Source organism: Amphiura filiformis, chromosome 16 (assembly GCF_039555335.1).
Source record: "Amphiura filiformis chromosome 16, Afil_fr2py, whole genome shotgun sequence".
In the NCBI taxonomy this organism is placed as follows: domain Eukaryota; kingdom Metazoa; phylum Echinodermata; class Ophiuroidea; order Amphilepidida; family Amphiuridae; genus Amphiura; species Amphiura filiformis.
Genome location: NC_092643.1, coordinates 29,360,275 through 29,432,363, shown reverse-complemented (window position 1 = coordinate 29,432,363; position 72,089 = coordinate 29,360,275). Strand labels below are relative to the sequence as shown.

Here is a 72,089-nt window from a genome sequence, read left to right as displayed (position 1 = left end):
TCATTTGACTGTCACGCCGAATGCGTGTAATCATGGTAATAGTTGTATAATAGGTTGTATAATAAGATATTTTTATTATTGCCTCCATCCTCTTGTATTTTCCTCGCAGATTGTTTTGGCTTTTGATCGTCATATGTGCACTAGTTGGTCTATTTTATCAAATCGGATGCTCATCGCAAAAATTCATTGCAAAAGACACCAATACGAACTTGAAGTATGTTTCAAAAGATGAACTGGACTTCCCGTCTGTTACTTTCTGCAACACGAATATGTTCAGGTACTGGGGCTCTCTGTGACCCCTGCTTTTAAAATATCGCCAAAAATATAGCATAACAAGGTATTGAACATGGGGTGGTCATTATGCTCTACCCTCAAGCATAACGATAGACCAGTTCTTTTCCTGTCCTTAAAAATACTCTTAGCCCCTCATCTAAATTCATTTTGTTATCGATGCATTATTATGTGATATCGTCACAGGATACTCAGTAGTTTTTTTACTTTTTGTTTGTTTGTCTATCTGCTTTATGTTACCGTAATTCATATAATTGTTGATAAATGGATCTATAATGAAAGACAGAGATAAAAAGACTAAATCGCGTCTGACGTCATCTGTCAATCAAACTCATGCACGGTTTGTTTACGAGTGCCATGATGACATGAGTTGCTGAACGCGGCGGTAAAACCGGGCGCCTTATTGTTAATTTTGCACCTTCAAACATACAAACCATCTCAAAAGTTAGGTCTTAATGGTAGGAAACCTTTTTTGGTGAACGCACCATGTCCACAATGCCTAGAAAAGTTGCCTTTTGCCTTGTAAGAGTACGTATTTTTCGCCATTCACTGCCATTCCTTTTCTCCGATCGGCACCAGCCAGATGAATCGCCCTTCCTTATACGCGCTATTAGCCAATCAAGGATCGTAGAGAATTTGATTGGCAAAAAAGACTTTTAATCTCTGTCTTCAATTATATTTGTATTCAAATACATAGTCTTATTTATTGTGCATGTAGATTTGATCGACTCGTAACCTTGTACGGAAGTATATCAAATGTGTATGACTATGGGCTCCACCAAATACGTCAGTTGTTTCCTGTACATGGTGTTACGTATGACGAACTTGTCGAAGAATATGACGATCAATATGAAGATGAATATTATCCAAGTAACCTAACTTTGTACGAATTTGTTACGACTAGCGCTCATTCCGTAGACAGTATGATGATATTGTAAGTCATGGTAGTTATCCTTTTAACATTGTGATGTAAATTGATAAGTATTTTTTTAAACTGATTCCTGTAAAATAGGAATAAGACAACAAAGCAACAAAAAAGAAGAAGAAGAAGAAGAAAAGTAGAGGAGGTCTAGAGACACTTCTCTTGGGTATTAGATACTTTTCTCAGTTTGAAATACTATATTAAGACTGCTGGCCTTCAACTTTACGAGGTTTACGGTCAGAAAACGAATTGAGTATGCAGCTGAGTAAAGAACTGAGAGGATGGAGAGGAAAATGCAGCCTGTTAATGTCTACACATGCCCCCACATGCCTGCCTTTACATGACAAGAAAACTAAAATCGAAAGAAAATTGAAAACGTGAAACAATGTTTTGCAACTAGTGGAAAGGAAGTGACAGATACAGTAAGAGTGAATGAGTGGGATATGGAAGGAGAGCGAGAGGTAGAGATACAAAATGACATGTGAGATGTGAGTCATCAAGGAACATTAAAATTATTAAATGTTAACGTTTGTCACATGTAGGTGCAAATTTAATGGACAGTGGTGTGGGCCAGAGAATTTTACGACGACAGTCACCAACTATGGAGTGTGCTATACCTTCAACTCAGACAGGAACGAAGAAACACTGTCTGTCAATACACCAGGTTTGACACGAATAGACCATTTGGGAAAATCCCGAAAACGATTTAACCCTACATACGTCACTCTGATACCACTATGAACCACAATGGCGTCATCCCAATGGCATAGTGCAATAACCTCAATCAAACAATCATAGTGCAAAATTCAAGTCGCAGAGTATGAGTTTTTGTACCCAAATTTTATAAGGTCATTAAATGAACATACAAATGTATTGGGGTTGAAGAACTGTGCCCTGATGAGCATGTTGTTGAATCTAGTGTACTCTCCGCAGTTCATCGTGCGCAGCTGCGTGACGAATAGTATGCAGGTTTACAAAGGGTTCGTGATATTTCGAAATGATGTATTGTTACGTAGAATCTTGACCATATTAATATCCCAGCAAACACAAAACGTTTTCGACTTCATTCGCAAAAGGTTAAAAAAGGTTGTCAGAATGTCGGGTTATATAAAGGGTATATTAAGAGTATAAAACGGTTTCACAACCTTAAAAAACATTTTTTGATAATATACTGCTCAGCAAACAAGAATGTTTTATAGAAAACGTTTAAATGTCGGGTTATATAAAGGGTATAAAAACGTTTTGATAACATTCCAAAAACATTCTTGAAAACTTGATACAAAGCATTCTAAACAGAATGTTATTTTGGGGTTGATAAAATATTTTGCGAAAAATGTTTGCCCAAAATATTTGCAATAACGTTTTAAAAACGTGTTCATGACCTTTATATAACCCGACATTTAAATGTTATTAAAAGGTTTTGAAAAAACCATTTTAAGAACATTTCTGTGTTTGCTGGGTTCAAATATTTTAACATAATGTTATTTCAGTATTGACAAAATATTTGGCATAAATGTGTGCAAGAATAGTTTACAATAACATTTTTTGAAAACATTTAAAAATATTGTTGTAGTGTGTTTTCATACAAAACGTTTCAAAACGTTATCATGACCTTTATATAACCCGACATTTTAATGTTATTAAAACGTTTTTACCTAAATCAAAAGCCAAAATATAACTTATTTAAAACGTTTTTAAAACGTTTTTGTGTTTGCTGGGATGTCTGATAGTTAAGTTTACAATGAGTTAACATGACTTAGTAGACATTACCTTATAACATTTATACCAAATATTACACCACATTACATAACAAAAACGGATACGTTCGCTCCCTTAAAACAAGTAATGTTATATTTACATAAACACACACCTGTGGTGATTCAAGAGTGCACCAAAATCACTTGATTGATTTAGAATGGTCAATGTCTACTTATGTTGTTGAAAAGGTTGGTGCAACATTTTGAGGGTAGACACCCCCCCCATCTGTATTTGTTTGCTGTATCATGTGGTTGGGTATACTATATTCACTCTTCTGATGGGTATTTTCGTACCTAGCTACTACTTTTTTGGGATTAATCGTGATATGAGCTAGCGTGATCGTACCCACCTTAATATTAATTTTCCATGTGGCCTATCCTCGTTGCACGCGTTGTTGGTTTATATTTTGTGTATATATTATTCCATATAAAAACACATGTAAAAATACATCATTTCAAGCCAGAGTTCCTACAGGATAAACATACCGAATTCACCTACCCAGCATTACACAATACAATACAATACAATACAATACAATACAATACAATACAATACAATACAATACAATACAATACAATACAATACAATGCAATGCAATTCAATACAATGCAATGCAATACAATACAATACAGTGCAATACAATAGTACAATACAATACAATACAATACAATACAATGTCTTACGTATTTAAAAGCCAAACTAGTGTGAAATATTTACGAAATGTTTTATATTATATGATTCCACCCTCTTGTGCTAAAACATCCACAGTAGAAAGCATAATAGGGTGATGAATTTGGGATGCACCAAATGGCTCAGGGTAATCCATTGCCATCATTTTAGAGTAAAAACAATAACAACAAACTTTGACCTTCCGGGTACCACCACACACACAAAATCTAAAATGGTTAGCTTTGTTGTCCAGATGATGCCCATTTTGAATTAAGTGATGAGAGTAGACTAATCAGCTTGATGCTTGACCATATACCGATCTAGCATCTGCGAGACAATTGACTAGCTAAATAAAGCTAATGGCAACTAAAAGGTATTCCAGATGGTGCCCATATTTACTAACATGACGTTAGTCAAGCAATTCTAAGCTATTCCACTCGGCTTGCTGTAAACTAGTCAAGTACGAGCGTATGCTGGACTAATGTGCAGTAAACTGCGTTGCTTACCAACAAAAAATAGATACGAATGTGGAACTTTCACTTGCCTGGTGCAGTTTCGCGTGTTTCCACAGGCGCTCCGCTAAGTTACCGCTAAATGGATAACGTTTTCTTACCGTTATCTTACCGATTAACCTGCTGTTTCCACAGGCAGGTTTTTGCCGTTGACGTGTTCATACCGTTTAAGCTGAATGACGTCATGTGATGTCCCTCTACCCTAACATGCATAATATTGGTTTCAGTTATTTGCAAACATGTTTTAGAAGTGTATTTTGTCTACCATTTACTGTAGTATGGCCAGAATCTTGCATCGTAGGCCTAGAATTAATGCTAGAATGGATTGTTTAATGGTTGATTACTGCTAAATAATCACTTTTCTTTGTTATAATTTGCAAATCAACAGAAAAGTTTGACATTTTACACAGTTTTTCACTATTTTGTGGCATTTACAAATTTCCGTGAGCAAACCCTGAATTCTGTGAATTTTGCCGGTTTTAAACCAAAGAAGAAAAACCATTAGGTTGAACATGCATTATTTTAAATGATATCTGTTTCTTATCTTATCATTGAATTTGCAGGGGAGCGTCAAGGTTTAAGTCTGATTTTGAATGCAGAAGAAACGATGGTTGTTGCAGCTCCACGAGGAAATTTTGGATTCAAAGTCTTGATTCATCCGCGAGATGAGGTACCAAATTTACTGGACTACGGAATAGAACTGCACCCTGGTACCCATACCCCAATACGCCTGGATGTCACAGAAATGAAAACGCTAGGGTCACCGTTTGGTGATTGTGGAAGTCAACCTTTGAAATATTTGGCAGGTGCTTATACGGAGTCTAAGTGTTACCTGGAATGCGAAACAGACTACATCGTTTCTAAATGTGGATGTCGAAACTTTTATATGCCAGGTAAATCACATTATTACTTTCACAGAGATTTTGTGTCTATCGGTTTCTACTCCCAAATGAACCACGTAATTATAAAATTATAAATAATTAATAATAATTATGTACGTTCATTACTTGCAGGAAACGCAACATATTGTTCTCCTTTACAATTGACGCAATGCTTCTATGGTGCAAATAGTGAGTAGAGATTATTTGTTTCCATATTTCCCGAAATCCTATACTAAACCTAGGGCCTTTTAAGGATTTAAAAATCCTCACCTCAATGCTGAGATTCGTGGTCTTCCGAAATGGTAAATTGTAATACCAAAACGATAGGTGGTAATATGATCAGAAGTCCCGGGCTTTTTTTGCAGTTTTGGGTACTCCCGAGAGAGAAGTTACATATTCAGAGGCGAGAGACATGCGTTACAGAGGAGACGTAAGCAAGAAGAAAAAAGTAAAGCAAGGAGAGGCATGAAATACGTCTTAGTAAAAACAAAGGTAGAGGGGAAAGCATGAGGGAGAGAGGGTCAATGACCGTGAATTATTATTTACGTTCATATAGGGTCATAACGAGGTCAGTTCATTTGTTCTTCTTCAGTAATGTTTGCAGCAAACAAGAAAACTCTGTGCTCATGCCCTGAAGTCTGCTACGAGACGCTTTACAGGTCATCAGTTTCACAAACATCGTTCCCGTCGAAGGGCGTGGCGACATCGTTCTTTATCGAAGATAATTATTACTTTCCGGCCCAGGCATTTAATGAGGCTGTTATGTAAGTAACATTCACGTATGAAATGATGGGTTTCTGAAATATATCTGAAATTTGGTAGTAAGATAAAATCCTGTCAGTAAATTTGCTCATATCTAAGATTTAGTACATTATAATTATTTGTACCCCCGTGGTGAATTATAGGGGGCTAGGTTTTTTCGGCTTTCGGCAGGCCAAAAGGAAGAGCTAAACTAGTTTTGGATTACATGTTCAATATTACGACATAATAGGTACATTCAATTACGTTCAATTATGCAAAATGCCATGTTTGCTGCGCTAGTATAAGCTGACTAAATATAGGTTCCCCAAATTATGTAATGTGTAAAGGGGGAGTCAAAGATTTTTGGCACATTGAAAGGGGTGGGTAAAGATTTTTGGCACGTCAAAAGGAGCGCGAAAGATGTTTTTCACGTCGAATTTTGGCACATAATTATTCCACAACCCCTAATTGGTGACAGAACTAAAGGCACTAACCAATCTAAAGTGTTGAAATTAATCAAGACACCATATAAACGAAATCCCGGCCGACGCAATGCAAGGAAATATGCCGGTATGAGATTCGAATCCACGAACTTCTGGTTTCCAGCTTCCACTGATAAACGGTGGTTTACATAGTCCGACGAGTACGACATTTTTTCTTAGTTATCAGTCTATCATGGCTCAAACTATGATCACTATCTCACATGGCGCAAGAAAGGCGAATCGCTAAAGTCCAGTGACCGCGCCGCGCGGTTAGTGGACTTTCAATCTTTCTTGAGAAATGAGAGTGTGAGTATAGTTGGTAACTAAGAAAAATACAGTAAGCCAAAAAATTAAGGTACCAGTTGTGTTCACCCCTGTATATCCTCAATAAAGACAAATGTGTCAAAATTAAAAGAAGCAGCCGATGCCTGTAGGGCCTACTCTTTAGCTCTGATTCAAGACCTTATTTGTTGAAATTGGTTGAGAACTAAAGAAACGGTAGTCCAAAACCTGATGAAGATACGAAATAAAAAGTTGCACTTTTGTGTTCTAATCAATGAAAGAACGACGCTAGTTTTTCGTGCTAATCAATGAAAGCACAGCGCTAGTTATCTTGTTCGCAAACGCTTTGTGTACAAATCAATAGGGCATGCAATGTGGCAAACTGCAACTTTTAAATTAGCATCTTCCTTGGGTTTTTGGATCGTCGTGTCTTTATTTTTTAAACAATGTCAACGAATGAGGTCTTAAATTCGAGCTAAAAGATGTAGCTATTGGCTGTTGGTTCCAATTATTGCATATCTGCCTTTGTTTAGGATATACAGGGGGTGAACGTAACTGATACCTTAATTTTTTGGCTTACTCTAGGTCCTATTCGTCGAACTAGGTTTACACTGGGTACTAATGTAGGCATTCGGCCTTGGAGAATACAATACAAAAATACAGGAGATCAATACTTAATACTTAATCGTAACCCCAGCAGTACACAAATAAAGTAGGTTATGGGATTTACGATATATGAACAAATAAACACAATGGGAAACAGTCGCTCGCTACAGAGAGGTAACTGAATAATTATTATAAAGGAATATGGTCTGGGGCGGACATTTTATAAATGAATTTAGAAGAGCAGCAACGAAACCATTTGCATTACATTCCAGATGTTAAATCTACATCATATGCAAAATTTGAGGAAAAATGAACGAGTCCGTTTTATTTTAGGGCCATTTGTCTTTAACTGGTCTTTACATGTAGCCCTATGGAGAGAGTGCCTGTTGAGGGCGCTATAACCCCTATTTTAGGAACAAAAATGTGACCCCTCGGCACAACTGAGCCCTGAAGTCGCCAATCATCATTTTGAGATATTCAACCAAAATATTCTGCTTGAAATTAGCTTTAAAATGATGTATATCATGTCTATAGTACTTGACATTTAAGTAGTGACAAATCAATAAAACAGTCAATAAATCCTTTGTTTCCTATTGTTTATTGTTAAGTTCGATGGAGCATATCTCAATAGTGGCACTGGCGACATCCGGGCTCAGTTGTGCCGAGGGGTCACAAATGTGATTTTAAAAAAACTACCCTACCTGCTCTTCTCCGAAAAAAATAAAAAGTCCTATACCTCAATGATAATAAAACCTAGGTGAATGAGTAAACAGTTGACAAACTCAAAGTGTTATAATAAAAAAGACAACATATAAACAAAATCCCGGCCGGCACACAACTCAAAAGGAAAGGCAAGACAATATGCCGAGTTGGGATTCGAACCCACGTAATTAGGATGGGTTGTGCGCCGTCCGGGATTTCGTTTATATGTTGCCTTACTTCCTATTTTCCAGTGAAGCCGCTTCAGGTCATCTCACGTCACTGCATGACCAGATATTGCTGACTCTCTTCAGTGTGGAATATGGGTTGGCAGGAGCGTCGAACTCAAATGGTGATCTTATATCCGATCTCTACCCGAACACCGTTGACATTTTAAATCAAAATATGATATATAATATCTATAGAAACATGCAGTTAGAAATGTTTTTCAGGTTTGCGTCTGATTTGTTTTACGAAATCGTATTGGAGATTATCTCAAATGCGCCTTGGGAAGATCGTTATTGGCAAATGTTTGGGGAGTTCAATGAACTTTGGGTGACATCAGGCGTGATGAAAGAACAAATAATATTTGCGTTCACTGAAACTGGAGAGCATTTGCCACATTTAGGCAACCAAACTTTTGAGAAATTCATAGATGACCTGTATGAGGAGTTTGATTTTGAAGGCAGGTTTTATCTTGGCTTTACAGTCGTGTATACACCCACGTATGATTTGTTGATCAATGTCGGCAATGAAATAAATCAAGCCTTAGACAGGGTTCGAATGGTGACAGATTATATGAGGTACGTATATTGTTTTGTTTTTGCTGTTGTTGTAGTAGTGATAGAGGCTGTTGGTTGTAGTTGCTGGTGGGAAATATGATGGATATTATGGTGGTCATGGTGGTGGTGCCGGCGACAGGGCCGGATTTTACCACTGGGCGAGATGGCCCAGGCCCAGAACCCCTAAAATTTGGGGGCCCAATAATAAAATATGCCCTGTGCATATCCCATTTAAGCCCGAGAAACACCATGTTTTGGGCACAAATATGGTAACATTGAACAATTTTGTGCACCTCGGGCGCACTAGCTCTTTATGTAGCAAAATTCATCTTCATTTTGGGCTCAATTAGTCCAAAGTTTAAAAAATTTTCGCGCGCTTCTCGCGCAAAGGGCATTGTAAAATTAAAACTTAATATACTCGTCTCACTCGGATTTAAATCATCCGACGCAACTATCGATCTTATACGTAAACCAAATCTGGCCATTTGAGTGCACATGCCTTCCTTTTAGTGAATTTTGGCCCAAAAATGTAAATCCGGCCCTGTGGTGATAGTAGGCCTACATGTAGTAAACATGGTATCTAATAACGTGCTATGTAATTTACCGAACTCTCATTGTTCTCTGCATGCAGCAAAAACATTATACAGATGGAGGTATTCTTCGGAGACCTGAAAGTGGAACAGATAGTTGAGCAACCCTCTTATGAATTTTTCCAGTTTGTTTGTGAGTATTGAAAATATGCAGTCACAGTATGCTTGTAGATGCACTTATCAAACATAAACCATAATAATTTTCATACTTATGTGACTTCGTGTATTTGTTATAAATATGCAGTTCTGATGCCTTCCGCTAGGAATGTGACGAACACCATTTGAACCTAATACCTGAGCTCCGTTGGTTAGAGCGTCGTGCTAGTAATACGAAGGTCGCCATTTCGAATCCGGCCGAATGCACTGGGTTTTTTTTTTTTAACATTTATGTGCACTGGCCTACTCTGGGGAAAGATTAAAGATTAGTTCATAAACCATAGTAATTCATATATTTCGAAGATTTGGACGACAATTGGTGTGCAAGTGTTCACTCACAAAAAGCAGTAAATATTGAAAATAAGGCAGAGTGGTAGATTCAGCCGGGTATGAGCATTATTGCTAGAGTGTTAATTCTATTTGTAAGATGTATGTTTAAATGGTTTGGTTTTATTCAATTTGTTAGTTATTATCAACATTTTTTAGGTATAGTTTAGTTGTGAGTTATCTTAAGGTCATATAAAATGTCATAAATTAACATGTAAAGCAGCCTTTTTTCGTGCTTTAATTCCATAGGTGACTTAGGAGGCGCCTTGGGATTATTCTTCGGAGCAAGTCTTCTCTCCTTTATTGAGACGTTCGATTTCTGGTTTTCACGCAGATGGTTTGAATCCTCAAAAAAGTAAAGGCAAAGATCAAAGTCGCAAACAAATGGGAGCAGAAATTGATTGTATAGCATGATATATTTCTTTGTGTGTGGGGATGGGGGTGTGTGTTGGGTGAGGGCGGTGATATTGTTAATTATACTAGTCTCTAGTCAAAGCCCGTATCTACCATATAATATATAAAGGAGTGATTTGAAGTAAGTTATATTACTCAATGAGGTATGGGCAAGGGGGGTGACACTAAACTCACGGTTTTTCTATTAAACACGCTAAGCAATGACAGATCCCGCTGGTTTGCTTGGTAGAAAATGAGTCCAGTTATTGATCGGTTATGAATATTCATGTTCGACCCCTTGATCATGTTAATTACGGTTGACAAATAAAGCCGCCATTCAGTATGCGAACTTTTGTCTGTTCAATGCGAGTACCAAGCTTGAAAGTGCGCCCGCTATAAGAGCTGAGACCACTGACCTGCCGCACCCGCCCTATATTTGTCTCACTATTGACCTACTTTTTCACATGCCGCAGTGTTGAGAAAATATTCGTGCCGGTTATATACCCAAACACCCACAGAGGTGATAGTTTACGGCGAGTTTTGTAATTATTACTTGATTTTGATATGTAAGTAATACGATAAAGTCGTCATAGGCAGTAATGTGTTTGTATTAAAAGAAATAACAAAAATAATTATTTAAGTAATAGAAATACTATTTGGAAATTGCAGCAAGATTTGCAGATGTTTTTATTTGAACAGTACCAGTTCACCAGTTTTGCTAGTTTTCCTAATCTTTGGGCTAAATTAATAGCATCGTGAAGGTCATATATATCATTTTATACTGACAGCTTCGGTATGTACTTTACAGCTTGTATGTGCATTGTGTTCAGTGTGTACATAAGCTATTTACTTTTCAAATCTTGTGACAAATTGTGCTTGCTGATGCTTGCTGATGTATTATAGACAATTTATTAGAATGCATGTGCACCAGTAGAAATGGCCCAGGTTGAATAAAATAAATAAACATATGAATGAATATTTTATTCCCTGGATTATATTTGTTGGGACAAAATAATGATATAGTGTGACGCTTTGAAATACAGTTATGTTAATCATAATAAAGTTACAAGGTTAAAAAATAATATCGAAATATTGGAAAATCAAACTTTTCCCCTCATAAGTTGTATCAAAACAACATATTGAGGAAATTGATATGACAGATTTTTAAACTTTGATATGGCAAGATACCCCAGCCCTGTTGTCTCACCAGAGAAGATGAGCAGAAGTCTTTCTATCTGATGATAAAAAAAACTCTAGGTATGATTACGAAAATGTTTTAAATAACTATTATCTACAAAAGTTTTATAACAATGTTTTATATAAAATGTTAACATAAAACGTCATCTGTTATGATGTGAAGGGTTAATATAAAAACAGGGAAAATCTGTTCCAACTGACCAGCAGGGAACCAAAGGATAAGCAATAGATAAGATTAAAATCAGGGAAAATATGACACAACCTCATGGGGGAATAACAAACGAATAAACGTATAAAGTTAAAAACTCTTTTAACTTTGTTTATACGGTTTGTGTTATTCCCCCATTCCCCCCCCCCTGTTTTTAATTGTGAAGAGTTACTCATTCTTTCATTTCTCTTGACAATTTTTCATTTGCCCGCCCTATTCCTTTTAAAGGAATTTTTAATTATTGAAAGTCTGCTAATTTGAGAAGGGAATGACTTTTTACAATAGCAATGTCGAAATTAGGACTTGCTGTCAATAATGCGATGGAAATTCGAGAAGGTATGAAATACAAGTAGTATTTCAAGTCAAAATCTTTTACACCACATCTGACCGATCAGAAATAAAGACCACTTCATCCCGTATTCATAGGTCTATCACCAAACGCCGTTGTGGAAATTACGTAACCAATGTCCTTGAACATTTTAAGATCTACGGCTGTTTTGACATAATATAATGACATGATGATACTCGATTATATATCTTTTCAAAAGCAGATCAATGGTGTTTGCTTGAAATGAATCTGATATAATTCAATATTATTGGAATTGAATTCTACATGCAGCCAGGGACGGCCACGCTGGCACCATCTATAGCTTCAAGCTGCTTCAGTCGGCGGAGCTCTGCACTACAGACAATAAAAAGGCACGTAAATGTCACATTTTATAAACTTAATACATTTAATATCACCCCCATTGTTGTATAAAGAAATCGTGTACAAAATATACCAGCTTATACCTATATACAGAACGGTGATTTATGCATCAATTAAACATGCCTGTACACTTCCACTGGTTCGAACAGGCTCCGTCTGCATGCCATGACTAGCGCCATCTATACGAGCTGAGACCAAATTTAAATAACAATACGCTATTTAAATAACAGTGCAGCTCATGCTAATGAGATAGTGCCGTTTCCTACCAATTATTCCATGGTATGGGGTAATTATCGGCACAATAGTGCTCAAAACAATATTGGTAAGGTGAATTGGTTGCCCCGCGTGGCTACTAAGAAACAATAACACTCAAAATGTATTATGATCAAGCGTAAACTATAAATTAGTCACCGATAGAGGGCAGGGTCTAAAGAATGAGGGAAATTAATAGGTAAAAACAAAATGCATGGATGACGGGCTGTCTATAACGTTAAGGTATACGCATTCACCTTGATTTCTTGCCATGCGGGGCTATTATATATTGGAAATCCATGTTTAGTTGCAAGTCCTCATTATGTACGGGCTGGGGCACACCGACATCGCCTGGCTAATAATTATTTGGTGCAGCAGAGACATTAAAATTAATACACGGGATCCATACACGTGAATTGCTATGCACGATTTTGATATCAGACGAAAATCTTCGGATACTGGGTTACAAAATGATGAATATCTCCTGTAAATGAATTTTTTTTTTTTAACCAGATGTGGTCTCATACACTTGAAAGTCCGTGTTGAACAGATATTATAGTCGTTAGCGTGCGCTTTGAAAATTGGCCGTGCGCTTTGAAGTCAAAATTTGACCAAAACTCTCAATTTTATATTGCGTTGGTCCTATATGGACTACAGCGCGCAGTAGGCTATAACGGCACTCACTCAAGTGGAGAGAGTATAACCATTGACCGCAATGTCGTATACAAGCTTGCTCACAGAGCGAGAAATCAATTACCCCGTCTATACAGTAGCCTTAGTCAAGTCACTTCGCTAATAATATGCGTCTCATAAGGTCCGAATAAAATGGTCATAGGTGGCTGTGGATTCAACCTACCATGGCAATTTCTACTATGAAGATATCGGGGCGATGTCACTGTGTGGGGCCCAGTATCAAGAAAAACATCAAGGCCGCAAGTCCGGTAGGGCTGCGGCCGGAGACTTCCATAGTGAATACTTGCAAATAATGGCGTTCCAATAGGTAATAGCCCCACGGGGCAAGAAAGTAATATTAACCTTAATGTAACATTCACCAACAGAGGGCGTCAATATAGTCATCCTAAACTGCTCTACATATAGTCAGTTTTGAGCCAAAAGTAAATTTACTATATACGGCAATTTAGTTAGAAGACCAGGTTGGAACTACAACTTAAACAAGACTCTCGGTGGGGGCAGTTCGTCGTTTTCATGCCCAATTAGAGTAGATATTTGACTAAAAATAATATATACAGGTTGCCACCGCGGCTCATAAATTAACAGCGGTCCAGCTGGGACTAGCCCTAGAACTCTGGCCATAATATCCGTTTTAACTTCCACTAGGGCCAGAGGAACTTCCATTGAAAAAATTGTTGGAGATGGTTGAACGCAACAGAACAAATAAATGATGAAAATTGACCTTTTCATTGTGTTCCTGGGTCACTTGGCATGTGTCATACCATTACCGCAAGAGCTGTAAAATTCCATTTGAAAAAACATATTTTTTACATTTATGCACACTTTCCCTACCTATAGAAATGAACCTCTATATTGACCATCATATTGTACCAACTTGTGTTACCTTCAATTCGACGATCCCTGTTGATTTGCTGTGAAAACGCTTGCATTAACTTGGAGGGTATTGCTCGGTTCTACAGTATTTACATCATTGGCATCATTTGACCTCTTGACCTGATGCGGCGAGGGCGCTTTGAATTTTTCCATTTGCAACAATCTTCCCTACCAAGAATGCTTTGCAGTCTATTACCATGATTACATGAGATTTTATGTGGTAGCTTGTGGGATATGATACATAGCCCATCATACGCTTAGTATTATGGGTAGCCTGCAATCGCATCTGACATATATTTGACCTCGCGAGGTCCTCGCCTCATCCCGGGCTCGTCATGTCCATTTTACTTTAGGGTGAATAAATGACGGAGTAGTGGATTAGGAATAATAAATTAACATGAAACGTAAAACACATGTATAAAACGAGAATAATTCACGCATGACCGACCGGCCAGCCGCCCGTTGGAATAAAAAAATACACGCTGGATTGTCTTGGAACTCCAAATGCTTTAGTTACAAACAGAGATTGCGCTAGTAAAAAATGCATTCCAGCCCCTGCCAAAGTTCATTTTCGGATTCACCCGTAAAGAAGAATAGTCCAGATTATCGTAACCTTTAACATTGCCAATATCACAAAAATGTCGTCTATTTCATGCCGTAAAGATGTATGAGCAAGTTTCTGAAAAATATTGGTAAGTTTAAAGGCCAGATATCAGGCTAACGAATATGATCTGCATATATAGAAAGATCCGATCGTTGTCCGAACGTCAAAATTTGATAAATGTCAATGGTACAATTCTAAGCACGTGAAAGTCGTAGGGTCATTTCTCAACACAATACCTGTCAGAGGATAAATTACAAAGGCACAAAAGACCGTGTTCATGTACCGTTACTCAGCCAAACATGGCAGAGTAGGTCCCGGATGGTCGGTGCATGTTCCTATCTCCACAACGTTATACCTTTCCAACAAGGAAAGAGATACAAAGGACGAACGTCTAGCTGGGACAGTGGTTCGTATGCACATAGATCTTGGAACTGTGGTATGCAGTAGACATGAAATTATGCACTGCCGGCTGGGGTGATCGGCTGGTTGTGGTATAAAAGAGAAACTCTTGACAAGACTATATGTGACCCCGGGATGTGACCGTCCATCTCAAACCGCTCGTAAAGTCGGCAAATTGTATTTCGAGTTACAATGCAAAATGTGCATAGAGATTGTATTCATGTGTCCCTAATGTTTGTCCTACATGTTTCTCATTTTAGTCCAGTCAAACAGCAATCTTTAATCCTATTGTTGACGAGGATAATAAGCTTATACTTATGTATAGAATTAGTAAAAAGCTTATGTCTTTGTTTGCTTTGCTAAATCCTGTTCAAGTGGTGGGTTAACCAACAATTAACAATGAGAGGACATTCCTGAACCTCGTTGAGTTGGGGATGATTTGAAGTGACCGCCAATTATGACCAGCAATGTGGAAAAAGAGAAATAATGTAGTGCCAAAATAATGTACGCTTTTATTGAAGGAGCAAAGTTTAGCAAGTTATAACTCCGCTTCTGGATATCGTTTGAAGTCAAATGATATATCATTGTAAAGCTTGTGATATATATTTTCTAAACACGGAAGAAAACAAATTTGACCAGGGGCCGACTTTACGAGCGTTTCGACCTGGACGGTCACATATACTTGTAGGGTGTCTCAAATTCATGTAACATAAAACAACGGCTTTATACTAACATTTGAAAACTGATTTTAAGGTAGTACTACACCCCCTGATAAATTGTGTGACTAATTTTGCATTTTTCTCAAAGAAATAACTTAACACTGGTAACAAAAGTATATTATAGGGGCAAGGAATCGAATTACTTCACTGAAATTTCAGTGATTCAAGACAAGTGGTTCAATATATGTTAAGAAATGGGGTCCATTCTAGCGGTACCTCTTTTCTTATCATAAATAAATAATTAGCTAATTAGCATAATTAATTATTTTTCGTATATTTTCTGTTATCAAATGAAAGAACCGCACCTTCATATCATGTACGGTTTTCTATTGCCATCAGTTTTGCATATTAATTAGCTGGACTTTTTCAGCTTTTATGTGTCTGCCGATTGGCTTAAATTGCAAAAACAGTGTATTTATTTGTTTGATTTATTAGAATTATACAATGAGAGATTTTTTAATTTTGTTTTCTTTAATGAAATCAGGAAAGATATGCATTTAATCTGTGATACCTAATGCTGCTTTTCAAGTAAGTGTCTAAATAAGCTGTCAAAATCTCAAAATGTGCCAATTTTGTCATTATAGCCAGTTGTCGCAGGTTTTCATCCCATTTACAAGCATCGTAAAATTGACACTACATCACAATGCATAGTCCAATTTCAATTTTTATTTTTTAAGCTTTTATAAAGATCATTCATGTAGAAACGTTAAATAAAGTGTTTCTGCTGCACTTATTTTTGAGGTGATATGCCTAGTACAAAAGGCCTTTCTTTATCATTTTAAACAGAAAAATCCATTTGGTGCAGTTTCCATACGTAACATCACAAGACGAGTATGCCCCCTTTATTAAGACTTATTCCAAATGTAACATTCTTTTGGTAACTCCTGACAGTTGTCTGTCGGTTTGACCTTCAAGTAAGGAAACATCTCAATGTTTCTTGCTGATTCCATGTCTCAATATAAGTGACTACCAAACAGGTTCTTCAAGAGTCAACTTTTTAAACTCTCTCTGCGTGGGTGTCGACTGCAGACGACAAGTTTCTTTTTTTTAAGTCAAACATTTCAGAATTGTATCTTTTGATGATCATATTTGGAATCAGCATGAAAAATGCATTAAAATGAGTACAAACAAGCCTAGTTCAGTGGTTCTTGAGATAGCTCTTGATATTTTGAGAAAATATTTCAAAACTTGGGGATCTTTATGTTGAAGTCTATGACTAGCACATAAAGCATTAACCGGTCATCTTTAACACCCTAGCACCAAGGATACTTGATCCTGAACTTGGTAAAGGTTTGGTTAAAAATTGACCCATTTGTATATAGTCAAGCGAACAAAGACCAATCTGCATAATAACATCATAAAACATGATCCATTGTTATAGTAAGAGGTTAAAGTTCATATTATTTTTAAACTAGCTATATATGTGTTTGTAATAAATATTCTTATATTATTTAATAAAGCCTCAATTATTAAAGTTAATGTCAGCTATGTTATTTTCATATTTCCATTTTACAACACAATTGTAAAATAGCAATTATATCATTCTTTTTCCTCTTTCTCAATATCTCTCTCCACTTTCCCTCGTATTTCCTCTCCCCTTCCTTCTCCATATTTCCCCCTCTTACTTTCTTATAATACTCCCCCTTCACTCCAGGGCACTCAAACTTCCCCTTTCCCAGTGGCGTTGCCAGTGTTTTTGTTTTAGGAGGGCATGAGAGAGGTGACTCTTAAGGGGAAACATTGTTGACAAAAATGGGCAAGAAAGGCCGAAAACGTAACTTATCAACAGAGGGGAGAGTCAAACAGGAGCACAAGGTGTCCCATTAATGAGCTGTCCATCCCCTCTTAGCTACCACCACTGTGCCTCCCTGTTCACTTCCAATGTCCTCCCTCTACTCCTCCCTACCCCCTTTCTTACAAGACACAACCTGTGACATGTTCTATTTAAAATATATGCACTTGCAATCTGCCCAGAGGTATGCTACACCATGTACACTGCTATCTCCAGTCAAACAAATATAACATGAACATAACCCCCTTGCAGTTGAAGTCTTCCCAGACCACCATATCAAGATACTAAGCTTGACGTTTGGAAAAAATTAACCTAATTCAATCACTAATTTTCAACAATATTTGGCGTGATTTTTACGCAATTTTACGTGATTTTTACGCAAGCCAACAAATTTTAAGTTTGTACTGCATGAGGAAACAATTTTTCTTACATTGACGTGTTTTCGTTCGTAATCTAATTCTACTATCAATTGTTAGGCGTTCACTTCGACTTCTGGATGCTTTCATGGTAGAGTTGTTTTGAATAGATAATCCTCTGGGCACAGTGTCATCGCCCCGATATCTTCATGGCAGAAATCGCCATGGTATGTTGAATCCACAGCCACGCATGGCCATTTTGTTCCGACCTTTGAGACGCATAATGAGCCGAGGGACATCCCGACTAAGGCTACTGACAATAACTTGGTAATTGACTTCTCTGTGTGGGGGTGAGCTTGTATACGCCATGTGGGGTGTGTTCACACTAGGTTGTGTGTGACCTCTGTGTGTATACGCCATGCTCACATCAGAAAATCAGAATATTTCAAGACGCAATGGTTCTTTCTCAAGACGCTAGCTAACGACGATAATATCCGTTGAACATTCAAGTACAAGGAACCAAATTTGGTTTCTTTATACGAAATCATTTACGGGAGATATTCATCATTTTCTACCCCGGTATCCAAAGATTTATCGTCTAAATATCAATCCTGCATAGCACATTCACGTGTATCGATCCCGGGTATTCATTTCGGTGTCTCTGGCTGTATAATGTAATTATTAACCGGGCGATGTCGGTGTGCTGGGCGTTGAAGTTTGTGCTTTTGAACCGCATTTTGCTAACTGTATAATTATAGAGCCAAACTTTGATATTACTGGCCAAACTGCATTTAAAGTTATGCATGTTTATACCTCAGATGCGGTGACTAAACCGTGGTTTGATTACACATTATGAAAGGATTGAAAAACTTAGAGTTTTGCCGAGCTTGGTTCGGGCAGCAAAAGCCCGTAATCAGCTAGCAAATCTGGGATATAGCGGTTCTTGGCTTTTACTCAAAATTATATACTTTTGCTTCCATATGCGTGTGGGCAATGAGGGTTGAACTTCACTTTGCAATGCTCGAACTCCACGCGCCAATCGAGTATTTCCAAGTTCCAACTTTTGTACACCCCCATCACTTAAGTTAAAGATTCAAAGCAAAATGCTGTGCTTAAAATCAATATAGTACCAGTTCCTATACAACACCTTTTTGGTTAATTCCGACTTTGATATCAAAAATTGACAGTTATTCGCGCTACTCTCGTATTGTCAATTTAGGACATTACTGACTGATTAATTCCGAAACCCCGCTGAATGAATGGAAGAATTAAATTTGCGGCGTTTATGGGTCCCATATTTAGGGATCATGGTCCAGTTCATTATTTACTCCACTTTAGGTAACACTTCCAAAAATACAATTATTCATAACTAGACCCACAAACGTGTAGAAATGTTTGTTCAGAAGTCCCCTTCTTAGCGGGAAAAACAGTTCTTAGACCCACACTGCGGCCCTACGCGCCGCACACCCTATTAAAATGAAAATTGAGTGCCCGGCGCCCCTGGGTTAGTTCATTGAGGAGACTAAACAACATCTACTTGACTCGTTGTGAAAAGAAGGATATGCGGCACATACAAGTTCAATTCTATTGGGCAAAATCAAAGATCCTAAATACAAAATCTACCATTGTGTACTATTAATGATCGTTTGTACAGTGCACAATGGTAGACTGCGGAACTCAGTCCTCAATGATAGTCAGTCACTTATCTTTTGGTCTTTATATGACTATCATTTGAGGACTGAGTTCTTACCATACATCTTCCGAGGTGCAGTTTCAGACAATAGCTTGGGATTATTGGGGCAGAGGTTATCTTTTGAATTCTTTCATGACCACTGAAGCATCACACCACTCCACGCCATACATAAATTCTGCCAGTCACATTTCCCCAATATGACATTTTTTTAAAGTAAAATTTTAATTTTCATTTTACTTCATTAAAGTTTGGCGGAGGCGGGGTTCGAACTCACGGCGGCGGATTGCTTTGGACACACTACATGTATGAACCCAGCGCCTTAGACCACTCGTCTACTAGTCTTGTTGGAATTCATATGAAACTTATTTGAAGATATAATCGCAACTTCAACATAGGCCTACCACGTGACAAGCAAAGGCAGAAAACGTACCATATTTTGGAATTTTATTTGCCTAAAAACATTTATGCGTATTATTAGCGCTCAATTATTGTTAACTGCGTGTTTTATACAAAAAAATTCCAACGATAAACATGATAACTGGGCGTCTATATGGACAATACATTATATCGATTTTGACACGTGCTTGTGTCTCAGTACATTTCCATGGTCAGTAAAATACTATAGAGGAAAACCTATCATTTTCTTGTATACACGTTCGATGTTTTGATCAAGTATGTGAATATTCGACATTAGACCCAAAATGTTTTTTCAGGAAATAAAAGATTAGATTACCATAAAAACGAAACAGTGATCTTTGGTTGGGTCTAATGTAATATTCACATAGGATTTTCAACGTTTTTTCTATCCTTATTCTTGCTCAATTAAAAAAATATTTTGGCGTATATAAAATTGAAATAAAATTCTCTGCTTCTTAAACGACATCAAATGTGCCACAATTGGGTATCACGAATCGTTATATATGATGTGCAGTTAATATTCATATTTTCTTTTATACAGAGGATGCTTCAGTTTTGACAGGAAAAATATTTTCTTGAAAACCCTCTCACTCGGTTATTTTAAAGGTAACCACGCTTCCCTAGAATGTGCAATAAATTAGCATTAACATTTATCTTATTCTAACAGCAAGCGTTTCTAGAATGTATTATGGCGAAATGTGGTGTACTGAAGCATAGTCAAGCCTGAATTGAAAGACCATGTCACTCGCCACAAAAGAATGTCAAAGGTCATCCGACACCAATTTGGTGTACTTCCGCGCCTCGGAAAACGATGTTTAAGGTTTAGGACTAGCACAATGGTAGAATTTGAATCTAGGGTCTTTGATATTGCCTACTGCCTGTCCACCCAGTTTTTGTTACTTATTTGAAAAAATATCCACTTTCAAAGAAAGTCATGAAAGAAAAGTGTTAACATTTGCTGAGACCTAACAGGATTTTAGTGTTTCCAAAGCAATGAGTGAGAATTTACCTGAAATTCTATTGAAATTGGATGGTTTTTCTCAACACTTTAAAAATAATCCGGTAGAAGTTGGGTACCATTATTTTGGAAGGTCTGATACGGATTTAGAGGTATGGTGATTTTGGATAGTGAATGGATGAATAGTAAATTAATTATACTCCTCACCAAAAACTTGTGTTCAAAATTATTCAGTTCACAAAATGCAGACAGTGTTTCTTATTGGCATATTTATTCTTATTGTATTAACTCATTGATCCCAGCCACAGTGTCATCGCCCCGATATCTTCATGGCAGAAATCGCCATGGTAGGTTGAATCCACAGCCACGCATGGCCATTTTGTTCCGACCTTTGAGACGCATAATGAGCCGAGGGACCTGACTAAGGCTACTGACAATAGCCGGGTAATTGATTTCTCTGTGTGTGAGTAAGCTTGTATACGACATTGAGGTCAATGTCATCGACTTTTATACTGCCTCCACGAGAGTAGTGAGTGCAGCTATAGCCTGCGCGCTGTGGTCCATACAGGACCAACGCAATATAAAATCAGAATTTTGGTCAGATTTTGAGTTCAAGACGCACGCTTCTTTCTCAAGACGCTAGCTAACGACTATCATATCTGTTCAACACGTATATTCAAGTGCAAGGAACCACATCTGGTTTCTTTAGACGAAATCATTTTTCGGGAGATATTCATCATTTTCTACCCCGGTATCCAAAGATTTTCGTCTGATATCAAAATCGTGCATAGCACATCACGTGTATCGATCCCGGGTATTTATTTTAGTATCTCTGCTGTACCAAGTAATTATTAGCCAGGCGATGTCGGTGTGCCAGCTGTCCCTCAGCCAATTACAACAATTCGGCGCGGTATTTGAATCTTCTTCTGTGCATGCTTGTGGCTTGGCCAAATTCTATAATAAATACAAATTGTATGATGTTATTGGTGAGGAGTATAATCCAAAATACACCCCAGACGTATAGTAACTTGCCCTATCATTTGTTATAATGCATCAACTGTGACATCTTTTGAGTTATTGTGAATATGTAAATCTATTATTATATTGCATCGATGATAAGGAACAAAGAAAAAGGGTGGTATCACTGATCAATATGCATGATTACAATGTTTAAACACCCCTTACTGTGTATCTAAAGTTTCAAGTCATTAGGAATATTCGCCTGGACCCAGATATCTTGCTGTAAATCGGTCAAAATTGAATAAAAGTAGACATGGAAAAATATCTTTTTACTGCTTTACTAAAAATGTCTGTTAGGTCTGACAGTGTTTAGCAATTTTTCTTTCATGACTTTTTGCCAAAGTCAAAACTTTTCGAAATAAATCATAAAAACCGGGTGTCTAAGTTAATTGGACAGACAGTAATATAATTGAACATGTATGGGCGGCATTATATATACAAACATTAAGACAAACTGGACAAATGCTTTGCCATTATGACCATATTAATTTCAATTGATTTTTCGTTACTGTAGCGATGCAAAATCAACATGCAATTAATGAAAATTTGATCTTGTGATGCTCAAAACTACAAGCGCAAACCAGATTCATCACAACTCTGTTATAGACGTGTCCATGCCTATACGCAAGAGTTAAAGCCTCTATTGTTGCTCAAAAGGTGGTTGTCAAAATTCAACCAATTCAATATGCATGGTAGCAATATACCATCTGCCTGGGATGATGGATCAAGTAACATCCAAACACCTGTTACTTTTCAAGTTCATCCTTTGAAAACAGAGCCTAAGATACAACAGCCTGATGTTGACAAAGAAGGGCATAAATCGAGTGGATGTTGCTCCAGTGTGATACAATGTAGTCAAGAAACCAGTTTTTCTGGATTCAAATATATTTCTGAAAGCGGGAGTTCTGGAATAAGGAGGTAAGATCTTATGACGTTTTCAATGTTGTTGATAATCTGTCCATAGACTTCCTTGTTTTAAAATAAATAATTGTTCATTCAAAATATTTTACATTTTATATTTTTGACGAATACGAATCATATAGTTTTATTCAGGTGGTGGCCGCATTGCGTTCTCTAAATTCAGTAAATTTTCATCGTCAACCGTGTAATTGAATGGGATTATTTTGAAATTTTAAAACGCTTGAAATATCACAAACAAATAGGCCTATGTTGATAAATAATATAAATACAAGCTAAAACCGTTGGGGTTCGATAATGAACCCCACAAAACTAACCAACTATATTGGAAAATGCCATACGGCCGGGCGGTTTCACAAGTTGCCGGCTCGATCATGTCATCCGCCGCCTGGTTTTTTTTATCAAAAAATAATAATATATATTATGATGAAAGTAAGGTAGAGCAAAAGATATATGATGGGAGTCAAAAAAACCACATATAAATCTTGTGTATTGGAAAAATCATATCCGATAGAAAGTGTTCTTGGCTCGGGTCAATAGGCCCTACTCTTCGAAGAGTTTAAAAAACACAAATCTCAAACGCCAGCCACCATAGAAAAAAGGTCAGAATGTTACATTTCTTAGGATGCCATTTCTTCACAAGCTATCATTTGATTGAATTGGTTCTTCGGTATTTTAAAGCTGACGATATGATAGGTACATCCCTTTTAAAGGGATATTTATTATATGATAGTTAAACATAATGTGTTACTACGATTTTAGTGATTTTATTCTTGTGTATTATCATCACAGATTGTTTTGGCTTCTGGTTGTTTTGGGTGCAGTTACTGGTCTACTTATTCAAATCGTTAATTCAACGAGAAAGTTCGTTGCCCAAGGGACCAACACACACTTCAATTACGTGACAAAGGAAGAATTGGACTTTCCATCTGTGACTTTCTGTAACACAAATATGTTCAGGTAAAGCGTCATTCAAAACTTCCTTATATTATTTAAATCGTAGTATCTCTTATTACTGGTTGCTAGTTACTCGTATAAAAATCATATTGTTTACATATAAATCTATCAATGATGTTGCTCCTAGTTCGGTAAAATTATTCACCCTCTCGCTCATTACGCTCTGAAACAAAGCATCTTCTACATACAGATTAACTAAGTGTCACGCGGTTCACTTTGTAACTCAGGAAGTCGGGATCTTGTAATAATTTGGATTTCTTTCAATTTCGCGATATAATTATAAAATATTGATATTTTTGATATCTAACAGTTTTCTCGAAGTAAACTTTATAAATCTAATGATATGTACTTAAAGTGTATGTAGGTGAGAGGAGTAGGTGCCAAATGAGGCCAAACATACACTTTTTTGGCCTTTGTTTGAAATAAAGAAATAGTAAAGATGTAAAAATAATGAAATAGTTTCATTGCCTGTAAAATTTTATAGAATCCTCTAAAAAGTGCAATAAATTGCTGAGAAAACATAAACATTCTTTCACTTTTCTGACAATTTATACTGGGCTGATAAAATGTTGTAGCATTTTTATTGTAGTAGTTCAAGTAGTTCATGAAACCCATTGGCATTTATGGATAAATTATCTGTTATACCTTTTCACTATGCAAACTCTTAGTGTTATTTATAACGTCAGTGTAGCTCAAGTTTTCATCCAATTAAGTCAGTAGAGACCCGACTAATTGCATTTTAAAAATACACTTTTTTAAACAAACTAAAGCGAATTATGTGCATCGATTTTTTTATTATCTTTTAATATAAAAGCATCGATTTTATTGAGAGACAAACATGAACTGATTCCGGTAATAATTTAGCAAAGATAATAGATGTGATTTGGGTTATTCCATTTGAAATCCGTACAGCCCCTATAGAAGACATATGACCTTAATCTTCCACACGGAGTGTGAATTTCAAATGGGTTAGGTGACTCCATTTGAAGTCCACACTCCCTGTGTGTGAGATTAAGTTCATGTTCTTCCATAGGGTTGTGTGGATTCCCTTGAAATAGCCATTTGTAACCATTAGCAGAGTAAATAGACTCTCACTTAGCCTATTTACCAAGATGTATAAACACTTTTGGTTAATCTTAATGAAGCATTCCAAATATGATATCGTTTTCATTTTGCCTTTAATTAGTTGTAGCTGTTGTTGTTAATGCCATGCAGTGGCAGCAACAGGAATTTTTTCGGGGCTGGGCTCATTGGGCGGATGTACAAAGTGAATTTCAGGGGGAAAATATTTTTTCATAATTTGTGGTTTTTCAGGCTGAAGGGAGAAACTGGGGGGAATATTTGGGGGTAAGTTTATTGCTATAATTGTAACTGATCTAGAGAGGCTCCCTTACATTTTTTCTATTTCCATATAGACTCGTGCAAATCGTCTTCTTATATGGTAACTGGGCGGCTGCACAACGTTCAGGACTTCAGCAAATACATCAACTTTTCCCCAGACTTGGTATGTCTGTTGGTGGGGAATATTACGGTAATGAGGAGTTGGATGAAGCCTATCCCCTAGGACTTGACCTGTACGAATTTGTAACTGCTGGTTCCCATTCAATATACGATATGATGATATTGTAAGTGGTACTATGTCTTACAGAAATAAAAATTATGTGTCTCTTGTAAAACATTTTTTATCTCGTTTTGTGTAATGAAAATCAAATGAGCATATTAGTAGTTAAAAAGGAAAGAATACAAATATGGATTAAATTACTTCGTTACTGATTAACGCAGTAGTATAATGTTTAAATATTTTATGATTTTAAATATAAGTAAATTGAGATTGAGGAGATATCGAAACTTACAAAGGTTTTATAATGCATCTATTTGAGAGACTCGCAGATAGAGAGAGTGAGGGGAGAGGGTGAGAGAGAGGGGCAGGGTGGGGGAGAGAGAAAATAGAGAAAAAAGAGAGGGGGAGAGAGAGAGATATGAATGACATGATGGGATACATTCCATTTGATAATTCATGAAGAAATACACACTTTAATCCACATGTTTAATGTCAAATACAATTTAGGTGTGAATTCAAAGGAGAACAGTGTGGACCGGAAAACTTTACGACGGCGATCACAAACTATGGAGTGTGTTATACCTTCAACTCAAACGTGAACGAAGAAAAACTATCAGTCAATACACCAGGTTAGAACTTGGGTGTTTACCTATATAGTATTTGATCTACAGTCTGTTTGATACTTAGATCGATTTCACCTGACTTCTGATATTTGCCTTAAAATTCAAAGTCAATGTTGTCACCCAAACAAAATAATATTTACACTGTTAAGCACTGCGTTCATTTTACTAAACGTTGGAACTTATGAACAACTCAACTGTCGGGAAAAAAGGTTCCATTGAATTTTGATCACAATAAATTTTACCATGGTTCATATTTGTCGCAACGTTGGGTAAAAGTTACCCAAAGCTGTAACAGGGCAGCAGTTTGAATCACGTAATATTCTTAATATATGAAGGGCTTAAATATGGTGCTTATTTATGTTTATGCAGGTGAAAGGCAGAGCTTAAGACTGATTTTGAATGCAGAAGAACGAGAGGTAACAGTAGCTCCACGAGAAAATTTTGGATTTAAAATCCTGGTCCATCCACGAGATGAGGTACCAAATTTACTGGACTACGGAATAGAACTGCAGCCTGGTACCCATACCCCTATACGCCTGGACGTCACAGAAATGACAACACTAGGGTCACCGTATGGTGATTGTGGGAGTCAACCACTGAAATATTTGACAGGTGCTTATACAGAGGCTAAGTGTTATCTGGAATGTGAAACAGACTACCTCATTTCTAATTGCGGATGTCGAAACTTTCATATGCCAGGTAGGTTGAATATAGTAAAATCAACCATTTTGATCATTTTGGAGAAGAAGGTTTTTGTGTTTCAATTTGTAATTGAATGAATATCATTATATAGCTTTATATATTATGAATATCAAAATTAGTCATATTGAAATTCTTGAATATAGTCAATAGAGGGCATATAATTTAACTGATTCATCATCTGGCAGGCGGAGTATGTGCTCAAGGAGCTTCAGCTGTGGAATTCGTTAACACGCTCAACAAGAAGGTTTGTGTTGGACATGCTGTAGTTGGTGACATTGAAAGCATGGTCTGTTGGTTTGAGATTCAACATAATGTTTAGTTTAATTTTATAATGCGATAACAAGGTGGCAAAAACATTTATTTTCCATGTTATCTTTGGAAATTACTCGTGACTCATAGAGGGGAACTGTGTGGAATGCTGTGTCGAACAGCCTAACTTTGGTAGTAAAGGCTATAGAGGGGGTTCTACACAACAACTACTGCAACTTCCAGAAAGCCACACTGGCCAGTTCTGTACACTTTTTAGTCACTTGTGCCAGATGCTTCCATGGATCATAGATATCTGGAATCGGTCACATGGTTGATTGGACTGATTGGACCCAAACTTCATAGACTTGAAGTGTGGGTTAAGGGTCACAATTTAGGTACATATACTCTTTCATTGAATTTACATCCGCATGACAAAACAGGCGATTTATAATTTAAAGAAAATTGGCTATTGCTCATTAAAATGAGGCTAGTATAATGGACAATAAATAAGTGTGCTCTTTCAATTAATGACATAAAATTTGAAATATATTGTAAGGAACACTTGAGGTTTTGACTTTTAAAACCGGGTCACTTGTTAGGACTGGTCACCGTGGCGCAGTGGTTATGGTACTTGTCTATGTTGCATAAGGCCCGGGTTCAATACCAGTGATGGCGATTGGGGGAAAGGTCAAAGTTAAATTCATACTAGTACGCTCTTCCCATGGTACATTTAGAATTGAATTAACCAATCATGAGTGTACTCCGTCCTTCGGTTACATGTACAGAGAGGTTTACATGTACATGTAACTCGCAGTCAGTTTCGTAAGTAGGGTGTTAGCTCCGGACTGTCCCAATCCCCCATGTTCTACATTACATTACATTACATTAAATTACATTACATTACATTACATTACATTACATTACACAGTGACCACCTCGACTCACCAATTATAGGAGTGGGTATCGCTTCTAAAATGAAAATAGTTTATATATTTTGGTAATTTATTTTATATGTACAGACGTCATGTTCAGAACTCACGGCATGCATGGAGGGGTGAACTAATTTTGATATCTGCTATGAACTGCGATGCTTTGAGATCTATAACTGTGTCGTTACTCTGCATTGAAATCAATAATCGTTTATTTACTTCCGTTTTTACCTGCAGGAAACGCCACGTTTTGTTCTCCTAAACAATTGACGCAATGCTTCTATGATACAAGTTGTGAGTATTATCCGGTGCCATTCAATTACAGGGTCACTCCGACAGTTCAGAAATAACACAAAATAATGACACACATAGATGAATATTAAGATAAAAATTCAAAAGTATATACCTACCGGAATAGAAGACTTTACTTTGAGTTTCACGCCATATAGGCGATCATCAGACGACAGGATGGAGAAATTTAACATCCCTTAGGGATGGGTAAATTTACATTCCATGGTGTCAACAGCCAAACTATTCCAATTTCTTGACTCCGTCGACGACTCTGAATGTAGAGGCAATTGACTCCACGGGTAGAGTCAACTGACTCTCTTGTGACAGTCAAGTGACCCCTTTTGAGAGCTAGAGTCAGTGCTAGTTTACTCCACTTAGAGAGTCACTTGACTCTAGGCTGGCTATCAGTGAGGATTGTAAACCGTTTATTATTGACTGTTATGATCTTCTTTCAGTAACATTTGCGGCTAATAGGAAAACTTTGTGTTCATGTCCTGAAGTCTGCTACGAAGTTCTTTACAAGCCAACTGTGTCACAAACATCTTTCCCATCCAGGGGTGTAGCGACAGCACTATATCTCAAACAGGACAATGATCTTCCGGCTAAAGCATTTGGCGCGGCTGTTCGGTAAGTTATAGTCTTACGTTTATAGATACATGTGTGCTCTGCCGAAATGATAGGTTTCTCAAAAAAAGATGTGATTGCAATTTGGCACTGCCGAAATCCTGCCAATACATGAGTTCCTTCAGCATGTTCAGATGCTACGCTCAGTTTCCTTGTAAAAGTCCGACGAGTTGAACCCGTTTTTTCTTTTGCACAGATTATTCTATCAATCTCTGATTGTACAAGAAAGACCAACCAGGAAAGTCCGAGAACTAAACCACTCTCTCGATGGGAATGTTTTAAATAGTTTCAACTGATAATTTAGGATTTTTTAAACAATCCGAAAGACCTCTGAATTTGATCAAAACATAGCTCAGAAAGTCCCTTGATTTTCAGCTCTTTAAATAAGACCTTTAAATTGCTTATTTCTCATTTCAGAGCGACGGAAGACCTTGATTTTGTCTGTTCGCAGCTCCAAAAGACACCCCCCCTTTATCTGTTCGCAGCTCCCCTTTCACCGGTACGCCGTCAGCTCCAAAAGGCCCACCTCCTCAAAACTCCGGGGGATCATACCCTCCAAAAATGTATGATGTGCCCCACCCCTTCCGGTAGGGCCTTTTGGTGAATTGTCTGTTTAGATTTGTTTGTCAAATGCTCACTTTCGAATCTTTGTATTAAACCTTTAAAACGAATTTACCAAAAAGTCCAAAAATCACTAAAGATGCACACATAAAATAAGGGGGATGTCATTTTCTTCGGTAGAGGGGGGGGGGGGGAGTCGTGAATATGTCGGTTACCGGAGTAATTTTTTTTACGACCCCTCCCCCATCGCGGACAAAAAATTTACGAGTCCCTATCTTGGGTCGAAAATTTTTATGACCTCCGCCTTCACCGACTCAAAACAAATTACTCACTGACGGAACTAAAGCGCGGAACGCGGCAAAACTTTAGACCGAATTTTTTTAAAATCGTAAGTGTAAAGAAGGCACGCGGAGCACGCAAAAATATTCATAGTATAACTAAAGATTGTGTGCATGTCTTGGTTTTTAAGTTAAAGAATGCTTTTGAGTCACCAGCCCTTAATAATTCTATAACCCCCTATCTTGGTTGTTAAAAATTATAACCCCCTATTTTGGGTCTCTAAATTCTATGCCCCCAGTATATTCATGACCCCACCCCTTCCAAAGAAGAAATGACAGCCCCTAAATACATTCCGAGTATAGTTTTAAAGATTATTTGTTAAATCATGTTATTTTCCAGCGATGCTGCTGCGAATGAAAACTCGAAACTAAATATTCGCCATACAGAGATTGCTCCAATCATCTACGGTTTTGCGGGAAGGAACAACTCCAATGGCGACATTCTTTCAGATGTACTCCCAGACGAGACTATTTATACACTGATGGTATTGATGCATGACATCTTTTCAAGCCTGCAGTATCAACTTTTCCTCGATCTTGCGGATGATTTATTTTACGAAATAGTAGTAGGCGATATATTTGGAGGCAATGATGCATATTATGGCCCAGAAAGTGAGCGATATTGGCAAGAGTATATCAAGAATGAGAAACATTGGGTGACATCGGGCGTCTACAAACAGACAGCAGCAAGAGCTTTCAGAGACACTAAAGAATATTTGCCACATTTAGGCAATCAAACATTTGAGGAATTTATAGACGACGTGTATGAGGAGTTTGGTTTTGAAGACGTATACTTCAGCGCATTTCCATTGATTTATGAAGCTACCTATGATATGTTGATTCGTTACGGCAACGAAATTAACCAAAACGTAGAGCATTCTGGAATGCTTACGGAATATATGAGGTAGGTTGTAAACTGAAGAACCTCTATCGTGGTCAGGAATGGATCCAGGGTTTGAGAGGGGTGACCTCACTCATGAAATGTTTTCCAGCGCTCCGTATTTTATGGCAAAAGCGTCTCATTTTGGTGGAAGCCCGATATTCCACCCCGTGGGCCGAAAAACGTGCTTTGATGTGCTCTTTCATTTTCGCAATAATATTCTTGCATTCTGTCGGCGTTATTATTTGTTAATGAAATAACATTGCCTAACGTTCATTGTTATCTTTATGCAGTAAAACCATTTTGCAAGTTCAGATATTTTTCGGAAATTTAAAAGTGGAGCAGATAGGAGAGCAACCATCTTACGAACTATTCCAGTTTGTCTGTGAGTATTGAAAAAATGCAGTAGATGAAATAGATAAATTAAGATATAAAAACACCTAAATTAGAAACACGATTTTGGATTTTCGTCTAAAGTGTGTACAGGTAGCTTACAGGTTATTATGTTCAACATGGAAAGTATTAGACGGGGAGCTTACAAAAACTGCAATTCAGATGGCAATGATTCATGTTTTAGTAAGCGATGATTAAACTATATTTTGTGCAGGCCTATGCAAGCTTTTCAAATAGGTATGATATACTCACAGTTTACAATAGAACGATTTCTTCCTTTCCATTCCGTAGGTGACTTAGGAGGTGCCTTGGGTTTATTCTTCGGAGCAAGTCTTCTCTCCTTCATTGAGACAATCGACTTTTGGTTTTCCCACTCATGCTATATGCCTTCAAAGAAAATCAACGCAAAGAATACATGAATCAAGAATGAACGTGGAACCAGGAGTGGCATAATTATTTACCATACACTCTAATTCGTACTATTCATTTTTTTAATAGAATTTCTACTCATTTATTTTTGATCCCGTAACTATTCGATTTGATGAGATATACTGTTCATTTTGATTGGGTCTATTATCACTTTGAACCGGCAATCTTATCAAAATGAATAGTTTCCTTTTATTTTAACAAGTAACTATTCATATTGACAAAATTTGATAAGTTGGGTCATATTTTGACAAAGAGTCTGATTTTCACCATTTATGCAATAGTGAAAGGCATACACTCTTAAAACGATCTACTCATTTTTAATAGAAACTCGTCGAATTTGACAAGAGAAACTATTCGCCATCGAAGTGACGTAATAATCGGATCAACTACCATAGCAATAGATTTTAAAAAATAGAACTTTGAAATCTCGCCCATGCATAAGCGTCTATTTTGGATTTATGCAAATTAGGCACTGACTTAAGATGACTTTTGATATGCTATTTAATATGCTTTCCTGCAATGAATGGTGAATAAATGGATTCTGTTGCAATTAGTGTAGTTATCCTCTTATTTTTCTTAATTTGACTGGACTATTAAGTTAAACCCTTACTTGTATGTGAAGACCCGTACTCTTACAGGGTGTCCCAGAAAAAAATACCGAGTGAATAAAATTGGACGTAAGTCGAGAATTAGATATCAAAATCAAAACATTTAAAATGTTTCGCATAGCCTATTTTACTGTGCTTTACATACGAAAATTTTATTTGATTCGCTTGAGTGGTTGCGAAGAAATTAGCAATTATATAATGCGCGCATCAATCCAGTTCGTTCCCAGTTTGACCAAAAGGCGTTTTTCTCATACTCGCTCACCGCTTCCTAAAGTTGGGGCATCTCACTAAATTTAGTCCATAATCTATTTTATAATCAGACGGTGTTATGTTATTCATGCTTTCGCTAAAGAAGAATAACATTTTGTCCGAGAAAACTTTGATTTCTGCAACTGGAAACTTTCCGACTTAAATTCTTTAGGTTGTGCAAATATGTTATATTTTAACTTTCCAAAGAACATTTGAGCCAAGAATAACAATGAACAAGTGCTACAGCTTTACGTTTGATACCATGCAACATTAATGTTGAAGTTTTAAAGATTTAAACTTTGCATTACAATTTCTTGGAATATTCCAAAGAAATTAATATGTGTGAGAATTTTTTAAAGCCAGATGGAATTCTTTATTCATTAATACTTTATGCAACATTTGTATCAACATTAACGAAAAAGTATCGAGCATCATCTTACATGCAAGCATTCATTTTCAATTTCGTGCAAGTTTTCAAATTTGAACAAACCATAATTAAATGTTTTGCAAGAAACAAATTATTTAACGGAAAGAATTTCACGGTACAAAATATGAAGCCCATTGACAGTTAACCACTAGTGCACATTCTTTGTGTTCAATGATCTTTCTTTCAAACTTGGAATGAAGTGAATTGAAGCACGTGTTATGTAATCGCTCAATTCTTCGCTATCAGCCAACTGATTCCAGTAAAATTAGCGTTTTTAAAAGATGCAGAATAAAATGGGTTACACATTGATTTTTAGATTTTTAGATTCTGATGTGTATTTCTCGACTTACGACCAAATTCATTTGCCCGGTAATGTTTTCTGGGACACCCTGTATAGCACACGAGTAGAAAAGAAATAACACAGCTACGAAAAACAATTAATAGAAAAGATAGTGTTAATAACACAATTATTCGAGTAGATACGTAGTGGTAGATAAATTGAATAAAGATGATGATGCTGTGATGATATCTTGTCTACAATCGGGATATTCCTTTCTGATGACATCATGTGATTGTACTCAAGAAATAATCACGCTGAACACGCTAGTCTATCAAGTGAAAACGTTCCACGTGAGCAAAATTAGTGTAGTGTTGAAGTTTAACTTTTATTCAATAACACAATTGTCATCAATGTACTCTTCATGCTGGATTCTTTGGCGTTGAAGGTGCTCAAATATTGAGTAAAATAAAGCGCAAACTCACAGGAAAGTTTGACTTGATATCAAATTGTATGATTTCGTAGTCTGTTTTAAATCTGTTTTTTAACTTATCTAACATACATGTAGGTACTTAGCATCTGACTACTACAGGGCTCTTTCAAATTGGCTCCCAAAATACTGAAAATTCCATATATCGAAAATTCTAAGGAGCAAAGAGTTGATTTTTGTCAGCAAATATAATTCTTCTTCAGCTTCTGCAAGCACCCATGTAGTAAAAGTGCCCAATAGAGCTCAAAATTACAGAAATCTTTATAATAGTAGCCCAAAACTCTTTTTATGTGTAACATTTAGTTTAGTCACCCTTGACCTGCATTGCAATATAATATTTGGTCACTAGAGGGCGCTGTTTAAAATAGTCAAACAAAAATCCACCTTTTCAACTACTCTTTGGAATGTTACAATTATGCAATTATTATTTTTCTACAGGTGGAAATATTACATAATAATTTTTGATCCCGCTCTAGAGGGTGCTTCAAATAAATGCCCTTAAAAGTTATCAAATAATTATATTATAAAACTGAGTTTTAAATTGGTGTATTACTCATAAGTAATCACATGTCCTCTGAATGTGGTAGTCCAAAGTGCCTTTGGATTAACATTCTTACCAAAGAATTTCTAAAAAATATGTCTCAACCCAAATCTGAAATCTGAAGAGACTCCATTAAAAAAAAAGATTTTGAACATTGTTTTCGCCCCTGTTTCTGTGCAGAATTGAACAGGTTTGTGTACAAAAAGTATTCGCATGCATCTCGGCCGTTGTGTGGCCCATAATGATGATGATATAAAGTTGGGGCTCATGTTTAAGTTGTTGATAATCATAATTTTATTGTTTTTTAATGGGGAAATTGTCATCTACAATGTTCAGGCAGTGCTGAAACATTAATTACTGAAGAGAAATTTCTGCGCCGTGCATTTTAGAATGTTTTAACCTAAAATAGTGTATAATGGTGTTTTTTTAACTGATACATTATGAAAGGGTAAAGTCCTCAATAATGCAACTTTGCTACCACCGCATTCAAAGAAAATCAACCTTATTTTAATATTGCAATACTAATAAATGATTACGTTGGGGAATGATGCTTTTAATCATAAAATTGGAAATCAAGCAATGCTGACGAAGATACAAATCATAAAATACGAACATTTCTGGTGTTTACATTTTGAGTTACTTATAAACTTCATATTTACATGCATAATTTTTTTCTAAAATTCTACAGTATAGAGCAGGTAAAAATTGAATGTTAAAAATTAACGTTGATTCTCGTATTGTCAATTGGGGACATTACTGATTCCGAAATTCAATCTGAATGTTTTGATTTCCTTTGTCATCAATTAAAAGCAAAGGTTCGCACTGACGGGTATTACTAAATGTGGTACGGGTATGTGCGGCGGTCATGTGTCTTATTTTTCAGGCTTGCCAACAGTGTCGAAAACACCCACTTATGGATCATGGTCCAGTTCATTATTTACTCCACCTTGAGGAAAAATTCCATTTTTATAGCTCTTAAGCCAAAATTAAATTTTCCCCAATTCGGGTTCACTAGACGTGTCGAAATGCTAGTTCAGTAGTCCCCATTTTAGTGGGAAAATTAGTTCTTAGGTCCTAAAGTGCCGCGCCAAGCCGCACACCTTCACTAAAATGAAAATTTTGTGCCCGACTAGCATTTTGTTCAGTGCGTAGGAGACAGGTCCTCTCCCCAGCAAACACAAAACGTTTTCTACATCATTCGCAAAAGGTTATAAAATGTTGTCAGAAAACGTTTAAATGTCGGGTTATATAAAGGGTATATTAAGGGTATAAAACGTTTTCATAACTTTAAAAAACATGTTTTGATAATCAACTGCTCAGCAAACACAAAATGTTTTACAGAAAACGTTTAAATGTTGGGTTATATAAAGGGTATAAAAACGTTTTTATAACATTCCAAAAACATTATTGAAAACTTGATACAAAACATTCTCAACCAAATGTTATTTTGTGGTTAAAAAATATTTTGCGAAAAATGTTTGCCCAAAATATTTGCAAAAACGGTTTTAAAACGTTTTCATGACCTTTATATAAGCCGACATTTACATGTTATTAAAACGTGTTGAAAAATACATTTTAAGAACATTGAAAAATGTTTGCAAAAATAGTTTACAATAACATTTTGAAAACTTTTTTAAAAATATTGTTGAGGGGGTTTTCAAACCAAACGTTTTAAAACGTTTTCATGACCTTTAAATAAGCCGACATTTTAATGTTATTAAAACGTTTCTACCTAAACCAAAAGCCAAACTATAACTTACTTTAGACGTTTTTAAAACGTTTTTGTTTCTACAAAATTGCGCTCGAAGGCCGCTTCGCGACACCTCCCCCTCTACTGGGCGCGAGGAACAGGAACCAGATATATGCCCGGCGCCCCCTGGACTAGTTCATCTGAGGAGACTAAACCTCTACATAGACTAAATATCTATGTTTACCCTACTCGTTGTGAATAGAAAGGTTATATAAACATACAGACAAAGGCTTTACCAAATGACCATGTTAATTGCAATCGATTGTTCGTTACTGTACCGATGCAAATTCAACATGCAAGTAATGAAAATTAGGTCTTGTGATACTCAAAACTACAAGCGCAAACCACATTCATCTCAACTCTGTTAAGACGTGTTCATGCCTTTACGAGTAAAGGCCTCTATTGTTGCTCAAAAGGTGGTTGCCAAAATTGAACCAATTCAATATGCATGACAGCAATAACCCATCTGTCTGGGGTAATGGAACAAGTAACAACCAAACACCTGTTACTTATCAAGTTCACCCTTTGAAAACAGAGCCTAAGATCCAGCAGTATGATGATGACAAAGAAGAGCATAAATCGAGTGGATGTTGCTCCAGTGTGATACAATGTAGTCAAGAAACAAGTTTTTCTGGATTCAAATATATTTCTGAAAGCGGGAGTTCCGGAATAAGGAGGTAAGATCTTATAACGTACGATGTTGATAATCTATCCATAGACTTCCCTGTTTCAAAATAAATAATTTTTCATTTAATATATTTTACAAAATCTAAATCTAAAAAATATTTATTTCTTCCTTTCTTTCCCAGAGTATGCCTAAAAATCTGTCGGACAATTGTTGACGAATTCTATACGAATCATACTATATAGTTTTATTCATTAAAAGAATAATAATACAAAAGTAAGGTACATCAAAAGATATAATGAGAGTCAAAAAGCCCGCATAGGTACTATATAAAAGTATTTGTATCTCACTGACCAAAGAATATCTGAACTGAAAGAAGCTTGTGATCGCACGCGCCATGTTACATTTCTTAGGACGCCATTTCTTCACAAGCTATCATTTGATTGAAATGGTTTCTTCGACATTTTAAAGCTTACGAGATGTTTGTTTTTGTGCAAATAGAAATACCAAAATTGGTGTGTGCAAACAACAAAAGTTTTGTGTTGATTTTGCATTACTAAGGTAAAATAAGTGTTTATTTTAGGAACTTTCTCTCTGAATTTATTAAAATTATGCAAATTCGCTGGTCCTGTTACCATGCACACCGACCTTAGTGGAATATAAAGCACAGGGTACAATGTAATATTCAGTATGAGGTCATAGCTATCTTTAACCTGGTCAAGACATGCAGGCTATTAGTCTTGCTATAGTAAATGATAAGGATTATGTCATAACATCATTTTTCAAACTATTTTAAAATTGCACCATAGTTTGTTGTTTGCAAACCATGAATTACAATGAGAAAAATCATATTTCTTTTAATATAAATACACAGCTCAAAAAGAAACTTATAATTTTTCACAAGATCATATCTTAAAATCCTGTCCATCAAAATGAGCCAAAATTACACACAGGATTACTTCAATACTCTACTCAAAACACATGTCAGTAACCAAGCAGTTGTCCAACTGACACGGCAGCAAATAGCACTGACACGGAACAACTTCCTGGACCATTTTCACAGCCAGATGTTTGGCACCCAGCATTGTAATTCATGGTTTGCCGGTACATCCATTTTAAAGGGATTTTTATTATATGATAGTTAAAGGGCATGTCTATTGCAAAAACAACATCATATCATTGGCAAGCTAATATTATAAGGACAATGAAAATGACTCCTTTTTTGAGAAAATAAGACGTTTAAAATTGATATTCCGCAAAAACCAACTTAAGCGGTGAGTTCCTTCGAACGAGACAGATTTGGCCTAGAAAAAAGGTGACGTCATGAAATGAGATGTGCCCGCTTTGAGAAAAGGGAATATAAACGCTCTCAATGGACAGAACGTATACTGTTGTTGTTCACAGAAAAAACCTAAATTAAGTATTACAAATTTAATGGTTTTTAAACATATGGATAAAATCAGCTGCTTCTCTTTTATTGTGATATTACAATTCATATGTATATCAATATCATGAGAAATATTAGGCCTAAAAAATAAATAAATAATTTGAGCTAAGAATTTCATCGTGTTCATCTGAGACTAACATATAAACGTCCACACACTCATGTATCTGATTTCCCTGTGCGATATCAGTTGGATGAAATATTATAAAGCAAACACATAGTAACAATACCATGTGGGCTTTGTTTCCAAAATGAGAACAATAGTCTGCATATTGTTATGCAGCATTGTTATGGTAAATAATAGTACAACTTATTGTTGCTAATGTCAAACTTGTCACACAAGTATGAGAGCATGATATAGTGCCCGCTTCATTTACCTACGTCATCAGCCAAACGGGGGAAGAACACGTACGCTTCAAACGGGGAAGAACACGTACGAGGCTGAACTTTACCCACACAATTTCTCCTTTTTCAGGAGAAATACACATAAAAAAATGCAACTAGTGTCAACTTGTTTTTGCAATAGACCTGACCTTTAAACATAATGTTCACTACGATATTCGTAATTTTATTCTTGTTTATTATGATCACAGATTGTTTTGGCTTCTGATTGTTTTGGGTGCATTTTCTGGTCTACTTATTCAAATCGTTTTTTCAACGAGGAAATTCATTGCCCAAGGGACCAACACACACTTCAATTACATGACAAAGGAAGAATTGGACTTTCCATCTGTGACTTTCTGCAACACAAATATGTTCAGGTAAAGTGTCATTCAAATCAATTTTAATTAATCCAATGATATGTACTTAAAGTGTATGTAGCTGGGAGGAAAAGCCGACGATCATTAAAATTTTTTTGACCTTTCGTATTGAAGATACACATTTTTGGGAAAGAAATATGTTCCTTCAATACGAAAGGTCAACATTTTTAAATGATCGTCGGCTTTTCCACCCAACTACATACACTTTAAGTACATATCATTAGATTAATTTTTTGTTGATTATTTGCCATAAAAATTTGCTTTATATCGCCAATTTCAAAAATCTAAATTATTTGATATCAGAAGGACATTCCTCGTATTCAGAATGCAATTCGATATGTCTGATGTGCTCTCATATCCCAGAAAAAATACTGTGCAAATGTTGCTATCCTTTCCCTTAAATCAACAATTGTATGTAAAATAAATCACTTAGTAGCAGATGAAGACCTCACATTTCAAAATAGTTGTATCCCATCAAAATTATGTGCCTTTTAGACAATGACAAGCAATTTGCTGGTTTACTTTTCAATGCCCGTCTTCTGAAATCACCAGACTATATCTCTGCTTTCAAAAAACATTAAAAGATGTTGATAACATATAATTTGTGTGTATAGTAGTGATATTTACTTTGCTCTTTTGGTTTTCCTAAAAAAGAAATAAAGAAAAAAAGGAATTCGACCGACCGACCTTTTTTTGCCAAGTTAGGCCAAATATACACTTTTTGGCCTAAATTTTACATAAAGAAATAATAAAGATGTAAAAATAAAAAATAGTTTCATTGCCTGTATAATTTTATAGAATCCTCTAAAAAGTGCAATAAATTGCTGAAAAAACATAAATATTCTTATAGTTTTCTGAAAATTATACTGAGCTGATAAAATGTTACGGCATTTTCATCATTATATTTTGTAAAATACTCGTAAAACCTACTGGTATTTATGGATAAATTATCTGGCGTACCTTTGACTATTCGGTCTCTTATTGTTGCAATAACGTAAATGTAGCTCATCCAATGAAGTCAATAGAGACCTGACTAATTGTATTTTAAAAATACACTTAAACTAAAGCAAACATATGCATCGATTTTATTGAAAGACAAACATGATCTGATTCCGGTCATAATTTAGAAATGATGATACATGTGATTTGGGCTATTCCATTCGAAATCCATACAACCCCTACAGAAAACATGACCGTAATCTTACACACGGAGTGTGAATTTCAAATGTGATTACCGGAATCATGGGAATGGGTGACTCCATTTGAAATCTATACACCCTGTGTGTAAGATTAAGGTCGTGTTCTTCCATAGGGTTGTGTGGATTTCCCCTGGAATAGCCTTTTGTAACCATTAGCAAAGTAAATAGACTCTCACTTAACCTATTTACCAAGATGTATAAACACTTTTGGTTATAATGATGTATAAATTTGCTTTCTATTCACTTTTGGTTAATCTTAATGAAGCATTCCAAATATGATATCATTTTCATATGCCTCCTTAATTGGTTGTAGCTGTAATAATAATAATAATAATAATAATAATAATAATAATAATAATAATAATAATAATAATAATAATAATAATAATAAAAATAATAACACTAATAATAATAATAATAATAATAATAAAAATAATAACACTAATAATAATAATAATAATAATTATAATAATAATAATAATAATAATAATTATAATAATAATAATAATAATAATAATAATAATAATGTGAATTTCTAATGCGCACATCTCCACCAAATCTATGTCGCTCAAGGCGCAATACAGATATTATTTTACACTACATAATAAAAATTAATTTACTTAATCTACACATGAACAACAATCAATAGGTGAACAAAAATATGGTGATGCACATCAGTGATTAAAATGAGTTTTTAAAGAACTTTTAAAGTGTGCTAAAGATGTACTTATTTTATCAGTGTCATTCAGTGGGATGAGGGACAAAGTGAATTTCAGGGGGTCAACACATTTTGCGGGAAAATGCTGCAAAAAGTTTAAATAATTTCGTAATTTGGCGTTTTTAAGGGTGAATGGGGAAACTTGGGGTGGTGCAATAAAATGTTTTTGGGCAATGCCCCCCCCCCTGCACCCCAAGTGCCGCCACTGATGTCATCTAATGTATTAATATAATTGTTAATAATCTAAAAAGGCTCCCTTCTATTTCCATATAGGATCGAGCAAATCGTCTTTTTATATGGAAACTGGGCGTCTGCGTATCGTACAGGACTTCAACAAATACATCAACTTTTCCCCCGACTTGGTATGTCTGTTGGTGGGGAATATTATGGTAATGAGGAATTGGATGAATTCTATCCCCTAGGACTTGATTTGTACGAATTTGTAACTGCTGGTTCTCATTCACTACACGATATGATGATATTGTAAGTGTTTATGTCTTACAGAAATGAAAAGTATGTGTCTCTTGTAATTTTTTATCTTGTTTTGTGTAATGAAAATCAAATGAGCATTAGTAGGTAAAAAGGATAGAATATAATTTCGGTTATTCAAAAGACCGGTTTTAAAATACAATATCTTAAAGTGAATATGGATTCATATTTTCAATATTACCGTAACTTTTCAACGGAGCAGTATATTCCCAGCAAACACAAAAAGTTTTTAAAACGTTTTATACAGGTTATATTTTGGTTTTTTGGTTTTGGTAAAAACGTTTTAATAACATTAAAATGTCGGCTTATATAAAGGTCATGAAAACGTTTAAAACATTTAGTATGAAAACACACTACACAAATATTTAAAAATATTTGTAAAATGTTTTAAAAATGTTATTGTAAAATATTTTTTGAAAACATTTTTGCGAAATATTTTGTCAACACTTAAATAACATTATGTTAGAATATTTGCAGTAAGTTATCATAAAATGTTTTTGAACGTTATGAAAACGTTTTATACCTTTTATATAATCCGATATTAAAACGTTTTCTGGCAACCTTTTCTAACCTTTTGCGAATGATGTCTAAAACGTTTTGTGCCCGGGGTTTTGTGTTTACTGGGATGATTTGAAATATAAGTCAATATTAATTTGAAAAATATCATTCATATTCCATAAGAAATCAAGCAGAAGGGGTGATAAGGCAGCTGCGACTAAGAAAGAGAAAGGATGAGAGTCGAGACCGTGAGAACGAAAAGAAGAAAAGTGATGAGAAAGGAATGAAAATAAACGGGAAAGGAAAAGGCGACAAGGTCGAGAGAAAGAGGGAGATATGGAAACTCACATTGGGTTTTATAATACAGCTTTGTGGCAGATTCACAGAGAGAGAGAATGAGCGTGAGAGAGAGGGTTCGAGAGAAGGAGAGTGTGGGGAGAGAAAAAGTAGATAAAAAAGAGAGGGAGGTAGAGAGAGCGCGAGTGACCAAGAGAGATGAATAACATGATGGGACACATTCCATTTGATAATTCATGAAGAAATACACACTACATGTTTAATGTTCAAATATTTATTTAGGTGTGAATTCAAAGGAGAACAGTGTGGACCAGAAAACTTCACGACGACGATCACAAACTATGGAGTGTGTTATACCTTCAACTCAAACGTGAACGAAGAAAAACTATCAGTCAATGCACCAGGTTAGAACATAGGTTTTCACCTATGTAGTATCTGAACTACAGTTTGTTTGATAATGCAGTCTTTCATCTGATGTTTGCCTTAATATTATGCTATTGAATTCAAAATCGACGTTGTCACCCAAACAAATATTTACACTGTTAAGCACTGCGTTAACCAAACGTTGAACTTATGAACAACCCAACTGTTGGATAAAAAGGTTCCATTGACTTTTGATCACAATCAGCGGCGTAACCAGTGGGGGACGGGGGAAAGCCCCCACCCCCGACACAATAAACTGGGAAAAGAGCAAAAAAATAGTAAAACATTTGGAAAAAGTAGTCAAAACACTAGGCTCACACATAAATTCTACAACTTTTTATCATAAATTGGGCAATTATTAAATATTCCCCTTCCCTGGAAGGTCAGGTCTGGTTACGCCACTTATCACAATCAATTTGACCATGGTTCATGATTGACGCAACGTTGTGTTAAAGTTACCCAAAATTGTATAAACAGTGCAGCAGTTTGAATCACGTAGTATCTTTATTAATATATGAAGGGACAAAATAATGGTGTATATTTATGTTTGGATATGCAGGTGAAAGGCAGAGCTTACGTCTGATTTTGAATGCAGAAGAACGAGAGGTTACAGTAGCTCCAAGAGAAAATTTTGGATTTAAAATCCTGGTCCATCCACGAGATGAAGTAGCCAACTTACTGGACTACGGAATAGAACTGCAGCCTGGTACCCATACCCCTATACGCCTGGATGTCACAGAAATGACAACACTAGGGTCACCGTATGGCGATTGTGGGAGTCGACCGCTGAAATACCTGACAGGTGCTTATACAGAGTCTAAGTGCTATCTGGAATGTGAAACAGATTACGTCGTTTCTAATTGTGGATGTCGAAACTTTCATATGCCAGGTATGTTCGCCGGGTGAGTACAATGGGCTATTCCATTCAAAATCCACACTACCCTTGTGAGTGAGTATTTCAAATGGAATTTACCCAATTTGAATAATAAATAATAGTCATGATAGTAGACTCTATGATTTCACATGGTCTGCATTTACCAGTCACATTTCAGCCACTTCCTTTTCACAGCGGTTTTTAAAGGTTTCTCGTTCTGATTTTTTTGAGATGTTGTCATTTTGGAGAGGTTCAAATCCGTTGGATAGCTCGAGCTGGAACTTCTCTCTTGTGTTAGAATCTAATAGCTTTACCATTTTAACTTTGTTCTTCATGCAAGGCTTTTTGCTGGTTCTAAGACTGGTCACCGTGGAGCAGTGGTTATGGTACTTGTCTATGGTGCGTGAGGCCCGGGTTCAATCCCAGTGATGCCGATTGGGGGAAAGGTTTAAGTTTTCATACTAGTACGCTCTCCCCATGGTGCATTTAGAATTGAATTAACCAACCATGAGTGTACTCCGTCCTTCGGTTCCATATACAGGGAGAAATGTTCTTCTTTTTTTTTAGATCTGTCCACCATTTCATGGAAATGCCCATGTACAGACGTAATGTCCAGCACTCACGGCATGCATGGAGGGGTGAACTAATTCTGATATCTACTATGAACTGCGATGCTTTGAGTTACTGTGTCGTTACTCTGCATTGAAATCAATAATCGTTTATTTACTTCCGTTTTAACCTGCAGGAAACGCCACGTTTTGTTCTCCTAAACAATTGACACAATGCTTCTATGATACAAGTTGTGAGTATTACCCGGTGCCACTCAAACCAAATGTGTTAACTTATAATACTAGGGCAGAAATCAACAAATTTTGCACAAAAATGCCGCAAAAGGTGGAAATTTGTGTGAGCTTTTGCCTCAAAAATGGGGGGGCACGATTGACATGCAGATTGTCGTTTATGAAAGGCATTTCATTGGTCACACACAGACAATCAAATCCAAATAGCGGTGACTGAAAAGAGTCTCCTTTTAAATAATATTTTAAGGAACGTCAGTGATTAGGGTGAGTATTTGTGCATAAAGTAGGTCGGTGTTTTATGTTGGAAATGTGAGGCCCTGCACAAAGATGGCAACACGTGATATACAAGTGTCCTCCACGGTGATTTGACCCGGCCTTTGTCATGCCGTAGAATGTTGTGCCCAGTACCAAAAGCATGCATTGTTTGTTCATTGTTTTTTTTTCAAAGAAGACACTACTAGAAAGTAGGCCTATACTACTAAAAATACGGAGTAAAAAGAGCGAAGGAAATATGACAGAGACGGACAAAGATAAAAGAGAAGGGGGATTCTTGCAGGATTGTAAACCGTTTATTATCGACTTTTTATGATCTTCTTTCAGTAACGTTTGCGGCTAATAGGAAAACTCTGTGTTCATGTCCTGAAGTCTGCTACGAAGTTCTATACAAACCAACTGTGTCACAAACGTCTTTCCCGTCCAGGGGTGTAGCGACAGCACTATATCTCAAACAGGACAATTACCTTCCGGCTAAAGCATTTGGTGCGGCTGTTCGGTAAGTTAACATGGCTATAGGCCCCTAGTCTTACGTTATATACACATGTGTGCTCTGCCGAAATGATAGGTTTGTCAAAAAAAGATGCGATTGCAATTTGGCACTGCCGAAATCCAGCCAATACATGCGTTACTTCAGATGCTACGCCCAGTTTCCATCAATCTCTGATCGTACAAGAAAGACCAACCAGGAAAATCCGAGAACTAAACCACTCTCTCGACGGGAATGTGTTAAATAGTTTCAACTGATAATTTTGCATTTTTTAAACAATCCGAAAGACCTCTGAATTTGATCAAAACAGAGCTCAGAAGGACCCTTGATTTTCAGCTCTATAAGACCTTTAAATTGCTTATTTCTCATTTCAGAGCGACGGAAGACCTTGATTTTGTCTGTTCGCAGCTCGAAAAGACCCACCCCTCCCTTTTTTACCTGTTCACAGCTTCCCTTTCACCGGTACGCCGTCAGCTCCCAAAGACCCAACACCTGAAAATTCCGGGGGAGCATACCCTCAAAAAATGTATGATGTGCCCCACCCCTTCCGGAGGGGCCTAGCGCCTTTCGGTGAATTGAATATTTGCATAAACCTTTAAAGCAAATTTACCAAAAAAGTTCAAAATTCAATAAGCACTAAAGATGCACATATAAAATAAATATATTCCATGTATAGTTTTAAAGATTATTCGTTAAATCATGTTATTTTCCAGCGATGCTGCGTCGAATGAAAACTCGAAACTAAATATTCGGAATACAAATATTGCTGCACTCATCTACGGTTTTGCGGGAAGGAACAACTCCAATGGCGATATTCTTTCAGATGTAATCCCAGACGAGACTATTTATACACTGAACGTGTTGATGCATGACATCTTTTCAAGCCTGCAGTATCAACTTTTCCTAGATCTTTCGGATGATTTATTTTACGAAATCCAGTTACGCAGTGTCTCATATGGCCCTGAAAGTGAGCGATATTGGCAAGAGTATATCCAGAATGAGAAACATTGGGTGACATCGGGCGTCTCCAAACAGACAACAGCAAGAGCTTTCAGAGACACTAAAGAATATTTACCACATTTAGGCAATCAAACATTTGAGGAATTTATAGATGATGTGTATGAGGAGTTTGGTTTTGAAGACGTATACTTCAGCGCATTTCCATTGATTTATGCGGCTACCTATGATATGTTGATTCGTTACGGCAACGAGATTAACCAAAACGTAGAGCCTTTTGGAATGCTTACGGAATATATGAGGTAGGTTTTAATACTGAAGGACCTCTATCGTGGTCAGGGATGGATCCAGGGTTTGAGAGGGGTGAGCCCACTCATGAAATGTTTTCCAGCGCCCCAAAGTTTACGGCAAAAGTGACTTTATTGCTCATTCTGGAGAAGCCCGAAGGGGTATTCCATTCTGAGCAGAAAAGTTGTGCAAAACGTTTGCCAAATCACTTTCGTCAAATATTTTGTTTTTCTGTTTTTAGAGGAGGGAGAGGCCGGGCCTTCAGGCGTCAACCTTTCTTTCTTTTTTAGAAGAGGGAGAGGCCGGGCCTTCAGGTCCCTTGGATCCGTTCTTGACCGCGATGATGGTGGCGGGGACGGCAGTAGTGGTGGTAGTGGTGGTAGTGTTGCTAGTAGTAGTGGTATGATATGATAATAGCAGCAGTAAATTAATCATGTTAATCGTCAGTTCGTTGCAAACAATTTTCTTTTTCAGTTAGGGCTACGCTTACGATAGTTTTGAGTTCAAACGGGTGTATAATGCAAAATTAACGTTAGTACCACTTCCCAGCAACACAAACCGTTTTTAAAAACATACTCTTGGTTTTGGTTTTGGAAAAACGTTTTAATATCATTAAATGTCGGGCTTTATAGAGGTCATGAAAACGTTTTAAAACTTTTTTTATGAAAACATTCCAACCACAACCACATTGTCACAATGTTATTGTAAAATAACATTATGTTTAAATATTTTGCAGCAAGTGTTCAAAAAAATTTTATGAACTTTTTATACTTGTTATATGTGTACATCCATATCAAAACGATGCACTTGTCGGCTGCTACATGTGTCTCATTTCACATAATAGCTAGGAAGAAATACCAGACTCATCTCAAGCGGAGGTCACTTCAAATCATCCCAAATCACATGGTTTAGGAATACAGAGAACATTTTAAATTAAACCTATGACTTGGGGATGATTGGAAGTGACCTCCACTTGAGATGAGTCTGGTATATATTCCTAACTATAACATGAAAAGAGACACATGTAGCAGCCGACAAGTGCATCGTTTTGATATGGATGTACACATATACTGTTTATATAACCCGACATTTAAACGTTTTCTTGCAACGTTTTCTAACCTTTTGCGAGTAATGTTGAAAACGTTTTGTGTTTGCTGGGTTACGATATTCTCACAGGCAACAGTAAAACTGAACTGCTTAAACTGCTCTTACGATGTCTTATTTCATTAATTAAAAAACTTAATTTGTCAACTTCATAACTTAAAACATGATTTAAACTTCGTCTACCGAATCGGAGGCATATTTTTGCAAGGCTTCCACCAAAGAGGGGGTTAATGCAACTTCCTCCGTGAATAGCCAGGTGAATAGCGTTGTTTATGATATCATATTAACGTTGAGCTCTGTGTCTCTTCTCACTGAGCCCACAATCAGTACAAACAGTCTGGCATCATTACGCCCTCAAGAAATATCAAAAATCGCATTTGTACGTGTCAAAATGTTCGGCTAAAATTCTTAGATACAAGTAATTTCACCAAATCTTTGGCTACATATAAAGGAAATTTGTATTTTAATCTAAATACTAAGCTGAGATTCCACCCCCTCGGGCCAAAAAACGTGCTTTCATGTGCTTTCTCAATTTCGCCATAAATGTCACCTGCAATATTCTTGCATTCTGGCGGCGTTATTATTTGTTAATGAAATAACATTTGCCTAACGTTCATTGTTATATTTATGCAGTAAAACCATTTTGCAAGTTCAGATATATTTCGGAAATTTGAAAGTGGAGCAGATAACGGAACAGCCCTCCTACGAATTATTCCAGTTTGTTTGTGAGTATTGAAAAGATGCAGTAGATGAAATAGATACATTATGCTATAAAAAACACCTTAATCAGAATTTTCGTCAAAAGTTTGTACAGGTTATTATGTTCAACCTGGAAAGTAAAAGCAGACCCGAGACACTCCGGAGCTAGTTTGAGGACAGTACGCATACCATATATGGACGTGATTCTTAATAAATTAATAAATTATCGTGTAAATCCGTCCTGGTCTCCTACACAACCAGTTTGTGCCGGTCCTTACATACAGTCTGGCCCGAGACTAGGCAAAACTATGTTCTGTAATTGGTTTAACATGTCCATCACGTCATGGATAATTTATTAATTATTAATTGATTAAGAATCACATTGTTGCTGTCCTCAATATCGGCATAGGCCTTGAGAACAGAATGTCTTATCTTATTGTATAGGATCTCTGGTAAAAGGAGCTCACAAAAACTGCAATTGAATTAGCAATGCATCTGTATATGTGTACAATATAAAATCGGCAGTGATTGGTGTTTCAGTAAGCGATTAAGCAGGCATTTCATATAGGTATCTGGTATAATAAATGTCATGAACCTTAACCTCACAATTTACAATAGAACGATTTTTTTCTTTCCATTCCGTAGGTGACTTAGGAGGCGCCTTAGGTTTATTCTTCGGAGCAAGTCTTCTTTCTTTCGTTGAGACAATCGACTTTTGGTTTTCCCGCTCATGCTATAGGTCTTCAAAGAATACATGAATCATGAATCAGGAAGGAACGTGGAACCAGGAGTGGCATTATTTATCATACACTCTAATAATTTTCGTACTATTCATTTTTGACTAGAGTCGCTACTCATTTATTTTTTGATCCCGTAACTATTCGTTTTCGTGAGAAATACTGTTCATTTTGATTATGTCTATTGTCACCGACAATCTTATCGAAATTAATAGTTTCCGTTTTATCTTAACCCCCTGAGCACTACCTGCCGATCTAACATTGCCTCTGATTGGTCAATTACATGATATCTTCACTTTAATCACCAATCAGAATGGAGCTTCGCAAATAATTCACCCCAATTTTTTTGCGTAGTGAAATTATTCTAACAATGTTGCTGATTGGTCCAATTGATAATGAAAACTTCCTTTTGACCAATCGGCAAGTAGTTCTCATGGGGTTAACAAGTAACTATTAATTGACAAGATCTGCAACTCATTATTTGACGAGATGATCCATTTCATTCTGACAAGTTTCTGTTAACCCCCTTCGACAAGACAAGCGACTAATATTTGATAAATTTGGTCATATTTTGAAAGCATTTATTCATTTCGTAGTAATTGACAAGGTCACCGTTTTAAATGACAAGGCAATCCTATCAAATTGTATGTGTTTCTTGTCATTTTGATGAAAATATCCGATTCATTTTGAAGAGAAATCTATTATGTCCCCATCTGAATAGTTTCCCTTGTTAAAATGAGTAAATCGTTTTAAGAGTGAATGCCTAACACTATTGCATAAATGGTTAAAAACAGATACTTTTAATGTCCGTAGTACTGCGACAATGAACGGGTGTTCATTATATTTTGAGTATTGTGAAAATGCTGAACATTTTGCTTGCACTTTGGGAATATCCTTCGGGGTTGAGCCAACTCAGGATATTCCTCGGTTCCAAAAGCAAAATGTTTAGATTGAACTCTCCAATCAATCAATGCGCAGTTATCAACCTGTATTAAAGTTCCATTCAGTGATTCCAGTGATTAAAAGTGAAGGAAAGGTCATTCTAATTGTCATTTGATATTTTTGAAATGAATTGTTTTTTTCAAAACCGAAGAAAACAGCAATATTGACGATGTTGAAGCCCCGTTCAAACACATGTAACTAATTTATATACTGTCAGTATATAAATTACAGATTCAGGTAACTATTTTGTCTTAAATACACGGCTTTCGGCTGAACCACCAGCAGGGTATGTTAGCACATGTACCAAAATCTGGATTTTGATCATTTTTACGAATGCCCGGATGAGCAAATCACTGAATGGGCCTTTAATTAGTCTACTCCTTTATATCCTAGTCAATTTATGAAATTACCCACCACTTATTGCAACAGAATCCATTTCGCATGTGTCCATCTCCAAAAAGCTCATATATTTTAAGTCCCTAATTCAAATGGCCGCTTATGCAGGAGGTGAAATTTCAATGTCAAATCTTGTTAAAGCCTATACCAATGCATTCCTGTCGTCATAAAGATTCAGAAAAAGTATAGTTTGACTTAACCCCAATTTAGCCTATAGTTCTTGAGTTATAGGGGGAAATGTCAAATGTCAAAATTAGGATTTCACAGGGGACAAATATTGAAAATTTCTCTGATTTTAAAGATAAAGTGCTTTGCCATATCTTAGGTGGCTTGTTACCTTGGTAACATGGCAAAAAAGATCAAAATCCATTTAGTCCTATTGTCCTTGACATATTTAGTGATTTTGCCAACGTAACAAAACATCCAAAACAATGTAACATTTCTCCTTTTGATTTATATTTACCAAAGGAACAATTTGAGATAAGTTGAATTAAAATCGGAGTATGTTTCAATATTGTAGATGCATGTGGACACAAAATTTGACCTTTGACCTTTTTACCTATACAGTTTGTCCACTCTGAAGTACAAAGTGACAACGCGCGCGAATACAGCGCGTAAACAGTGCGCGGTGCTGCGTCTCTGATGAGGTACCGGTTACGGTATGCGTGTCTTCACAATCGGCACAATGTGTGCGTCCGCGTCGGTGCTTTGTACTTCAGAGTAGACGGACTGTAACTCAATTATACCGGAAACAGGTCAAACTATAATTTTTTTTGACCCCTTATGATGAGAGTAATATATTAGTATTGGTTTTTAACAAGATTTGACCAACTGTGAAATTTCACCCATGTATAAGCGGCCATTTTGGGCATGAAAATTAAGCACTGTTTCACTACTATAATTGAAGACCGAATTAAAAAGACTAGTTCGCGTATGACGTCCTGTCAAGTAGACCAAAAATGCTGCAATGCGCAGGTCAGCAATCAATCACGTTGCGCCTTTCCTCTGACGTCAGACGCAATCTAGTCTTTTTAATTCGGTCTTTAATTACAGTACTTGGATTTTCGGTGACTTGGTTAGGGTTAGGGTTAGGGTATGTTATTCAATATGCTTTTTGGCAATGAATGGTAATTAAATGGATTCTGTTGCAACTGATGGTTATCCTCTTATTTTTCTTAATTTGACTGGGCTATTGAGTTTTAACCAAACCCTTTCTTGTATGTGAAGACCCGTACTCCTATAATTGTAACATTATATAGTATACGAATAAAAAAGTAATAACAGGTACATTAATTATAATATTATGGAAAATAGATAAATAAATGTTAACACAATTATATGAGTGGATACGTAGTGGTAGATATAATGAATAGAGTTTTATTTTACACCACACTATTTTTTTTATTCACCGGGAACATTTATTGTCCCTATATCTACTAGCGTCTCCAGCAGAGCAATCACATGACGTCATCAGAAAGCAACATCCCTTTTTTTACATTAAATAACGTGAAAATGTCATCATAATTGTGTTTATTATCATAATGATTATATTATACTCATAAGCTTAACATTCATTAGCGCACATTGAAATGTAACATTAATTTTATGAATAAGCGCCACTTATTTGTAAAACTTGTTTTGAATTGGCGTATTACCCATAAATAGTCACATGTCTTCTGAATATTGTGGTCCTAAGTGCATTTGGATTAATATTCTTACCAAAAAATTAAGGTGATAAATAGAGGGCTGATTGTACCAATAGTGGGCGCTTTTTATAGCATTCGGTTCTAGATCCAACTCCATAACTAACGTCACTATAAAAACAAAAGACCAAATGGACTATATTTACACATAAAAGAGAGTTTCATTATGGCAGCCATCTTGAATATATTTAGAAAACAGTAATATTGTTTATAGTAAAAAAGAACATCAGTATTCAAGAATATTCAAGATACCTCCCCCCCTCCTCCAAAAAAACAACAACAAACAAACAAACTGCTTAAAATCGAGTATCACAATGTCATTATATTATGTCAAAACAGCCGCACACCGACATCGCCCGGTTAATAATTACATTAGTACAGCCAGAGACACTGAAATGAATACAAGGGATCGATACACGTAAATGTGCTATGCACGATTGATATTCAGACGATAAATCTTTTGATACCGGGATGGAAAATGATGAATATCTCCCGTAAATGATTTCGTATAAAGAAACCAGATCTGGTTCCATGCACTTGAACATATATGTTCAACATATATTATCGTCGTTAGGTTGCGCTTTGAAAAAGTAGCGTGCGTCTTGATCTGAAAAAGTGACCAAAATCATCAGATTTTATATAGCGCAGCGTAGACCCTCGTGGAGGTAGTCTCGGGCCAGACTGTATGTGGCTATCACGAACATACAGGATCGACGAGTGTCAGACCGACTGACACAAACTGACTGTGTAGGAGACTATCGTAAAGGCAGTTAAAAGCATATGACAATGGCGTATGTATGCTCGCTGACCGTACAGAGGTCAGTCACAGGCTAATGTCATTAGCCTTAGTCGGGTGCCATTCAGCCTATTACTATTAAACAGGTGGGAACACAATGGCCATTCGTGGATGTGGATTCACCCTACCATGGCATTTTCTGCCATGAAGATATCGGGACGATGACACTGTGAGCCATAGATCTTAAAATGTTCAAGGACATTGGTTACGTAATTTCCACAACGGCGTTTGGTGATAGACCTATGAATAAGGTATGAAGTAGTCTTCATTTCTGATCGGTCAGATGTGGTGTAAAAGGTTTTTTGACTTGAAATACTACTTGTATTTCATACCTTCTCGAATTTCCATCGCATTATTGACAGCAAGTCCTAATTTCGACATTGCTATTGTAAAAAGTCATTCCCTTCTCAAATTAGCCGACTTTCAATAAAAAACATATCTCTGGTGCCTAATGGAAATACCAGTCCGCCATTACGGATGCAGAGGTCAGTGGTCTCAGCTCTTATAGCGGGCGCATTTTCAAGCTTGGTACTCGAATTGAACAGACAAAGTTCATATACTGAATGGCGGCTTTATTTGTCAACCGTAATTAACATGATCAAGGGGTCGAACATGAATATTCATAACCGATCAATAACTGGACTCATTTTCTACCAAGCAAGCCAGCGGGATTTGTCATTGTTTTGCGTGCTTAATAGAACAACCGTGAATTAAGTGTCACCCCCTTGATATTATATAACGTAGATACCACATACAGAAAATGATATCAATTGTAGATACCACTGATATAGACGGTGCTATCCAAAGAGCTTTTAAATAGAAATAGAGTCGCAATAGATTATATAATCTTTTGTTCGTTTGATGCCGATTAGAAGTTGCGACAGGCTATTCATAAAAGTGGTACCATTGTTTCGAATAAAGGGTTCCGCCATTAAATTGGTCACTGATCCGGCATCATATTAACGCTCTACACAACAGGCGAGTATCAATAAGTGACCACACTACAGTCATGTGTAAGGGCAGTCATGTGTAAAGTGGTACCATTGTACTCCTGTATCCCAAATGTGTGCTTGTGTGGGTCTGAAGATTATAAGGAGGCTTTAGCTGTCGATGCAATCATCTTTACCACCCATCTGACGATAGGTGTTTCATTTAAATAAATTGAATGCTCTTGGTGATCGATTTAATACACATTAGAATGTATGAAGGCTGCCATGTCCAGTCCATATTAGAGTCACGCGGTAGCATGACCAGCAAGTTTTTAAAAAAACGACTGATAAAGAAGAATAAGAAGATGCACCGCGGGACTATATTTACACGAAACAAAACGCTATTGTTCTATGATATTTTTCGCTGGGTACAAAATATATCTAAAACCATGCTAAATCGTATTTACTATCCAAAGTGTAATATTTTAATAACTCATTAATTCAAAAAGTTACACCAATCATACAGTCAATCCGATTGTTTGATAATAAATAAACATTCTTGCTTTATTTCACGCGGTATTTCATAGCCAAAATTAGTGGAAAATCATAGCTAATCATACTGATATCCACAATCTTTCGTCACTGCTACAGCCATACATGGCTGTCACTGTCGCACTACCTTTTGAGATTCACTTTCAAATATACCCTAGTATATTCCTGGATACCCTACATACAAATTCTGGATCCCATTCGCCAAAAAATCAAGTTTTTCGCAATTCTTTTATTCTTTCCGGACCACAGCATACATTCATATTAATAAATACTCCACTTTCACACGTCGTTATAACGGGTCGTCCCCGTGGCGAAGCGGTTAAGGTCCTGGACTTCTAATCCATTTATGAATTTTTGCTCAGGTTCGAAACTTCCCACCACTTTTTTTCTTAATGTTTTATTAACCAATGTATTGTCATAAATCAAGAATAACACCATCTCGAACATCCATTGCTATTATGATATTATTATTTTTTCATCAAACAAACATGTCTGATTTTTATTCTCATCTAGGCCTAGGCCTAGGCCTACTTTCACCCTCCAGATGCTTTCACCATGCCTGACTATCATGACATCTTCGTTATTTAAAACACATTTATCATTGGCTCTGTTCACAGTTCAATCTGAAATTATATTTGCAATAAATATTATAAATTGTCACAAATTAAAATCACAAACCGCGAAAGATCGCCAACAACTGCCGCTGAATATTGATATCAAACTAGATTTCACCGCAGGGCTATAAAGAACCACAAACCGCGACATTTGGATATCCAACTAGATAGCCCAGCAGGGCTACAAAGAATCACACACCACGAAATATGGATATCCAACAGGCTTAAACTATAAATTAGCTCCCGATAGAGGGCAGGGCCTGATAAGGGTAATTAAAATCACAAACCGCGAAAGATCGCTGACAACCGCCGCTTAATAGGGATATCCAACTAGATTGCCCCGCAGGGCTACAAAGAACCACAAACCGCGAAATTTGCATATCCAACAAGATTGCCCGCAGGCTTATCGATTATAAAGAACCACAAACCGTGAAATATGGATATCCAACAAATTAAGACCACAAACCGCGAAAGATCGCCAACAACTGCCGTTAAATTTGGATATCCAACTAGATTGCCTCGCAGGGCTATAAAGAACCACAAACCGCGAAATTTGGATATCCAACAAGCTTAAACTAATTAACTGCCGATAGAGGGCTTGATAAGGGAAATTAAAATCACAAACCGCGAAAGATCGCCGACAACCTCCGCTTAATAGGGATATCCAACTAGATTGCCGCGAAATGTGGATATCCAACAAATTAAGACCACAAACCGCGATAAAATGATATGAAATGAAATGAAGAGCCACAAACCGCGAAATTTGGATATGCAACTAGATTGCCCCACAGGGCTACAAAGAACCACAAACCACGAAATATGGATATCCAACAAGCTTAAACTATAAATTAGCTCCCGATAGAGGGCAGGCTTGATAAGGGAAATTAAAACCACAAACCACGAAAGATCGCAGATAACCGCCGCTTACTAGGCATATCCAACTAGGTTGGCCCGCAGGGCTACAAAGAACCACAAACCGCGAAATTTGGATATCCAACTAGATTGCCCACAGGCCTATAGATTATAAAGAACCACAAACCGCGAAATATGGATATCCAATAAATTAAGACCACAAACCGCGATAAACGAAATGAAACGAAATGAAGAGCCACAAACCGCGAAATTTGTATTTGCAACTAGATTGCCCCACAGGGCTACGAAGAACCACAAACCACGAAATATGGATATCCAACAAGCTTAAACTATAAATTAGCTCCCGATAGAGGCCAGTGCTTGATAAGGGAAATTAAAACCACAAACCACGAAAGATCGCAGATAACCGCCGCTTAATAGGCATATCCAACTAGGTTGGCCCGCAGAACTATAAAGAACCACAAACTTTCAAACACGATTATTATCTTGCCTAGTCAGGGCATTTAGACGCTTCCGTAGCATAGGCTTAAATATATGCGCATTTACCAGTTCCAACTTGGAAGTAAATCGGACTTACTCTCCGTATCTCTCTGGCATTGTCAACATTGGGTGTGTGCTGTTTATATTTACATTTTCTGTACATATTTACGTTGCCTTGAATAATTAAAGTATATTAAAATATATATTGATCATTGTGTACGCCTCAGTCACGCGTGACGAGCAAGTTTTAAAATAAACGACTGATAAAGTTTTGTTTAATTATTTATTGTCATAAATCATGAACAGCAACTTCAAACATCTATTTTTTTTTTTATGGAGCACTTTGTAACCTGATGACTTTCCAAGCTTGGAGCTACTTGGTTACATTCATAAAAGAAAAGAAATCTACCAAAAAAACGTTGACAACGTAAAGAAATCAGCAAGTTTAAAAACCCACCTCGGCTCACTTTTTGAAACTTGGTCCCATTTTGAATACCAACAGGAAATCAGTGTTTTATTTTATTTCAACAGAATACAGCGTTTCCAACAAGATTACAAGCCTACTACACTTCTGGAAATGTTTTAAATTTATATAAATATGATGAAGTTTAAATTAATACCTTTTACAAATGGGACCAAGTTTCAAAAAGTGAGCCGAGGTGGTTTTTTTTAAACTTACTGATTTCTTTACGTTGTCAACGTTTTTTTGGTAGATATCTATATTACACTATAATGGTAATCGCTATACGTATACATGTAAGTATAAGTATAGGCCTATAAAGGTTGTTTTTAAGAAATTTTGGGAGGGGGCGGGAGAAAGAGGGGAGGAGGGGATATGGAGAATGAGAGAGGGCTGGAGGAAGGGAGAAATAAAAAGATATAATAAAGACAAGTAGATAAATAGAAATATAAGGACAATGATGGGAATGAGAGAGGGAGGGTGAGAGGGGACAATGAGAGCGAGGGAGTGATAAAATGTAGGCCTCGGAAAGAATAAGTACAGAGAAGGGAAAAGAAAGGAATGATGAATACATTTAATAATAATTATTAGGCCTATATAATAACTAAACACATAACAGCACTGGGCAGCCATTCGACGATGTCAATGCCTTTATTCGTTACGTAATTAAAACGCCCAGTCAGATGTATTTCACACCTACCAAACACAACTCACCCAGTTTCGCAAACTGGACGTTGAATGTACACTCTCATGAATATTGATTGGCAACATTTTACAATATGTCAGCGCTCTAATCGGAAACAATAGAACAATAGACCATGCAGAGCGTTGGTGCTATCTACAATAAAAAAAAACATAGGTGCAGACGATGCTACCAACAGTAGATAGCTTTTACTACTATTATACAGTCGAATCCACAGATCCAACCAATAATGCACGGTTGTTTGATAGCATGTAAAACGACATCATTAAAAAAAAGGTGAACACTGATGGTGCTATTTATCTTATATCCTGTTTTTATCTTTACAAGGGGTAGACACTGGTATAATGACATTAAAACATCAAAAAAAAGAGAAATAAATAACGAAATTTTCAAAAAACTTTTTATCATGAAATGTTAGGAATAACATATATTATTTGGCTAAATTGAATTTCAAATATATATAAATAGCGCCCTCAATTTGCAAACAAATATACAGTTTATAGAATAAAAAATACCACAAAAGATGGAAAAAAGAAAGTTGGAAAAGAAACAAAAATCTATATTAAAAAGAGCTATACATATACATATACATTCAAATATATTTCTGCAAATGTTAGTGTGATCGTTGTTAGTATTGTTCAGGTCTAGAATTGAACATTATAATAATGCTTTGTTTTAAAATTTTATAAATGATCACATCAAACAACCGTGAATGCTCTCTACATTAGATACTACAGATACAGAAAATGATATATACAGTAGATAGCACTGATAGCACGGTCTATAATAGAATACAGTAGACACCAAAGAGTTCCAAACATGTTCGAATGTTCGAAACGCTTTGGGTAGTTCGCTTATAGCTTCTTTACACGGTTGTTTGATGTCATGTAAAACTACGTCATTTTAAAGAGTGAGTGAACACTGATGGCGCTATTTATCTTAAATCGTTTGTCATCTTTATAGGGGGAAACATTGGTAAAATGGCATTAAAACTTCAGAAAAGGAGTAACAAATAACAAGGAAAAAAACGTTTTAAGGAATAACTTATATTACTTGGCTAACTTGAATTTAAAATATATGTAAATAGCGCCCTCAATTTGCACACAAATATACAGTTTATAGAATAAAAATCACCACAAAAAAGCAGAAAAAGCTGAATAAGTTAATAAAAAACGAAAATCTGTGTTGAAGATAAAAAATATCAAAATATGTATATATTAGTGTGATAGCTGCATGTACCAGGTCAGCAATTTATCTTGATTCCATAACTATTCGCTTTGATAAGATATATTGTTTATTTTGTTGGATAATTTAATGAATGCTCGCAACAAAAAACCGTGTTAGGTAAAGCAACGATAGTGTACAGTAATATACAATTAATTAGAAATAAAATGCTTTCTTTGTTCATAACGCAAATATTTCTTGATATCGTTATGGAAACACAATTGATATAGACATTCATCTATCAGTACACTACACCCAGGAATTTTGTATGCTGCACTCTTTGTAAAGGGACTGCGGCATGGTATATTGTACCGTACATTCAGTACCATAGACAGGAATTTAGTGTGAGGGGGCAAAGCCAAATTTTCGTCCTCCATTTGTCAATATTTTGTCCCATTTTTAGTCATTTTAAGGACACTTTACTCTCTGCCGCCCCTCCCCCTCCCGGCTACGCCCTGTGTACATTTTTAATCATATTGTCTAAGATGATATTATTAGTTTCTTTGACTGATGTCATTTGTGTTGCACCTCAATTCAGAATTCCATTACCCCCACGACCCATTATTCAAAATCGTGCACTGTGATTTGTGGAAACGCGTCACGTGACAGACCATTAATTAGCAATAAAGTGGCCAGAGCAACGAACTTTATGTTGCACCTCGCCCATTATTTACGTGTTTACTGCCTCGGACACATTATTTTCGTGTAAAAGATAATGCATTGCCCTTTATTTCTTAATTATATTAGTTTGCTGGCATTTACAAACAGTTAGCTTGCTTTAAACCAATTGCTCACTTCTTTCAGTTCATCGTTAACAAAGTTAATTTGACTTTCAATGAATTCTTGGGATGAGACGAATACGTTGGTATGGTTTTTAGTAAGTTTGAGCAACTTTGAAATTTGGAACCTGTGTTGATCTTTGATTGACCTCAACGTGCATTGTTTTCGGACCATATTTGAGTTGGTTTGGGTTATTCCTGGGAGATACAAAGGTAGTGGCGTTCTCTCTCCCTCTGTAGTCTATATAATTATCTAGCTCGAGTCACCGGTTAGCTAAGGGTTACTAAGTGCGAGTGTACACTTTTACGCGCGCAATCAAAGTTGTGCGTATGAACACCCAAGAAACAACGCTAAACAAATGCAGCACACGCTAAACTTCAAAGCTTGTGCCGGTGTCTCGAGGTAGATATATGGACTATATATATTACTGACTGAAATTAGAGAGTATATTAGAAAACATTGTCACCACATGCAGCAGGCAATTGAAGTTGAGAAGATTAAACATCTCTACCTGATTCGTTGAGAGAAGAATGGTTATATAAACGTACAGACAAAAGAGTTACTACAATTTATTAATTATTATTAATTTTGATCAATTTTACGTTGCATGAACATGCAAATCTAATTAGTGTTGCTCTAACTTGTACAAGAGCTTACCAGCTTCACACAACTCGTGCTCATACACGTGTTAAATGAATCTTACCCAACTCATGCTTATGCACGTGTTCATGCATTTGACAAACGGTAGCATATGTTTTTACATTTTCTGTATCGATTTTACGTTACTACATAATCAACATGCAAATGATGATGCAACATCAATTAGTGATGCTAAAACCTGTTTTATACAACTCATGCTCACCCATGTGCTCATGCATTTGCCTCCGTCAGAGTGTAAATACAAAACGATTGTATCTATAGACTGGTGTTGCTCATTAACAGGTGATCACAAAAATTGTTACTAATTCAGACTCGCACTGGAAACTTGATATATTAAATCGTTTTGAAGCAAATGTGGTAAACGTATCTCTGCCAATCAATTCAATATGTACGATTATCATAGAAATGTACCACCTGCCTGGGATAATGGATCAGATGAATCAGGTTACTACATCCAAGCACCTGTTACCTCTCAAGTTCATCCTTTGAAAACAGATCCTAAGATCCAGCAGCCTGATGTTGACAAAGAAGAGCATAAATCGAGTGGATGTTGCTCCAGTGTGATACAATGTAGTCAAGAAACCAGTTTTTCGGGATTCAAATATATTTCTGCAAGTGGAAGTTCCGGAATAAGGCGGTAAGGTCATCATTATTATTATTATTATTATTATGACATTTCTCAAACGATCGAAACCTGTCAATGTGTATCTTTTGTTATAGGATTCTCCGGTGCATTAAGGGGAGACCAGGTAAAAGAAAATTCGATTTTCATCATCTAAATCAATATGTTATTGAAAATAACACTTTGATGTTTTGCAAAAGTTCATTCTACAGATCATATACTTTGAAAACTTGCTTGATTTATTGTTGTTAATGAGTTATGTTCATTTTGTAAGAGTGTTATTGTTTCGGCCCCATTTACAACATAACTCAAGAACCACAAACGTATATCTGTGATATTTGAATTCTTCTACACACTCGGTATGAAATGATCAATGCAAATTTTGCCAAAGCTCACAAGAACTCGCAACAGTTCAAAATACTTGTTAACCTTAATGATTGTTAGTGATCTTTCCCAGAGCTTAGTGCAGGTACATGGAAACGTTCCTATTATGTTTATAATACTTTCCAACAAATCTAGCGTTTTTAAGAATAAATCTTAAGCATCACTGTTGTGTCACAGTAGATGTTACTACATATTGCTTCTTACATCATCTTCTTCTTCTATTTTATTTTCTTCTTCCTTTTTTCAGATTGTTTTGGCTTCTGGTTGTTTTGGGTGCACTTGTTGGTCTATTTATTCAAATCTATCAATCAACATGGAAATTCATTAACCAAGGCACGAACACACGCTTCAATTATATGACAAAGGATGAGCTGGAGTTCCCGTCTGTGACTTTCTGTAACACAAATATGTTTAGGTAAAGTGCCATTCAACTAGATTTCAAACACAGGGCATTCTATCTCACGTAGCCCATCACTCAAACATTCTCATAACAAGTTTTTAAGTTTTTGACATTTTTTTTGCTACAACCTTCTTCTACATATTGACAACAGGCACCATGCCCTTGGGTATTTGTGTCTTGTTGTTTTTTGGAGGGGGGAATACAATGTAATCACGAAAATATACATTAAGTTGTTCAATTTGACAATGTTCTGCATACATAATTGAGTTTGCAAAGTAGCTGTTATACTTTTATTTTTATACCAAAGTTTTCCACGCTACGCGAGCACATTGTCCCATTAAAGGTCTTTTGCAAGTGCAAAGTATAGTTTACCAGTAAAAAAACCGGTATATGTACACATAACACGTATAACACCGGGTTAAATTGACACAACCTCGATTTATTTTTTTCGTCATTGCCCCCGAAAATTGTCTTTTGCCTCCAAAACCAACCCCCCAAGTAAAGAAAACACCATTTCAGCACGTTAAAAATAAAAGTTTTGGCACCAACATTGACCAAGATGTATGCACACTTTTGGTTTACCTTAAGCAGTTTATCAACTGACTTCAAAATGATGTTGCTATTGTTATTTGGAAATCAAGTTGATTTAATCACAAATCTGTCATTTGATTGATATTGATTCACATTTTCTTCCAATATAGGCTCGAGCAACTCGTTATCTTGTATGGAAGCTATCTGAATACATGGCGTGTTGGACTTCCACAAATACATCACCTTTTCCCCCAACCTGGTATGTCTGATGGGGAATATAGTGGGGAGTTGAGTGAATTATATCCCCAAGGACTTAGCTTGTACGATTTTGTAATGACCGGTGCTCATTCATTAGACGATATGATGATATTGTAAGTGATATTTGTCTTTTTTCAAGTGCGTATCTATTGTGCAATTTTTCTAAATTAATTTGTTCTCTTGTTTTATCAAATAAGGATCGTAATAGATCAAAACGATAGAGTAGGGATAAGAAAATAATATATAACTATGGTCACTGAAAGGCAAAACACTGAAATGTCGTTCTCAATAGTGGAAACTTTTCAACTAATTAAAAAAAATCTTGAATGAGTTAACTATTGTTACGTCGTATATATTAATTTGAACATTAAGTCTGATACCAGTCTTCGAATTTTCCCATGACAGATACCGGAAAGAGTCAAATTGGAGAATGGGAAGAAAAGATGAAAAAGTGAAAAAGTGATGAATGGGAGAAAGTGAGAGGGGAAAGAGGAAGGCCGAAAAAAAGAGAGGGAAAGATAGAGAGAGAGGGGGAGAGAGAGCAGAGAACAGAGAGCGACGAGATTATCTGAAGGTTGGAAGGTCGGAGGAACAGGGATGGGAAAGAGAGAGAGACCTATGAATGCTATTATTGATGACAACAACTTATCACTGTTCAAAAATATGTTCAATACAATTTAGGTGTGAATTCAAAGGAGAACAGTGTGGACCAGAAAACTTTACGACGACGATCACAAACTATGGAGTGTGCTATACCTTCAACTCAAACGTTAACGAAGAAAAACTATTAGTCAATACACCAGGTTAGATTTTAGGTTTTAGTTGCGGGGCAGCTATAACTCAATCATGTCTTCATTTCCTTTAGTTTGTTCGTGCGTCCGTTCAATCGTTCGATCGGTATTTAGTTAGCTAGCAGCTAGCTAGCTAGTTTGTGTAGGCTTAAAACATATTCCATGGTTCTAGCTAATATAGAAATATGTTCTACTTTTTCTACTCCTTGATATGAAGGTGAAAGTCAGGGTTTAAGTCTGATCTTGAATGCAGATGAAAAGGAGGCCACGGTAGCTCCACGAGAAAATTATGGATTTAAAATCCTGGTACATCCAAGAGATGAGGAACCAAATTTAGTGGACTACGGAATAGAACTGCAGCCTGGTACGCATACCCCGCTACGCCTGGATGTCATAGAAATGAAAACGCTAGGGTCACCGTATGGTGATTGTGGAAGTCAACCTTTGAAATATTTGGGAGGCGCTTACACAGAGTCTAAATGCTACCTGGAGTGTGAAACAGACTACATTGTTTCTAATTGTGGATGTCGAAACTTTTATATGCCAGGTTGGTTATTTCATTAATACTTTCAAAAAATGTCACGAGCTTTTTTGAGGGAGTATGGCGCATTAGTTAGCATGGTTAGTTTACTCATCTCTCGTGCTCAATCCCGGACATAATGGCGATTGGGAGGGGATGTCAAAGCCATATCGTAACATTTGCTGAGGAATACCAATTCTGATGCCTGCTATAAACTGCGATGCTTTGAAATGCATAACTGTGCAAACAAAATTATAATTTACACATCATCGTTTTGTTTACTTTTGTTTTTACCTGCAGGAAACGCCCCATTTTGTTCTCCTAAACAATTGACGCAATGCTTCTATGCTGCAAGCTGTGAGTATTGTAATGGTGTAACAGTGGGTTTAAAATGTAATGAGTCTCAGTGGCATGCCAGAAATGGGACAGGAGCAAAGTTACCTTCCACTGCATCGAAAAATTGACCAAAATGTGTGATGTGCATCTTCCTTATGGCCTGTTTTAGGTCAAAATTATCCTAATTTTTGGCTCATTCTAACATTACAATTGTAAGTTTTTGGGCGGTAAAATAATTTTGGTAACGTATCAGCGCGATACGTTTGCCCCACCACCTGGAAATTTTCATGGTACCTCACTGATTAGAGTTGAAGTCCAACCTGTTGAAGTCCAACCTTTTTATGCATATTTTGGTGACAGTGTCGATAAGAGAAAGAGAAAAGAGAGGAAAGAGAAAGAAAAGAGAGAGGGATAGGCTGAGGAGTTGTAAACAGTTCACGATTACACATGCTCATCTTTATTTCAGTAATTTTTGCGGCTAATAGGAGAACTCTGTGTTCATGCCCTGAAGTGTGCTACGAAACGCTTTATAAACCAACAGTTTCACAAACATCGTTCCCGTCCAGAGGTGTGGCAACATCACTATATCTAAAGCAGGACTTGGTCCTTCCGGCTCAGGCATTTGCTGAGGCTCTAATGTAAGTAGACTTTGGAGAGGTGTGCGGTGTTGAAATCTCTGAAACACAATGATGGTGGGACCCTGTAGCATAAAAACTTGCGGGTGTTACAGACTCCGGTCCTTCACGGCCATGAAGACCCTGATTCGTCACGGCTAGTGTATCTACTTCGGACCTACTGTGTATATTTGTAACATACTAAAAGAGACTTGATCTCTCTTGTTGTTTACGCTTTGCTTTCACTGTGATGTCATCAGGGCACATTACTTATTTACACCCCAGCACCGCTTTTTATACGGGTTAATAGTATCGTTAGACGTTAACTATTCTTTTAATTTCCGGCTATTTTTATTTATACATTTGCGAGACCATGACAGACCCCAATCGGCAGTATTGGAAATGAATGTGCTCATATCAAAAGCACATCACTTTATATGCTGCCTTACGTTAAGGTGAAATTGGGATTTCGGTACTGATAGAGGGTGGATTACATAACAATGCCAACAAACTCCTCTTCATGCATCGTTCTATAAACACTTCAGTTTTAAGTATCTTGTGGAATTACATATATTATTTGTCTCGTCTTTACGAAGGTTGCTTCGGTGGTCCTTCACGAGGAGGCATTTACATTATCTCTATAAGAATGCGTTAGAATATTGGTAATTGATAATGCAATGAAAATTTCCTTTTATTATTCCAGCGACGTGACTCAGAATCAAAACCTACAAATTACACAGACCGTCTTATTTGCAATCGTTTCCGATATCATGCACACGAACAACTCAAATGGCGATAGTCTTTCGCAAGTGTATCCCAGCACCATTGGTACTCTGTTCCGCGTTTTGTTGGAGGACATCTTTGCAAGCATGCAATATCAAGTTTACGTCGATCTTGCCGAGGATTTATTTTACCAGATATATTTAGGTAATGTCATTTATGCCCCAGGAAGTGAGCGATATTGGCAAGAGTATATAAAGAATGAGAAACACTGGGTGACATCGGGCGTCTACAAACAGGTAGTGGCCCAAGCTTTCAGAGACACTGGAGAGTATTTGACACATTTAGGCAATCAAACATTTGAGGAATTTATAGACAACGTGTATGAAGAATTTGGTTTTGAACAGGCATATTTCAACGCATTCCCATTGATTTATACAGCTACCTATGATATGTTGACTCTTTACGGCAATGAAGTTAATTTAAACAACGACCGGATTGGACTGCTGACAGAGTATATGCGGTAGGTTAAACTTCTACGTATCTTCACCGTGTTGACTATCGAAAGTTTAAAAGCTCCTGTAGTGGTGACGATATTCGTGTTGTAGTTGCTACATGTATATCAGATACTGTTGTTGGTGTTGTTAGAGGGGACGTTGTAGGTGGTGGTGTTAGTGTTGACGTTGGTGGTTTGGTGATGCTGCTGCTGGTGGTGGGGTGCTGGTGTTATATTGGTGTTGGTGGTCTTAGTGACTGCGGCGACGGTGACAGTGATGGTAGTGGTTTTACTCTACATAATGATAGCGGACTTAGCAGTAGTACGAGGAAGACCTACTTAAATCGTCAGTTAACAATATTAATTAATAATATTTACTTACTCTCATTTTTTTACGCATGCAGTAAAAACATTTTGCAGGTTGAGATATTCTACGGAAATTTAAAAGTGGAGCAAATAACAGAGCAACCCTCATATGAGTTATTCCAGTTTGTTTGTGAGTATTGCAAAGATTCAGCAAAGGCAATTATAGTCACTAATAAAAATATAATATGCCCTACATCAGGAACATTATTTTCTTCAAACATTTTGTATTGTGACACTTATCAAGCACTTTGAGAGTTCCCAAAACATGTTATTTAGTGCAATGTATTTGATCCCTATTCAAATTCAATTATAAATATTGGAAATTGCATATCCTCACGTCCATAAATTGGAAGTTTGTGAAGAACAAAAAACCAAAAAAAACTTATACTCAACGTAGCATGGCAGTATTTTGGAAATTGCATATCCTCACGTCTATAAATTGGAAGTTTGTGAAGACCAAAATAATATTAATGGTATTCTGACAAAAAGCAACTTGAGCTTACAGCACAATTAATTTGATCTCCTTTTGGTTTTATTCCGCAGGTGACTTAGGAGGTGCCTTAGGATTATTCTTCGGAGCAAGTCTTCTCTCTTTTATCGAGACTGTCGACTTTTGGTTTTCCCACGCATGCTTTAGGTCTTCAAAGAAAAACCAAGCAGACAATAAACTCAGGAATGAACACGGAACCAGGAATGGCATATTTATCATATAAGTTGCAAAAGATGCAAAATGTAATACCTATAATGGGTTATTCCAGTTGAAACCCATACACCCCTTACTGGAGACATGACCTTAATGGAATCGCCCATTCAGGTAATCACATATGAAACTTACACTCCATTTGCGGAAGGGTAAGGTCATGTTTTCCATAAGGGATGTATCGATTTCAACGGGAATTTACCAATACATTAGGATGATTGCTCTGACATCGTGTATTGCTACAATTGCTAGGAATCCTATTGTGGCTGAGGTTATTAAGATTGTTAAGGCTAACCCTTCACATTTTAATCGTCCGCCATCAAAAGGACCATTCAAAGCATTCTCAAAAACAATCGCACAGACTATTAGAGAGACTATATACGGCCCTTACAACAACGGATGTGCTGAACAATCTGATCTAAATAGGCGTTCTATAATTTATGATCTTCCCAAGGGGGTCTTATCCATTGCTGTCCACTCCTCCATCGACTTCTTGTCTACACTTTCCAATCTGCAAACTTGCGGTAAGCGGAGTAATGTTCTATGTCCACTCTGCAAAAACAAAGAGACTTTACACCATATCCTCATAATTGTGCTGAGGCCCTAAATTAAGAGAGGAATACTTGGAGACACGATTCGATCCTGAACTACATTGTTCAGTGTTTGCTCTCTCCATCTAAAAACGACGACGTGAAGGTTTTTTGCGGACATAGGGCAAGACCTCCACCGGATGTACGATACCTCCTAGTACACTACCTACATCACAACGTCCGGCCATATTTTGGTATAATGAATCCTCCAAAAAGGCTTCAATTTTTCCTGTTCCTATTAACCAAAATATAAAAGAAAGCTCACGATCGTAAGCAAAACAATTATGCCGGTCTTCTTTCTGATCTTATACTAGGGTGTGTGAAAACAAATCTTGTTTGTCCTGAGGTTGTTCTCGTGGCCTAGTCACTAAAGATAAGGGGTGGTGCAATAATTATGTGTACCATTCTCAAAATGGTCTGCCAAAAATCGCTTGCCCCCCTTTTGACGTGCCAAAAATCTTTGCCCCCCTTACACATGCAAGATTTTGGGGAACCCAAATTTAAAACCTTAAATTGTCTTATCATATAGTGTGAGCGCAGCAAGCAGGATATTTTGCATATTTGAACGTGTTCTTAACGTTTTCCTACACCTTTTAGGGTGTAATATAGAAACGGTGCCCAAAATATCTGTGCCAAAAATCGCTTGCCCCCCCTTCGACCTGCCAAAAACACTTGACCCCCCCCTTTCGACCTGCCAAAAACTTGCCCCCCCGCCCTTTTGGTCGCCAAACAAATCTTTGCCCCCCTATAATTCACCACCCTGGGGTACACATAATTATTGCACCACCCTAACGTTTCTCGTATGCGTTCCATTTTCAAATTTTGCAAAGCTACAGTCACCTCAAAAGTTACCAAAGACATTTATAAATTAGCTACGGTATGCTGGGCTCATATAGTATTTGGAATTGTAGGAATTGTGGGATTACCTCGAATACCTCAAATTGAACATTGCTTGGTCATGTTAGTTGGCTCTTTTAAATGATTTATATCATGTATATATTTGTTTGTTTTTGCTTTGATTTCCCTGCATTGGTCCATGCTGTTGTTCTGCACTGGCATGTTGGCCATGTCCTGGGTTTTGTATGTGCATTTTAACCTTGTTTGTTAATAAAATAATAAGAAAAAAACTTTTTCTGAAACAACATTTTCTTAAGAAGAAAATCATTACTGTAAACTCATTATAACATTCCTTCATCAATGTTTCCAATAAACTTTGCGTCTTATGCCTGTAAGTGTGCAGCCATTCTAATTGAATACATTTCTTTAGTGTATCTTGCGTATTGAAGGTCTTGATTTATCTTCTCACATGACCAATGTTCATTGCCTACATGCCTATGCAGTAGTGAGTCAATAAAAATATATTTATCCGAACGACCCCCGGGGACCGACCCAGTAGGGGGTGGCGAAAAACACTTTTTTCTCGGATCGACTTAGAACTCTCGGAGAATTTTACTAGGGTACATACGACTGCTCTGTTGAAATATCAGTAAGATCGGAGTATGTTTCACCCATGCAGTAGATTTTCACAAAATTGACCTTATACGCATGGAATTTTCTTCGTTCGACGAAGATTGAACGAAGATTTTCCAGAGACATATCTCAAAATGGCTTGAAAGACACACCCAAAACAGAATGTCTTGAATGAAAACACAACTTGTGTATGAGTGTCTTAACATTTTAACATGTCTTACATTGAGACATGACTTTGTGTCTAACCATACACGTCACAGCTGGCTTCACTTGATTTGTCTTTATACAGAGTTAATTTGTGTATGTGGATGGGTCACTTTCTCATTATTTTTTCGGAAAATAGCCCAATTTGGCTCACTGAAGCCAAACGTTTTTAAATTTCCCTCTAATTCTGGGGAAAATTGTAAAAATTACAACAATTTGTGCTAAATTTGGCCGAAAATTTTAACATTTCGTACGTCCACACTATAGAGAAGGTAACTTTAAGTACTTATATTTGTGCACCGTTCACTCATAATTTACAATACCCTACATCATGGGCACTTTTTCTTTGTACGCCCAATTCCCTTTTATAGGACATTTTATTAAATTCAAGTTCAACTGAATACGTTCATCATGTTTAAAAACTTAGTATGATTCTAGTCTAGGATTCACGGATGCGGAAACCAAACCAAACTAAAAAAATCCAAAGTAAACGACCTTGATATAGTTGATTTTAAGGGATCTGGAATGAGCGTTTTGAGCATTATTCGACAGTATTTTATGTGGGACATGAGAGCACATCAGACATATCGAATTGCATTCTGAATACGAAGAATGTCTTTCTGATATCAAATAATTTTCATTTTTGAAATTCACGATATAATACAAATTTTATGACAAATTATTAAAATTTGATATTTTTCACATTTTGATATATAACAGTCCTCGAAGTAAATGTTATAAATCTAATGACATATTCTTTAAGTGTATGTAGCTGGAAGGAAAAGCCGACGATCAATTGAAAATTTTGACCTTTCATATTGAAGATATGGATTTTTTTCCCAAAAAGACCTATTTTTTTTGGTGTTTTGGGAAAAAATTCCATATCTTCAATACGAAAGGTCAAAATTTTCAATTGATCGTCGGCTTTTCATCCCACCTACATACACCTTAAGTATAAATCATCAGATTTATAAAGTTTACTTCGAGTACTGTTAAATATCACAAATATGAATTTTTAATCATTTGCCATAAAATGTGTATTACATTGCGAATTTCAAAAAATCAAAATTATTTGATATCAGAAGGACATTCTTCGTATTCCGAATGCAATTCGATATGCCTGATGTGCTCGTAAGTCCCACAATAAATACTGTCCAAACCTTCATACCCCACCCCTCAAGGTACTGGTGCGCGAAATAATTCAGAACATTAATCGGTCATTTTTGTTTGTATTTACACTTCATAATAAGTACCATCTTCGGAGTTAATGTCCTTTATAATAAACTCGATGTCTGAGTATATATCGATACAGTAAAACGACTTGTGTTATTTAAAAGGTTACATAATAGGGTTTGTTTATTATTACATTTTTTGACACCAAAATATACTAGAAATACAGTGGAATTTTGTATTCATGTTTGTTCTTTAGTCAATCTGTTGGCCTATACAAAGGTTTCGGTTCAATGCCTAAGCATTACTCGTTGACTGCCGATAAAACGCCCAATAAAGACTTAGTCACCGGACCGCGCCGGCCAGTTAAAGGACATGCCCTATCACACCACTCCACACCATACATAAATTCTCCCAGTCACATTTCCCAAATATGAAATTAAAAAAAGGCAAATTTTAATTTACTTCTTTTAAAGTTTGGCAGAGGCGGGGTTCGAACTCACGGCGCAACGCTTAGTACTCTATGAGCCTAGCGCCTTAGACCACTCGGCTACTTGTCTTGTTGTTATTCATCTGAAACTTATTTAAAAATATAATCGCAACTTCAACATAGGCCTACCACGTGACAAGCAAAGGCAAAAAACGTATTATATTTTGGAATGTTACCATTAATGTGTATAATAATAGAGCTACCATTATTTATATTGTTGAATTCTCAAGCGCATCATTTCGAATTGGGTTTGGATTCCTAAAGCCCGATACTGACTCCACCTGTACATTTTAATTTCATTGCTGGATGCTGAGATGTTTGAAAAGCATCGCAGCATCGCATACCGCTGCGAAGTGGAGTCAGGATCGGGCTTAATTCGAACCACCAGCATCCATGGTTCGATGTAGAGAGTCTTTCCTATTCAGAGGAAATATTGCAATTACACACCTTATTGCCTTTTAACAATAACCAATGACACTAGCACGTAATTCCAGTCAAGCACCAATCTTTAATCCTATTGTTGAAGAGGATAATAAGCTTATATTTATGTATAGCATTCGTAAAAAAGCTTAAGTCTTTGTTTGCTTTGGTTAAATCCTGTTCAAGTGGTGGGTTAACCAACAATTAACAATGACCAATTATGACCATTTGATATTTAATACCAGCAATGTGGAAAAAAAGAAATAATGTAGTGCCAAAATAATGTACCCTTTTACGGAAGGAGCAAAGTTTAACAAGTTACAACTCCGCTTCTGCAGTACGAATCTCAGCGGCGAATGTCAGGTTATTATTTCCCAGTCTTGAAAAAAAAAATGCAGGCAGAGGTGGGAATCGAGCTCGGTACCTCCCGGTTAAAAAGCACTGTGCAAAACCACTAAGCCAACTAAATATCTGTTGTGAGATGCTTGACATTAATCTTTGATATTGCTTAATGGAATAAATCGCGGAATTAAATCAGTAATAAAAGAAGTAGATTCTTATTTAGCGGCCAAATTGGATAAAAGGGGAAATATTTGTCCCTGATCTAAAGAAAATATAGTTTAGAAAATTATCAAATAAATTTAAATTAAAAATTGAGATTTTATATTTATTTATTTCACAAGGCGACATTATCACAGACAAACACTGTATACGCTAAAAACTCGACCCTTATTACTAGATGATGGCATAGCTCAGTGTTAGAGCATCAGACTGGTAATGTTAATATCGTTAGTTCGAATCCGCCTGCCAGCAATAGTTATTATGATTTTAATGCTACGCTACAATTTGTTCAATTTTTTTTTCATTTATTTATTTATTTATTTATTTATTTATTTATTTATTTATTTATTTATTTATTTATTTATTTATTTATTTATTTATTTATTTATTTATTTATTTATTTATTTATTTATTTAAATAATTTGATATATTTGAAAGGGGTATTTGAGCAATTTGAAATTTTTACCCCCGTATAATCCTATGGGGTCATTTTGAACCCACCCCCTCCCGAATTGCCAAAACCTATGAGTTTAAATCATACATAATGATCAGTACGTCAATCATGAGTTAACACCGGTTGGTCACTGCATTTATTTGGGAATGTGTAGGCACTGCAGCTTGATTCACCATCCACAACATGATAATGTGTGCACATGCTACATTATATACACTTGTAGGCCTATGTTGTTGGTGGTGTATAAGTAATGGGCCTTGCAATTGAAATGCCTCAAGCTTTTAATCCGATATGCAGATTATCTATTTGTTTTCATGAATTGACATTCTTTGATGTATTACAGAGCTCAATGATCTGAAATTACTGGAGTGTGAGGTCAGCATAGTATTTTATTAACAGAAAGTATAGAGGCCCTGCATGAAATTA

General features: G+C 36.5%; 1 protein-coding gene across 1 annotated transcript; it reads left to right on the top strand.

The window, feature by feature from the left end:
• Positions 1–36,207: 36,207 nt before the first annotated feature.
• Positions 36,208–49,870, top strand: LOC140136552 (acid-sensing ion channel 2-like). The gene is made up of 10 exons (XM_072158250.1): positions 36,208–36,455; positions 38,441–38,608; positions 40,799–41,008; positions 42,092–42,213; positions 42,792–43,121; positions 43,852–43,908; positions 44,507–44,678; positions 45,383–45,928; positions 47,652–47,743; positions 48,363–49,870. The coding sequence occupies exons 1-10, from the start codon at positions 36,223–36,225 to the stop codon at positions 48,473–48,475; spliced, it is 2,043 nt and encodes a 680-aa protein (XP_072014351.1). The 5' UTR covers positions 36,208–36,222; the 3' UTR covers positions 48,476–49,870.
• Positions 49,871–72,089: the final 22,219 nt, after the last annotated feature.

Bases quoted from the DNA above. Each gene is read 5' to 3' on its own strand.
- LOC140136552 (XM_072158250.1), top strand. From the start codon at position 36,223: ATGCATGACAGCAATAACCCATCTGTCTGGGGTAATGGAACAAGTAAC. The intron at 42,214-42,791 runs GTTAGAACATAG...TTGGATATGCAG, and splicing joins ACTATCAGTCAATGCACCAG to GTGAAAGGCAGAGCTTACGT. The intron at 43,122-43,851 runs GTATGTTCGCCG...TTTAACCTGCAG, and splicing joins TCGAAACTTTCATATGCCAG to GAAACGCCACGTTTTGTTCT.